Below are 72,089 nucleotides of genomic sequence, written 5' to 3'. Positions count from 1 at the left end.
ACATACAAAGATTATATCAAAGCTGAGTTGGTTGAATTGGCATATTTCCCCAAGGAATGACTAGATATATTATCATTGGTGGTCGTTCTATTGTGTTAACATTGTTATATGAATGATTGTTTGTCTTTTTGCAGCCCTGACGTAGTCTATAATTTTTGGAGTAGTCTATAATTTTACAGATATAGCATTAATTTCTCATAGCTGGGCATTGCTTGTGACTTTGAGGCATTTTTATTCTGCACACTGACACTAACTCTTCATAACTGCTTTTTAGTGAACTCTTGGTATGTTGGCTTGTCACACCTAGTTTTAGGTGTTTATATTTTACAAAGTGAGGGGATTGTTTCTTTCTTTTGTGCTAAGGCTGTCTCTCTCATCCCAAGATTTATTTGTAAGTATTCCTAGTTTCTGCTTTCAGCGAAATTTGAATTGCTTTCTTCAAAGTCAAAATTCTTCACACTGTAATAAATCTGACAAGGACTCATCAATAATTCCAATAACTATTCTTTCTCTCATGAATTCTGATTTCAAAACTTCTTGGTCCCAGTTTTGCACTAATATGTAGAGAAATCCTTACTGCAATTATGTATGGACTCCCCTGGACACCAAACTCTTACATTAAAAGTTGTTCCTCTGATGCTGCCTGGCCTGCTGTGTTCATCCAGCTCCACACCTTGTTATCTCAGACTCCAGCATCGACAGTTCCTACTATCTCTTTTAAGGATGTTGTTTCTCTGTGGCAATATTATTTCTCCTGCAATATCTTGCTTACGTGATTACTTATTCTGTTTCTTTTTAAACTGTTTTAAATTCTACAGAATCTAAATGCTGCTATATTTCTGTTTTCATGTTTTTACTTTTATAGTAATTCTATGTAGTAATAAAACTGTTTGAAATTCTTTCTTTGGAAGACTTTTGCTTCCATATGTAATAATGCTGTTTATATGTTCTCCATTTTGCAAGCCTTAAAACTGTGAAATATCACATGCTATTTTGTTTTCTTCCCGTAAAAGATTTAGATAATTTAACCGATAATGAAACACCCCCAGCTTACTTGGGGGCCTTCCCACCTTTATGCGGCCAAAATAGTTGTTTCCTATCTTCTGCAGGTAAGTGGACATTTTCCCAACTTCTGTGACAGAATGGAGATTTTCCACCCTTTTGTGGACAAAACGGGCATCCCCTGCCATTTACGGCTCAATGCACTTTAAACAATTATCATTCTTTCTTGGGATGTGTATCATTGGCTAGGCCAGCTTTTATTACAAATGCCCTTGAAAAGGTGGCAGTGAACTGCATTCTTGAAACACTGCATTCCAAGTGGTGTGTGGATAGGAAGGAAGTTTCAGCATTTTGACCTTATGATAGTAAAGTGAATAGCAATATAGTTCCAAGTCAGAATTTTGTGATTTGGTTTGATTTACTGTTGTCACATGTACCTAGGTACAGTGAAAAGTTTTGTTTTGCGTGCAGTACAGGCAGGTCATATCATACAAAGTGCATTAGTGTAACAGAACAGAGCAAAGAATATAATGTTACAGCTGCAGAGAAGATGCACTGAGAGTGAAATCACATTCATTTTAAAATTTGACAGGTCTATTCAGAAATCTAATAACAGCGGGGAAGAAGCTTTTCCTGAATCTATTCGTACGTGTATACAAACTTTTATATCTTCTGCCCAGCAGAAGAGAGTAGAAGAGAGTATAACTCGGGTGGGAGGGATCTTTGATTATGTTGGTTGGTTTCCTGAGAGACAGCACAAAGTATAGACGGAGTTAATAGATGGAAGGCTAGTTTGTGTGATGAGCTGGCTGTGTTCACAACTCTCTGTAGTTTCTTGTGGTCTTGGGAAGAGCAGTCGCCATACCAAGCTGTGATGCATCCAGATAAAATGCTTTCTACGGTGCATCTATAAAAATTGACCAGAGTCTTTGCGGACATGCCAAATTTCCTGCGCCTCCTGAGGGAATAGAGACATCGTTGTGGACATGGGTGGACCAGGACAGGTTGTTGGTGATCATCATTCCCGGGAACTTGATGCTCTCAACCATCTCCACCTCAGGAGCATTGATGCAGACAGAGCAGTGCCCTCCGCTCCGCTTCCTGAAGTCAATTTGGAGCGAAACTTTAAAGGCAGTTGCGTTTTCACACATTTGCTGCCCTTGTCCTTGTAGGTGATAAAGGTTTGGAAGGTATGTTTGAAGGAACCTTGATGAGTTGCAGCAGTGCACCTTGTAAATGGTACAAATTGCTGTCACTGTGGATCCGAGCTGGAGGGAGTGAATGTTTGAGGTGGTAGAAGTTGTGTTGATCCAGCAAGCTGCTTTAGCCTGGGTTTTGTTGCAGCTACCATCATTCAGTCAAATGAAGAGTATTCCATCACACTCTTGGGGAATGGGCTTTGGGGAGTCCTTCACCACACACATTCATCCTGCGATTCATTAATGTCCTTTCATACTGGGTTCCATCCTAGTGAATTGTTGCTAATGTACCGCCAATGTCAATATACCCTGATGAAGGTGGGTTGTGCAAAACCGAACATTCTGGACTGGAGGATGCAGATGCTGGGAGGTGACCCTCCAAGCCTGAGAGAGCTAAAGATTGCTAACACAGTTAAGAGAGGGAGTGTCTCAAGTTGGAGTTGGCATCATCATTGAGAACACAACTGCTAGACCACCAGGGGTGGGGGGCAGCACGGGACTGCATGTGGGAGTCTGTCAGTCAGCCATCGGGGAGAATGGATACTTAAACAGTGAACTGGACACTGGCATCCCTCCTCCCACACGTATAATATTTTGTTCTATTGGTATACTGCCCCTTATTTGATTGTGTTTGGCCACTGGGGACTAGAAATCTCCAGTCAGCATGGGATGGGTTCAAAAGCTGCTCGCTGCTTGTGGGTGGGTATCCGTCTCATCCTGAGCTGGCATTTGTAGAAATGGCCTGGACCATGATGGATCCATGTGTACAAATCAATTTGCTGGCTCTCCAGTGGGAAATTCTGGACATATCTGCCTCCATTCCCACCACAGGTATAGTCACAAACTTCTACTGTGTCTTTTCAAACATTCAGATTGCAGAATCCTTACTGGGCCGTGCAGACCTAAAAATACAATAGCTGCCAAAAATGGACAGGGGCACCAGGCTGCTTAATTATTCTACACTCAACAGTTCAATTGCAAATAGCCTTACAACTTCAACCTGCCTGCTTAGCACCATTGGGCAGATATAACTTCCCACTGAGGACTCTCCCCTTCCTCCTCTGTTCCTCTTCTAGCAGACCTAGCATACTCTGAATCTCCTTGGGGCTTGTACTCCCAGTCTTTGAGATTGTAAGTATTAGTCAGCTAGGATTTGTTCCAGGTATTTGTCTAACGTGATTTCTTTTCTGCTATTTGATGATGACCTGGAGAGGGTTGAGGAAAGTAGTGTATTACATAGAGAATGCTGACTTCTACACCCAAGTTTGCAAATAGCTTTTGCAGAAGCCTTGAAATCAGGACAAAATTCTTCAGGATATGCCTTCCTACCTTTTGTGGAACATCATTTGCTTATATACCCAACACTCCCAACACTGCTTCCTACTTAATCCAGAAACTATAACATCTTCTACAATTATCCCAATCATTTATTCGGTTGGACTATAGATATTAACCTAAAAATAAAATTAATCAAGTTCAGGTTTGCTGGAGGATTGCAAATGCATAGCTTTGTTCAAAAAGGGAAAATCCGGTGACACAACCATTCAATCTAATATAGGGAATGTTTAGAGACAATGATATGAGATAAAATAATTATCACTCAGAAAAATATGGGCTTGTAAATGAATGTCAGTATGGATTTGTTTAAGGCAAGTCCTGTTTGACAAACCTGATAGAATTCTGACGAAGGGTCACTGGACCCAAAACGTTAACTCTGATTTTTTCTTCACAGACGCTGCCAGACCTGCTGAGCTTTTCCAGCAACTTTGTTTTTGTTCCTGATTTACAGCATCTGGAGTTCTTTCAGTTTTTAACCTGATAGAGTTGATGAGGAAAGCAGGGTTGATGGTATGGGTTTTCAAGTACCCCATAATAGATTTGTGTTCTCTCCATAAGCATTACCTGACATATTGCGTTTTTCCCAGTGTTTTCTCTCTGCATTTTGGATTAGAACAAAGATAGAGCCACAATCTGAAGGAATAAAGTTTAGAAAATTTCTTTCTGAGGCTTTGAGTTTATCATGTTCCTATCTTATCCCTTTACTTTATGATGAGCCGCAAGTTATAGAGCTAAACTCACAGAGAACTCCCCGCCCCATTTTTCTTGGGAATCAGGTCGTGATGTTCATTAGGTATGAAATCCCCGTTTTCCCCAGAATCTGCAAATATGCTGATATCAAGCCCTTCCAGATCAGATAATATGGGTTAGATATGAAAAAAAGTTTTTTTTATCAAGCATGAATGGTGTACATTGAGTTGGGTTGAATTGAATTACTATGGCTGGGGCCCTGGCAACAGAGCTAGAAGTGGGCACGTTGTTAACTGGGAAGAAAGTGAATGGCTGGGCAATTGGTAAGATTGGGGTGTGGGATTTGTCCAAATACATGATAGAGTGGGTAGAAAGACATCAGTTACTGCATCAGCTGATGAAAAGACAAATGCTGGTACCATCTTCAACTGGCAGCTAGACCTGAATGCCCTGCATCCTCTGAGATCACCGTATCAGCGTCTGTGACGTGACAGAGCGATACCCACAGCACATCCAGCTGACCATTGTGTGGAGACGAATAGTATTTCTCCTCCTTCCTGCATGATAAACAGCTCACAACAGCAAGGAGAAGCCCAAGGCTGATGGTGCACTATCATAGATTCACTGCTGGCACTTGCAGATGAGGAGGTCCTTGAATGGACAAGGATGCAGCATGGTTTGGCGATTACAGATGGCAAGTCTGGAGTTGCAAATGGAGAGAGAGAGAGAGGAAGCTGTCAGCTCATTTGTCCACCTCCGGACAAATGGATATGGATAGCAACCTTGGATTATAGAGGGAAATGTGGGAGTCTTATCTGAACATTTTACTTTCTGTCAGATAGATTTCAGTACCAGAAAGTTGGGAAGCTGCAGCGTCTCTATCTCTCGGGGAGGTGCTCCATATCTCAGGACTATGCCTGCTTGATTTCATCCATTGAAGATTTAGCAGTTCTCATGGATAGTCAGATCCAGGAGACCTCTCACTGGGGGCTGAAGGTGTACGTGACCTGCAAAGCATTGTTTGGCCAGGAACTCAAAGCAGCAGTGACAACACAAAAAGTTGGGGGGGTGGGGGGGAGGGGTTGGGTGTGTTGGATGGTGCTTCTGCAGACCCCTGCAGATGCGCATCCAGTTTTGGTAAAATGGGATGATGCCATCGTACATTTCAAGAGAGAGGAGCTGTATTTGAGGTTTCCTCTCAGGATGTTCCATGTGGCTAGCAGCCCATCAATCCCTTTGTCAGCGTCTCGAGCACCTTCAGTGATTGGGGGGTGGGGAGGTGGGTGTTTTCCTTGTGCAGGAAGCCTTCAGCATGCTACAGTGACTTCCAAATCCTACCCATGTCAAGAAGCATTTTAATTGACTTCATGCTTCCATCTCAGTTCCAAGTGCAAACATCATATCTTGTTGAAGTATATAAGCACATTAAGATAAACAACTGAACATATATTGGCCATGGGTATTAAGACTGTGTACATGGTTACTGATTGTGTTGTTTCAAGGTCTGGGTCATTGATACAAGGAATGGTTTTCTTGTCAGTTGGACTGTATACTCTGATATCTTCATCTCCCTGTCTGTAACTGGGTGTCAGGTAGGATTTGCTCATCTCTCCAATTTGCTATTGTGTCTGGAAGAGCTGGATGCCAGATAATGGCAAGTAACATCTGTAAGAGGATATGATACTAATGTTGGATGGACTTCTTATTGTGTAGGGTTTCAAGGTCATCATGGTTGTTGAAATTGGCTGTGGCTGAGGGTGTCATGAACCTGCTTTATGCATTTTTCACTGGCTCTGGCAACCAGTGTAGGAGGCTCATCCTCCTGCCCTTTGTCTACCAATTTGTCTGCATCTCTGGACCAGAACTGGAGTGAGGCTCCATCCTCCAAATCAAGGCCCCTCCCCACAGTACAAGCTGGTACACAGCACAGAAGATGACATTGACTCACAGAAAGGTCAAGGCCAGAATATAGGATGTACATATTGCAGAAAATGCCATATGTAAGGAAGGGAAACACAGCTAGCATTGGGAAACCAGTGCTCAAAACACAAGAAGCTGAATCACTTTGCATGTGAGTATTTAACTGGAAACAAGACAAGCAATCCTATAAAGTGGCACAGTGGCTCAGTGGTTAGCTGTGCTCCCTCACAACACCAGGGACCCCGGGTTTGATTCCAGCCTTAGATGACTGTCTGTGTGGTGTTTGCACATTCTCGTTATGTCTGTGTGGGCTCAGGGGTATGCAGGTTAGGCGGATTATCCATGGTAAATGCAGGATTACAGGAATAAGGTAGGTGGCTGGGTTTGGTTAGGACGCTCTTCAGAGGGAGGAGCTGAAACCGTATGATGGAATGATGCGCATCCCAAGCGAACAAATAAAGATGAAAGCCCAAAGTAATTGAAATAACAAAGATCAGCAAGTCCCTCAGCAAGTCTAAAGTTTACCGTAAGCCTGCATATACCAAAAAGAATTTGCAGCATTTTCAGGGCAGCAGGTGATTGGCATCTTGTCCGGTCCTGACAAATTGTGAAGATATTTTTACCCATCTTGGATGTCTTCCTAGTGAATATCATCTTGAAGTTGATAAAGTGTGAAACCAACTCAACATCTGCTGAGGATTGTTCCGACTGCCCTTGAATCCAGCTTGAAAGGCATGATAGGGGAACTGGAAGAGAACGGAAAAAAAAAATCAGGAAAATAAAACTCCTGCAGCTCTGGGCAAGCTCTGGGCGTCAGGACCAACACTCTTGGAGAAGAAATATTACTCCAGGAGTGAGAAGATGCCAGGCAAACTGTCCACAAAAAACTCGCATGTGTGCCAATAAAAGACCTGAAAGATTGAAAGATCATGGATGTAATACATATGCAGAGACAGACGAAAGTGTGACAGACTGGGATGAGCAGTTTTTTTTATATCATGGAGGAATATTTTCTCTATTGATAACAGGTAACTTGTAGCTGCAAATGATATTGCATACTAATACTTTTGTTTCGCTTCTTTTACGAAATGTGAGATGCTTCGAGAAATGCATTTGTAAGGATACTGTACATTGTGACTTGCCATAATCTTGTAACCTTTGCTGTAAGTGCTTTTAGTGAGAGAAGCCATTAAAGCCTACATATGAAGTGGAGACTGAACACGTTGCTCTACAGACGGTCAGCATGAATTTGATAGGCCAAATAGCCTCCTTCTTCGTCACAATGATTCTATGAGTGTGATTTAAACAGCTCAGACCTGGTCTTGTTCTTCTTGCACATATTTATGCTTGCAGCTGTAATGGATACATCAGACAGCAGGACTCCATTGCACTGAGAGTTCACTTTGATACGTACTTTGTGAGTAATTGATTAATCCATTCATTGTAGTCAGGTATGTTACCTTGCAGCTAAGTGCTATCCAGCCTGTACTGCCAGTTTGACACAAACAAGATAAACAGCAAGAGCAAGTGCCTTAGACATTGAGGTTAATGTTTCAGGTCCACACACACCCATACTCCTATGATATAACGTGCTGTGCTTGGAATGAGGTCAGCCAGATTCACCTCATCGAATATGAGTTCCCTGATTGGGGTTGTTATCCTGGTCCAATTAGGGAGCCCTGGCTGACAGATATAAACAGGAGTGTCGGAGCTCTGTTTACTATGAGAGCTGGCTCTGAGGGAGCCGGATCAGAGTCAAGGACTCTCCATGTGTAATTAAAGAGTGACTTGATGACAGCATACTGGCTTCTGTGGAGTTATTTCATAACCTTTATTCAAACATCCACTTCAATCAGAGAGGAACTGATGATGGCTAAATCAGTCATCATTTGCTGTGTGCGGTTGTCAGTAGGAATCAGAGTGAAGCAAGGTTTCTTCACTGGCAGCTCCTGTTTGCTGTAGTGCTGCTATCAGAACACAAATACCATCCTGCAACCCTTGCTCTTCTCTGAGCTTTCTCCCAGCCCCAGCTTCAGTGAGAGATACTGCTTTAAAGGAGCCACCCTCCAGACCTCTTCCCAACAAACAGGCGGTGAACTGCCTTTTCATGTAGAAGGCATCAAATAATACTACAAAGTCATCTTTACCTAGTGTTAAACTAATTCACTCCTCTTTAACTTGTAGCATTGACGTTACGATTTAATGTCAACAGCTTCCTCAAAACTAATACAACTTGAAAATTCAGATGAGCGTGCAAGTTGCTCCCAGGTTAAAGATTCCACAGCATTCTGTTTGGCCCATGGTGTTAATCCCTGGGTGCAACTGTGGATCTCTTCAGATTACGTGATGTCCCTCAGGATGGTGTGCAATGGTTTTGTTACTAGCCCAGAGGATGGGAATTCAAATCCCACAGCATTGCAGCTCTAAAACTTGATTTCATTTTTTAAAACAATTGCAAATCAAGATAAAAACTTGTATCAGCAAAAGCGACAGTGCAGCTATTGGATGGAGAATGTATTTGTTCACTGTTACCCTTGAGTGAGGGAATTTATGTGAGATTCCAGTGTCACACTGTAGTTGAACTGCTTTCTCAATGTTATCAAACAAGATCTACCACGAATGGGAGTCCCCCTCACATTCTTAGAAGAAAGAGGGTGGTCATTGCTATTCACCATGACATCACTCGTCATTGAAGCATGTGAACAGGAATGAAGATATTCCTTCTGAAGAGGGGTCACTGGACTTGAAATGTTAATTCTGCTTTCTCTCCATTGATGCTGCCAGACCTGCTAAGTTTCTCCAGCAACTTTTTATTCTTCATCAGATCTTCAGCATCCGCAGCTCTTTATTTTAGAGATAACAATATTTCTGCTCAATCCACCATTGTCTTATTTGTAGCACAACACAGGCTGCTTATCGTTATTTATTCATTAGATGTGGACGTTGTTAGCTAGGCCAGTGATCATTACCCACTTGAAATTCCCCTGGAGTTGGTGGTGGTGAGCCGCTGTCTTGAACTGCTCCAGTCCATCTGATGTAAGTATATGGGGAGTGCAAGGGAGCGAACTCCAGGATTTTGACCCAGTGATAGTGAAGTACCGGAGAAGCATTTCTAAGGCAGGATGAGGAGTGGCTTGGCAGAGAGCTCGCAGGTGGTGGGGTGCCCCCTCCATATGCTGTCCCTGTCTTTCATGGCTATGTTATAAGGAACACAGCATTTTGAGAGATTTAAAGCATTGATAACGTGAACCAGCTAAATTCTTAGCTTTATTACACCATATCTGGATCAACACAGTGCCCCTACCCCCATGCCTTGGCTGTTGATGGGTCCCTTGAGCATGTTTCTCAGATTAATTAGAATCATAGAGTCATAGAGATGTATAGCACGGAAACAAACCCTTCTGTCCATGCCGACGAGATATCGGAAATTAGTTTAGTTGCATTTGCCACCCATTGACCCATATCCCTCTAAACCCTTCCTATTCATATACCCATCCAGATGCCTTTTAAATGTTGTAATTGTACCAATCTCCACCACAATCTGTGTGAAAACCTTTGCCCCTTAGGTCCCTTTTAAATGTTTCCCCCCTCACCTTAAATTTATGCCCTCTAGTTTTGGACTCCCCCACCCTGGGGAAAAGACCTTGTCTATTTACCCTATCCATTCCCCTCATGAGTTTACAAACCTCTTTCAGGTCACCCCTCAGCCTCCGACGCTCCAGGGAAAATAGCCTCAGCCTATTCAGCCTCTCCCTATAGCTCAAACCCTCCAACTCTGGCAACGTCCTTGTAAATCTTTTCTGAATTGTTTCTAATTTCACAACATCTTTCCTGTACTCCATAAGTGGCTGAACCAATGTCCTGTACAGCCGCAACCTGATCTCCAACTCCTATACTCAATACACTGACCAATAAAGGCAAGCATACCAAAAGCATTCTTCACTATCCTATCCACCTGCGACTCCACTTTCAAGGAACTAGGAACCTACACTCCAAGGTCTCTTTTCTCAGGACCCCAGGACCTTACCATTATATTTAATAATGCTGCCCTGATTTGCCTTTCCAAAATGCAGCACCTCACGTTTATCTAAATTAAACTCCACAGCCACTCCTTAGCCCATTGGCCCATCTGATCAAGATCCCATTGTACTCTGAGGTAAACTTCTTCGCTGTCCACTACACCTCCAATTTTAGTGTCATCTGCAAACTTACTGACCATATATCCTATGTTCACATCCAAATCATTAATATAAATGACAAAAAGCAGTGGACCCAGTATCGATCCTTGTGGCACACTGCTGGTCACAGGCCTCCAGTCTGAAAAGAAACCCTCCACCACCATCCTCTGTCTTCTACCTTTGAGCCAGTTCTGTATCCAAATAGTTAGTTTTCCCTGTATTCTGTGTGATCTAACCTTGCTAACCAGGCTACCATGAGGAACTTTGTCAAACGCCTGACTGAAGTCCATATAGATCACATCCACCACTCTGCTCTCATCAATCCTCTTCATTACTTCTTCAAAAAACTCAATCAAGTTATTGAGACATGATTTCCCATGCACAAAACCACATTGACTATCCATAATCAGTCCTTGCCTTTCCAAATACACATAAATCCAGTAATTGGCATTGGGATTCCTAACTCTTCAAAGGACAAGATTCCACTTCAACAGTTGCCAGCAAGTTGGGATGGGGAGGTAGAAAATAGCACCATGACATTTCCTCTGGTTTTCACCCAATTGAAAGGATGCACGGGAGCAGGCAACCTTATAACAAGGTAAGTGGGGGGTCTGGCTTCATTAAGACTGGTCCAACCAAGGCTGGTTCATACTTGTCTGCAACCCATTAATATTAGTCATCAAACCCTGTTCAAACCAGCCTGTTAACACCAATCACCAGTCTCTATCAATGCCAGCCACCAACCTATTAACATTAGTCATCAACTTCTGTTAACCAGTCAGTAACCACTATTAATACAAGTCACCAATCCCTGTTGGATCAGTTACCCAAGCTTGTAATACCAATTTGCCTTGTTAACGCCTGCTACTAATCTTTGTTAATACTGGTCAGCAATTGTAGTTCATGCCAGTCACTGGCCTTTATTACCAGTCACGAAATCCTATTGATATTAATGTAACCAGTCAGGGCTGGGACATGCAGTTTCTCTATCTGCTATCAGAAGGTCTGGTTGGTGAGGTGAGAAAATTAGTCAGAATTTTGGCTGCTACAAATGCCCTTATGGCCTTATCCTCTCTCTATGCCAGCAGGAAGCTGGGTTGCAGACGTGAGTTAGTTTATAGTACCGTTTGCGAAGTTATTGGCTCTCTAGGTTAAGTAAGTGGGCAAGAAGTTGGCAAATAGAGTAGTATGTGGGAAAATACAAACTTGTTTGTTTTTGAAGGGAGAGAAAAGAACAGAATAATATTTAAATAGAGTAAGTACTACAAAAAAGCTGCAACACAAAGGGACTTGGGAGAGGGTGGGATCTTGTACATGGAACACAGAAAGCTAGCACACAGGTACAGCAGGTAATCAGGAAGGACAATGGAATGTTGCCCCTTATTTTGAAGAAATTGGTTTATTAGAGTAGGGAAGTCTTGCTGCAACTGTACAAGATGCTGGTGAGGCCACATCTGGGGTACTGACCCTTATTTAAGGCCAGATATCATTTCATTGGAGGCAGTACAGAGAAGGTTCACTAGGGGTGGAGGGGTTGTCTTAAGAGCAAAGGATAAACAGGTTGGGACTCTACACTTTAGAAATTAAAGAATGAGAGATGATCTCATTGAAATAGATAGAATTCTTAAGAGGCTTGACAGGGTATATAATTTAGAGGATTCTCCCCCTCATGGGAGAGCCTAGGACTAGAGAACATAGTCTCACAATAAAGGGGTGGCACTTTAAAACTGAGATGAGGTGGAATTTCTTCTCTCAGAGGGTTGCGAATCTTTGGAACTCCTTGCCATACAGAGCTGTGGGGGTAGAGTTCTTGTGTATATTTAAGGCTGAGATAGATAGATAGATCTTGATCAGTAGGGGAATTAAGAGTTGCAGAGAAAGGGCTGGAAAGTAGATGAAAGGAATGGTGGATCAGCCATGATCCTATTGAATGACAGAGCAGGCTTGAGGGGTTGAATAGTCTATTTCTGTTCCTATTTCTTATGGCTTTTTCTTAAAGGTCAACAATAGTTCTGTGAGCAACATTCTCTTTCTTTCTCCAATTATCAAAGCCCCTCCCCAGGATTTGCAACTGCTTCCAAATCTCCCACAATCTAACTACAACTCTGTTATAATGCTGCATGAACAGAGTACAGCCAATCTGTGGAAATATCTATGGTCACTGAGATTCTGGTTAGATCAATGTCCTCATCCTCCTTTTCAGATCATAGCCCAGCCCCAGACTAACTTGGTCAGATAGCTGTATGGTCGGACTCCTGACTGATCTGTGCAGTTCCCTAACTGACTTATCATGATTCCCCAGACTGATTTCACTGACCTACAGCACTGACTGTGGCCCACTCCCCGACTGTAGTGATACACATACCCTGATTCTTACCATCCCAAACAGATGACCGCATGTGCCCAAGCCGCTGTATTGATATCAGACATTGCCCTTGACCTACTGCTCTGTACTTCCTAGCTCCCTCCTTTGATTTGACTGAGAGCTACATCAGTTAGACTTTGGGACATGGCCATTTGGCTGATGCAGTGCGTTTGTTGCATACATGGTGCAGATGGGAGATTGAAATAACACAGCACTATGCAGCAGCATGTTCATCTCCTTTGACCGATGCCTGCTGAGAACCACAACAAGCTGCCTGGCTTTGTGTTTCTGCAGTAAAACTTAAGGCACGGCAGAGATATTGTGAGCCTTTAAGCTCTGGCTGAGGGAGCAAAGTTCAAAAAAGCAAGCTAAGGTAAGGCAAGGCCTTACCAATCTGTGAGTGGAGCATCGAAGTAAGCCCAAACTAAATGTACTAAGAAAACAAGTGAGGAGCTTTGAGATGCAGCCTGATCCAGTCAATGTGCCTGTCCCTCTGCACAAAAATGTCCTACAATATAAGGTGCCAGTGAGCTCCAAAGTGCAGCATTGAAAGGCAGAAACTTCTTGCTAATGGAATGTGCCTAGAGATGTTGGTGATTTGTGTCCAGGTTGGATGCTTGGAGGAGCAAGCAGTGAGCTAGAGTCTCTAAACACCAACTCTGACTTTCATGTCGAGATTGTCTGTGCCAAATGGGAAACTGTACGTAAATGAGACTGGATTAGGTAATAATGAGGATATTAATGCATGCATTAGGTCTCTCGCTGCTCACTAACAAGATTAGTTGATATTTTGCTCTCAAAGGATCTCCTTCTTGCTCGTCTCATGTGATTTTCCTGAATTTATCATCAGTGCCCATGTCATTCAGTGGCAGAATGATGCTGCCCTCTATGTTTTGAAGCTGACCCTAGAGTTGTGAATGTACCTGACCATCCTTTTAACTCATAAATAATAGGATTTCCCTTTTGTTAATCAGGATTGCTCATCATTAACTCCAACCACTCAAAAATGACCTGCTCCCACTTTACAGCAAATGCATTCCCTATAAGAGGTTGAAGAGGTGATACGTGTCCCTATACATAGTAACTCCACTAGCTAATACCCTCTCCCAGTGATCCACTAACACCGCCCCCCTCCACATTACCATTGATCCAACCAATATAACTATCATTACTCTTGACCCTACATCCACCAACCTCCACTTACCTTCTCTCCACTCTGATCCTAAATCCGTTCCTGAGTCATACCCACACAACCCTGATCTTTCCCATTATCCATGCCACTTATTTTGTTCAGTTCAGTCTCCTTCCTCCCCTATGTAGCATTGATAGGCAACCATGACTTTGGACTTGCCACCCACTGCATCCTTCTCATGGTGACTATTGTCTGTGTTGCACGGTACCCTAAGTGCAACCCTCTGAACTGCACCACTGGCAGCCCTAACCCAGCCTGTAAAGATAATCTCTCTCCAAGCATTCACAGTCCTGAACCCACCACCCCTCTACAATGAGACCACATCCATAATGATCAACACTTTTCCCTCTTCATGTCCCAGCACTGTCACCTTGCCTTCCTACCTCTATCTCTCTCTCTCTCTCACTCTCCTTGTCTCAGAAAGTCCTGCCCAATGAGCCTTAGGCTACAGCCTCCTTCCCTCTCTTTAGCAACCCTGCTCTATGCCTTTAGACTCTCTATCTCAGTGGCCTTACATGTTGGCTATTGCCTGCAGTAACCTGATCTCCATCACGGCCTTTACACTCCTCAAAGAGGAAAAAGAAACATCTTTCACTTGCTATGCACCACATATATTTAGTTTGTGAATCTGAAAGCACATATTTCTTGTTCGCCAATAACTTAATTTGAAAGGTGCACTTAATGCTGGCAAGATTGCTTTTTTGAGGAGCATATGTGACAAGCAAAATGTGTGCAAAAGAACTTTATGAAGCTCTACCTGGCTTCACACTTTTCAGAATTTACTATTTTAGTTTCGTCTTGCATTGGAAAGCTAATTTTCAGCCTCCTGCCCAAGAAAGGTCCCCCACCAACCTTATATCCCACTCTCTGGAGATTCCACACAAACTGTTTTGACTGCTCATATCTGCTTCTTTGTGAGATTGTAGAGGTAGTCCACGAGTGCAAACATGTATGGGTAATCACTGCCACCATTCGAATTCAGAAACTTGTTAGACGATTTAGTGGATACAAGGATATCTTTTCTGAGTAAGTTACTATTTTTGATGGGTGGTCCTTTTTTGGGCTGTAGGTATATAATTAGTTCCATAGTTCCAGCATTTGTGTGTTCCTACATTTAGAATATTGGAGCTCATGCTTTCTTCTCAATGTCTGAATGTACCTTCTGGGGTTATATTTAAAGAATAGCCCTTCCCCTACCCCACCCGCATCCCAGAATCATAAGATTGTAGAACTGTTGCTGCAAAGGAGGGAAATATTACTGCAGCCCTGTGTTCCTGTGAACTCTGTGCAGATATGGGCAGGTAGATCAGAGGGTTTCTTCATAAGTTTGCTTCTGGGTCTGGTCAAGTTGCCCAGCAGCTGGTTCAGACAGCAACTGTGGAAGGGTTGATAGTTATTGGCTGTCTGCAGTTATGTCTATACTTGAGCATGCCTGGAATAGGATTTTGCCTTTAATAACCACTGGGGTTGCAATGCATCATCATCCCCAAAAATGACATTTTAATTTACATTTAATAAGTTTCTGGTCTTCTTTAATAAATTTCCATTAACTTTTTGATTTTTTTTTTGTTACAGTGCATCACTAATGTCTGTTTACATTCTTGATTGGTTTCCTTTGAAAAAAGCATACGAGGAGGCCAAACAGTTGATTCTGTGTGTCTCACTGCAAATCAGTTCATCTGATGTCACTCATTGCCCCGTAGCTCTGCAAATTTTCCCTCCTCACATAATGATCCAATTCTCTCTTGAAATTGAATCTGCCTCCAACAGACTTTCAGACCATTCTAGATAAAAGTGGAAGGGTCATGCAAGTTTACGAGGATGTGGAAAATGCTAGAATAATGCACAGAGGGAGTAAACAGAACACGCCGCCCACTACTTCATTTAGTTTCTTAACCATTACTTTTTTTTAAATCCTAACAAGATCTGTGAGACCTAATTACACACAAACTTAATAAGTTTAGGAGCGCACAGAGTGACTGACAGGAAAAGGCAGATTGATCCATCACGTTTGTCAAATAGTTGTGACATAATTAAGTGCCGTGACTTCTCCCCAAAACTTTTCCCTCTCTCATCCAGTGTTCTGTACCGCTAACAGCAGAAATGTTGAATACATGCATGATCAGGCAGATGAATAACATTTTTAGGCATCAGGAGAGATGGATGGTTTGAAGTTAGATCTCTGGGATGTTGCTTTTTCTTCAACCCAAAGTAAAGGAACTATCAACTGTAAAGGTTGTGTCGAAACATTCTCAGTCCAGTTCCTGCCGGCTGCATTTTTGTCACTAAATTCAGTGATAAATGAGGAAAACTTCCAGTGTTAAGAACTTATTCATCGGATATTTTGATGTAACAACATAAAGCTATTAATTATACAATCAATTATGCCGAATCAAAGTGAAGGGTCTGGAAACTTGTTATGTTTACCTATGGATGGTGAGTTATAGCAATATTGATATAGTGGGTTAGTTGACCAGACAGGATGTTGGAAATCTTGTGTTTGAGATGTCAATCCTCCTGGATTGTTCTTCAAAGTTTAACCCACTGAACATTGCCAAATGAAAACCTTTAAGATGTATTGCAAATGGCATATCCATTATCTATGAACATGTTGATACTTCAGTAATAAAATAGTGGAGATGAGAGGAGAGGCTATTTAATTGTGTAGATTGGTAGAATAATTTCAGACCAGAGGATGCCATTTGGTCCATCACATCTGTACCAAGTTCTTTACAAAAGCAGTTAGCCTCATGCTACTTGTCTGCCTTTTTCCTATAGCCTTGCAATTCCTTTTGTTGGGCAATCATGTGAAGCTCTTAGGAAGTCATTTCACTGCAGCTAGCAACACCATTATGTGCTGAATTATAATAAGCTGCACTGGTATAGGCTTAACACTCTTGACATGTTAAAGGTGTACAGGACTTAGTGCTAGATTTGGGGCTTAAAAAGGTGTTAAAGAAAATATCAAGGCAATTTATTGTGGCTTCAACATTCCATTGATACAGAACATAACATTTGAATGTTCTGTATTTCTTGCAAGATTTCCTCTTGTTTGTCTACTCCTTGTTTAGCTGATACAGATTTAGAGGCTTGATTTTAATTCCTAGGACAGCTTCTCCTTAAAATGTCGGCAACACTGATATTTGCTTTTTGTCCTTGATGGTTTTGTTCTGCAGTTTCAGGAACTGTCTAAAAATGTCCTTGTCCAATTCTGATATTTTATTGTAACCACATGCGAAATTTTAAAAGAAAATGCGGAATCCAGCACAGTTAGGATGAAGAGTTTTATGCATATTTATTTTGGGGGCCAGGAGTTGTGATTTGCAAGCCAATCCCATGCCTGGTCCTATTTATGCAGGCAACAGAGAATCTTTGTAATGCCCCCTCATTTGGCTGATTGCTGTGTGCAGTCAAGCACAAATCACACTGACTGCCAGCTCTACACCCAACGGGGACCCTTACAGCATGTGAGGCTAACTCATGTTCCAGCTAGCCTCCAGCTCTTAAGGGCAACCTATCCCTCTTAAAGAGAAGTAGCATTGACAGAAACGATAGGGCTCCTGAATGCAAATACTGCAACTGACTGCAATTGGAAACAAAGAAAGTGGGTCCCCATGGCAGAGTGAAAGAGCCCACGGAAAGGAAAAACCAGTAAAATTTGTAAATTACACACTGCCTAACTTCAGAATGGAGGACTATTATGATAAATACATTCACTTTCATGTGTTGCTGCTGTTTTGGCCAGCTTCAGGAATGCCACATTGGAGGTCTTAGTCTTGGAGGTATACAGAAAGAGAAAGGGCAGTCTTACTGTGGGGAGTCAAGAGGTTGTCAAGGATCTGAAGGGAATAGGAGCAGGTAGCAAAGAAATTCAATGCCATGAGTCCACCCAAAAGACCATGCAGGGAACTAAAAAGTTCGATGATCTCATGCAAGACTTGTTTGAGTTTTTTGAAGACAAAGACCAAGAAGGTAGATGAAGGCAGAGCAGTAGATATTGTCTACATGACCTTTAACAAGGCCTTCGACAATGTTCCATATGATAGACTCGTTAGTAAGGTTAAATCATACGGTATCCAGGGAGAGCTAGCCAATTGGATACAAAATAAACTTGACAATAGGAGACAGAGGGTGGTGGTAAAGAGTTGTTTTTCAGACTGGAGGCCTGTGACCAGTGGCATGCCACAAGGGTTGGTGCTGAGGGCACTGTTGTTCAAAGAGACATTGATAGGACGCAGAGCTGGTCTGAGAAGTGGCAGTTGGAGTTTAACCCTGAAGAGTGTGAGGTGATTCATTTTGGAAGGACAAATTTGAAAGCAGAATACAGGGTTAACAGAAAGATTCTTGGCAGTGTGGAGGAGCAGAGAGATCTTGGGGTTCATGTCCACAGTTCCCTGAAAGCTACCACCCAGGTGGATAGAGTTGTTAAGAAGGCATATGGTGTGTTAGCTTTCATTAATAGAGGGATTGAATTCAAGAGCCGTGAAGTTACGCTCCAGTTATACAAAACCCTGAGTGAGTGGAGGTAGATATAGGGGAGATGTCAGAGGTAGGTTCTTTACTCAGAGACTGGTGGGGGCGTGGAATGCATTGCCAGAGAGGGTAGTGGAGTCGGCCTCATTAGGGGCATTTAAGTGGCTATTAGACAGGCATATGGATGATAGTATAAGGTAGGGGTGGAGGTTAGATAGACCTTAGGCTTAGGGTAAAAGTTCGGCACAACATCGTGGGCCGAAGGGCCTGTACTGTGCTGTACTGCTCTATGTTCTATGTTAACTGGGGGAAGGAGTAGTGCTCGTTGAAATCTATGGAACACTAAGCCCAATGGATTATTTTTCTTGAAGTTAAAGGAAACAGCACAAGACACACAAGGCAAGAGGGTTAAGAGAGATGAGGAGGGTGAGAAAAACAGAGAAAGGTTGAGAGGGAAAGATGTTAGGGGATAAGAGTATGGGAGAGGGAAAGGAGACCGATGAAAAGCAGGTTCTGAGAGGATGGAACCAACTCAGAGTATGCCCTACCAGAGGTAACTTGACGTTATCATTAGTTAAATCTAACTCCTTAGCTCAGCTTTAGTTGCCACCCCCTTCCCTTCATATTTATTGCAAAGGTATAATTTGGCCTTTCACACCATGACCACTCACTTCTGTATGAACAATCAGCAACAGAATTGTCATTTGTCATAACAAGGAAGGTATTATTCTTCAAGTCAATGCTGGAGTTTCTTCAGATTATGACATTGAATTGCACGTCGATGACTTTGCTAACACTTGTGGCCCTGATTCATGCGCCTGGTGCTGGGATGTGCTTTCCATTTTATGAGAGACAGGGTGGCAACCCTAGCTCACTACAACCTGTGATTTTTCCATTATTGAGCAGCTGACACCTCTTCTGTTTCCTTTCAGGGCAGTCCTGTTCATTCCGATCAGTTTATAAGTTTCCAGGGCACTAACCGAGATGGAGCAATGCTATTTATTGTTTGAGACAGATGCTCTTGCAGTCACACAAGACTGTGATCTTCAGTGATGCCTGGAGACAGTTTTGGAACAAAGACCATGGCTGTAGGGTTCTAGGTATGCAGTCTCCAATCCACTTATGCATATTATGTATTTAGTTAATAAAGATTGCTCACCAGTAAAGGAGGCTCACCTACATCTGCGACCTCATTATAATCTCCCTGTAGTTCAAATAAGTGGAGTGCTTCCAATCTATCCAGCTAGCACAGATACCAAGCCTAACACAACACTGACACAGCACTATGGGTCAATATGAAGGTGGATGACCTTTACATTTCAGTCATTAGCCCCAGTTTGTACTGCAGACGTGCTATTTTTGATGTTTAATAACTGGAATCGGTGACCGTTTTCACAGCTCACATGAAATGTGCTAAAGGTGTGTGAAATGTTGAAGGAAACACCTGGATCTTGGCAAGTTGCAGTGATGGGTACATGACAGCTCTTTGATTTCACAGGTATGTGCAAGGTAACAGCTGAAGAAAGATCTGGGGAAAAGAAAATCAACACTGCATCCAGCAATTTTCAAACTCCAATTTCACGTATTCACAGAAGAATGCAGGAAATTCATTTCTCAAATTCATTCTTGTTGGTGTAATATTAATGTCCTTTACCAAGGATGGGCACAATGGCAATGGCTAAAGTAGACCCTAGCCCCTTTGAGACAGACATAGGAGCAATAATCAGAAGGAACGTGGAAACAGCAGAGATGTTGAACAAATATTTTATGTCTGTCTTCGCAGAGATAGACACAAATTATGTACCAGAAATCTTGGGTAACCAATGGGCTAATCAGAGTGAGGAAGATAAATTATATTAACACAGGAAGATACTAGAGAAATAGGCTTCTAAAAGAAGTAGATGCAGAGATAATGGATGCTGTGAGTTGTGAGTTTTCGCACTTCCCTAAGTTTTAGAATGCTCACAGCACATTATAAGTTAGCAAATATCACATCACTGTTCAAGAAAAGAGGGAATGGCAAAACAAGCAATTACAGATCAGCCATCAGGAAAATGCTAGCATCTACTATTAAGAGAGTTGTGGCAATGCTTTTAGACAATTATAATGTCTTCAGGCAGTGTCAACACGGTTTTATGGAAGGGAAATTATATTTGACAAATTTTTTAAGGTTTTTGAGGGATTGTAAAGGAGGAACGAATAGATGTAGCATACTTGGATTTCCAAAGGGTGCCACATAAAAAGTAAACATGCAAAATTTGGGCATAAGAAGGTGGAGGTAATATATTAGCAGGCTTGGAGGACTTGTTAACGAACAGGAAGCTGATGTTGGTGGTAAATGGGCCATTTGAGTTGGAAGATCTAGCCAGTGGTGTACCGCAAATCTCAATGCTGATTTCAATTGGTTGGTTGGAATCTAAGTTGTGAGGTGCAAAGAGACTTAAGGCCGAACTTTACCAAAGATGTAAGTGTCAATTTTGGTGGGTTATGTGGAGGGTTTCTATCCGTGGCCTCTAGCGAATTATCTTATACAGTTCTCCCCACCACCCATCTTGCTGTGTAAGCACCACACCTCCACATTGCCAAGTCCGCAACATCATGCCCTTGCCAGCGACGGAGGTACGTGTCACTGCTGGGACCAGACAGAATTTGTGCCTCCAGCACAATATTTACATCTCAGCAGTGCACCCCAGGCCAATCACTGCCAGCCAAGGATAGCCCTTCCCATTGTATGTAATGTGAAGGAAGAGAAAAGGTTCTGAGGGCACATGGGTGGCACTTTATTGCAAATAAAAACTCACATTCATAAACACCTTGCCACTTTACATCATCACCTGCCTAACTGACTGACACTTTATCTGCAGCCACACAAATCAAGCTATGTATTCTTAGCACCATGCTATGTTTGAACCTTGTCTAAGGGATTGCCACTTTTTTCTGAAATGTTCAGTGTAGCAGAATATTTCACTGTTGTTCAGGACCGACCATGGCCTATTCCACTGACCAACTTGGAAGGACAGCTCTGACTGGTCACTAGGTACCAATCATCTCATGTTTGGTTGCACTGGACATGCAGAAATGACTGTGGTCCACTCCCTGGACTGTAATCATATGGAACCCCTGACCCTGACTGCTCCAAGTGAGTAACTGACTGTTTCCAAGCTTCTGGACTGCTAACGGATGATGCCCTTGACTTATTGTTCCACTACTGACAACAGCCCCCCAACAACTTGACTGTGGACAACTGCCCTTAGATCTTTTGACATGGCTGTATAGTTGATGCACATATCAGACTGATGTAGCACAGTGCGTAAAGCATCATGCCTGCCCCTTGTCCGATCACTCCTGGCAAACATGACGAGCTGCTTGGCTTTGTGCATGCACTAAAAGACAAGGTAAAAGAGAAATATAACGAGCCCGTAAACTCTAAATGATGCAGTATTGCATAAAAAGACAAGGCAAGGTACAGATGCTGTGAACATCTTTGTTGGCATGGAGTGAGTGGGCACTAAGAGAGCAAATGATAGACACTGCCCCAATCCATGTAAAGGGTGCCTGTTCCTGCACATAGAGTGACCTAGCAGCAACAATACAATGCAAGCTATCAGTGCACTCCAATGTACCATGATGATGTGGTGAGGTGCTGCATGTCCGATGCCTATCTTTGTGGGCAAGGGCAGAACAGGCATTTGCTACCCATGGAGTAACACCCTGCAGCGTTGAGGAATGTTGGACTGAACAGAGCAAAGGAGGAGCAAGTGGTTAGCTACAGCCACCAAATACCAGCTCTGACTCTCACATCAGGAATTGTCGCTGTCTAGTTTTCCACTGCCGCATGGGAAAATAGCAAACTACACATTAAATGAGATAATAATGTGATGTAAATGGGCCTCTCACCACTGACTCACAAGATTCCTGTTATGCTGTTCAAATTCTCGGTGGAAAATCAATTTTTTTTCTCAACATCAAGAGTCTAATGTTTCCGATATTGCCACATTTTACTGACTGACTCGCCCATTGCTTGCATCATTCTGGGGGGCTGGGAAAATTAAACCCATAAACTGATTACGTAGTAGGGAACAAGGTGACACATGTGTATAAGTGGAAAAGTATCAAGTCTTTCATTCAGGTTGTAAGAGTATTAAAGCAGAAATATTTTTGAAAAAGCCCTAAAAGACATTTGAATGTACGCATACAAAGAACCACAAAGAAATCATGCAGGTATAGCAAGCAATTAGGAAGGCACGCTGGCACAGGATTTGAAGTACAGGAATAAGAAAATCTTGCTATAATTGCACAAGCCTTTGTTGATTTTGCATCTAGTGTACAGTGTGTAGTTTGGTCTTCGTATCTCAGGAAGGATGTACTTGCCTTGAAATGGGTTCAGCAAAGGTTAAGTAGATTGATGCCAGGAATGAGAGACTTGTTCTGAGATGAAAGGCTGAATAAATTGCACTTACAAGCTCCAGCGTTCAGAAAATTGAAAGGTGATCCCATTGTAACTTATGAGATACTGTAGGTGCGAGACAGAATGGATACTGAGCGGCTGTTTTGCTCGGCTCAGGAACTTAGAATATGGAAACAGAGTCTTAGGAAAAGGGGTTGATCATTTTGTATTGAGGTCAGGAGAAGCCTCTTCACTCAGATGGTTGTGATTCTCTGGAATTGACTGTAACACAGGGTTAAGCAAATAGGCAATCAATCAGCTTTTGGGATTTCTAATATCAATGGCCACTTCACACCCGACCTTCCAGCTAACTGTAGTCACAAGTGCACATTTGGTAACATTTGTATTGAAACTGAAGTGCATTTATAGGAATCAAGGGGATTGGGAAGCAAGAAGGAAAGTAGAGTTGAGTCGGAAGATCAGTTAGGATTGTATTGGATAGCAGAACAGGTTCAATGAGCCAATATGCTCCTATTTCTTAAGCTCTTAATTTGGAAATGTAATAGCTCAGAGCTTAGCAAGATAAGAAATGAAAGGTATATGCAATGTATATTGTTGTATGTCGGTGGTCTGCATAAAAACAATGTTTGTGATGATTGAAGCAAATGTAAGTTACTTGCTGTTCCTAATGCAAATGTTACCAAATGTGCACTTGTGACTACACTAAGTCAGTTGTGCAGTGGCCATTGGTAATAGAAATCCAAAGCTGAATAATTGCCTATTGAATGATGTATATTTTATTTTGTTAAAGGTGTTAAGTGCTGCAAGTTATTGAATAATATATATCGATTCTTATTGAAACCCGTGGACTAAGTAATGCTAAGAGTTTGTTTTGTCCTTTTATTTTTGTTGGGAATCTCATTCAAATCTAGCTAGAGTGATGACGTATGTGCATAAAATGGAAATAAAATGAATTGAGAAAGAAAGAAAAACTTTTAAAGCATCTTGTTTGATAACGCCCTTCTGAAACGACTTGAGAGATTTTAGTATACTAAAGGTGCCATACAAATGTAATTCATTGTTGTGGTTGGAGAAGAATCTATCCCATAAACAATAATGTGTGCTCCCTGGCCCCCCACTTTGCTATCTTCAGAACCCGTTATAGTAAGTCTTATCCAGTTCTCAAGCCAATAAGTGTTCACTGCAAGTTCTGCTACTTACGGATCTTAATGACTACCTGGGATCCATAACATTCAGTCAAAGGTGGCGATCAATATGTTGGTGAAAGAAGGACAAGTTTTAAACAACTGTGATAAAATATGATTGTAAGAAATGATTTTTTTGAAAGTCATGTTATATCTTTACATCCAAAAATAGTCACAAGTGTAGGGCTATCTTAACAGATGTAAAAGAGCCAAATTATGTCCAAATTGACACAGTGATGGATATGAAAGAACTGTTGTGGATGGCTCTGGGTCATGCTGCCTAGCTTAGAGCTGGGACAGTATTTCCTGTGGTTGTCAAGGTGACAACAGCTCTGAATGTTTACTTTATTAGCTCCTGTTGCTGGAGATATAAACAACATTTCACAGTTTGCAATGAAGTGCTGTATAAAGGAGGCCACTGAGTCTTTCTTTTATAATGAGAAACATATCCATCTCACTCCCAATTGCCAGAGACAAGCAGGTTTTGCACAGATGGTAGGTTTCCCCACGGTGCAGGATGCCATTGATGGAGTGTGCATTGCCTTCCGTGTGCCTCGTTGTCAACTCCAACTGAATTCGTCAACAGAAAGGGAATCCACTTCCCTCAGTGAGTGGCTGATCTACAACCACTGACAGCACATCAAACAGGGTGAATGCTCACTATCTCAGGAGCAATCGTGATTCTTCCATGCTGCAGAAGAAACTCTTTTTGCAAGCAGGAGCAGAGGATACAGAATCAAGAGAAAAGGGGGAAGAAACTGAGCGAGGAAATAACACCACTGCTGTGACATGGATTGCACAACCTGAACACTTGGTGGAAGAAATTTCAATAGTAACAGTAGAAGGTGATTCGATATATATTTAGAAAGGAGAAAGTTGTTGGGATGTGGGGAAAGAGTAGGGAAGTGGGATTAATTGGCTAGTACTATCAAACAGCATACGCAGGCCCAGCAGGTCAAATCTCCTCCTCCTGTGCTATCTCACTGTATATTTCTATCAATTTATTCAGCAGTCTTCAGTGTTACCAGAATTCCACCCACTATTGTAAACAATAAGCATAAACAGAAGTTGTTGGAAAAGCTGAGCAGGTTTGGCAGCAACTGTGGAGAGAAATCAGAGTTAATGTTTCAGGTCCGGTGACCCTTCCTCAGAACTGTAAATAATACGCTGGCTATTAGACTGATGGATAAAAATTGCAATGCGCTGGAGAAACTCAGCAGGTCTGACAACATCTGTGGAGAGTGAAAAACCAAGAGTTAACATTTCGAATCTGGTGACCCTACTGCGGAACTCCGCTTCAGGGTGTTCACAAAGGAGTCGTAGGATTTGAAAGGATAACTCCCTGTTTCTCTCTCCATGGAAGCTACCACAGACCCGATGAGTTTGTCCAGCGTTTTCTGGTTTCATTTCTAGCAGTTGCATTATTTTGCGTTTAGTTGGGTTGATTGATATTTGGTTACTAAGGGAATTAAAGGATGGGTGATCATTCAGAAAGTGGAGTTAAAACAGAAGTTCGGCCATCTTGTTTGACAGTGAAAGTGACTTAAAGGCCCAAATGACTGACTCCAGCACCTCTTTGTCAAGTTCTTACAAAGTAGGTTCCTCTCCTGACAAGACTTATTACTGCAATCTGGAAGGCACATACATAGCAGGCCTACAATGATATCCAAGGTGCATTAGGTATAAAGCACTCCTTTGCAATACTTTGGTACCTGGATGGCTCAGGAAAAGCCCTGTACCCCTTTTGTTTTTGGACATTGTCACTGGTGCATCATGCATTTAATTCTGTACATACTTCAGCCTCCCTGCATGGCCTTGCCACTTAAGTTATCGTCTCAATCTTTTGTAGCAAAATTAGTGTGTTACCTCACACCCTGGCAGAGTGGAATCTGCATTACTTATTCTACCTGCCTCACTTACTGTGCACTTTTGCACATGTCTCACCATGCACAGATCCACCCTTGATGTGAGCTCCTGTACATTGCCGGTGGTGCCTGGGAATACAGGGGCAAGTGATTGTGTCTCTTTAACATCTATGTGATGCTGTGCTCTTCCACTTCCTCCACTCACTGGAAAGGTTCCGGCTCCTGGGTGTCTAAATCTAAAAATAGTTGGATTGTGGTGAGGGAAGGGAACAGAGTCAGAAGTGGGTGCTTTGTAAAACAGCAAATCATGAACCAGAAAAGAGGGGAAAGAGTGAAGCAGGAAAACAACGGGACTCTTTTGGTACACAAGACACTCAGCATCGAAACCAGACTCCCATTCTATCCTTGCATTTCCCGTAGCTAACCCACCTAGCCTGCACATCCCTGGACACTATGGCCATTTTAGCATGGCCAATCCATTTAACCTGCACATGCTTGGAGTGTGGGAGGAAACTGGAGCACCTGGAGGAAACCCACACAGACACGGGGAGAATGTGCAAACTCCACACAGATAGTCATCTGAGAGTGGAATCGGACACAACTCCTGGCTCTGTGAGGCACCAGTGCTAACCACTGAACCACTGTGCCACCCATTTTGTCCTATGTTCCTCCTCATCATATGTTTGATGTGTTTCCTTTCCTTTCCTTTCCTCTGTTAGATGCAAGATATCTCTCCAACTCTTCATCATCTAGGGCTGGGACTATTTTCCCTGGAGTGTTGAAGGCTGAGGGGTGACATTATAGAAGTCTATAAAATCATGAGGAGCATGGATATGGTAAATAGAGAAGGGTGGGGGAGTCAAAAACTAGAGGACATAGGTTTAAGGTGAGAGGGGAAAGATTTAAAGGGGACCTAAGGAGGAACTTTTTCATGCAGAGGGTGATGCGTGTATGGAATGAGCTTCCAGAGGAAATGGTGGGGGCTTATCAATCGGAAGGGTTTAGACAGATATGGACCAAATGCTGGCAAACAGGATTAGATCTGTCCAGGATATCTGGTTGGCATGGATGAGCTGGACTGAAGGGTCTGTTTCTGTGTCGTACATCTCAATGACACTGTCTGCACCAAGGCCAGCAGTGCAATGTCTTTCATTTCCAATCATCACGCAAATACGAGAGCAATGATTCAATTCCCAAAGGACTCTCACTGCTTGTTCCAGGCTCTCCATTGGAGTGTTCCTTGAAGTGGCACTTGTGCTATATGACCCCTTGTCGATGTGTGCTGCGAATAAATTGTGCAGTTACTGATGGCTGCTCTAAGCACCAGCAGCAGGCAGCAAGAATGTGACATTTTATGAAGGGTGCCAATTTCTGAGCATTGATTATACAATCAAAAATGAATTCACCTTTATCGCCCTTGTGGGTCACTGGTTGGTTGTCTGGTGCATGAGCATTGGCTGATAACTCTCTGTCCGTCCCACTCACAGTTACAAAATTGTTCCAGTGCTGTTCCTGTGAAGGGAATTTCTTTCAAGTTGTTAGAAACTAGCCTTCCGTGTGACTCATTCGGTCTGTTTGCAATCCCCAACTACTTCAAGTGTAACTCGTTCACCTTTCATTTGTCACATCCATGTATTTTTCCAAACTGGTGTGATGCCCTTGAGGTGACCTATTTCCCTAATTTGTATCGTCAGTGCTAATGAGTTGCCTGGTGCAGCTCTGAATCACCTGAGGAGGCCTCTGTTAAACTTGCACTCAGTAGCAATTCGTAGGCAAGAAATGGATACTTGAGTGGCACCTCATAAGGTGGTCTGCCTGCATTAAGTATTGAATCACATACTGGGCAGCGTCCAAAGTAGAAAGCACACTGCGCTGGGTCAGAAGTGCTAATTACAAAACAAAGGCAAGAAATTTCACACAGCTGCTTCAGTCAGTTGCTACACCAGTGAAGAACACCATGTCAGTCTTAATGCTTACAGAATTTATTCATTTTTTAATACGTTAATTTCTCTCGGGCGTTTTCAGTATTGACCTCCAGTCTGTCCATCTCTTTTGATAGGTCCTGACTCCCAGTGGAGTCTGGAACTTTGTTCAAGTGCCCTCATGTATGAATGTAGATGTTAGGGGTTTCCAAATCCTTGCCCATCAACCTGTCCAGCTTTATATCTGATCTCAGAGCTTCTACCAGAGGTAGTTAAGAATGCCAGCCGCTCGCTGGCAAGTTGTACCAATCTGGGAGTGGAGTCAGGCTACAGCAAACCCTCGGAGGAAAAAGCCACATCCTAAAATCACCTGTTCAAAAACAAAATATCCTCACAAACATTCATTAATGGAAATTTTATAGTGCATTGAACAGATCCTTTTTTGATTTTTTCAGATCTTAAAGCTTGCCTGGTATCCCTAGCCAGCCTTCCAAGAGTGAAAATGGTGGGTAAAATCAGTCCTCTGGCCATAAATTGGTTGCCCTGGAGACAATCATGTTGTCTGATTTGTCCTCCCCCTACACAATGCAAACTTTAAGACTCTTCCATTTGAAACAAGGTTCTGAAGCCTACTTGGAAACTCCTGCTTTCATCTAATAATTCCATTTAAGATGTAAATTCAAATCCCACCAAGCAGCTGGAGACCTAGCATTCAGTGTTAAAACCCACACACCGAAGTCGGTGATCATGAAGATTTTGGACTGTGCAATAAACCCAACTACTTTATCTTTAGGAATGGAAACCTGTACCTTGTTTGGCCTATTGCAGAAACTTAACCATTACGTGGTGATTACAGGAAAGTAGGTTCAAATTTTTCTCATTTAATTTAGAATATAGTTGGATTCGCAGTTAGTATTGTTGATATTATTTGTAACATGTCTTAATGCACGTCATTCAATTAATTGCTTTTGCAGTGCTGTCGCTGTTGTGCCAAAAACCGTGATGACATCATGTTCCATTAATTTATTTAGTGACAATGCTGGTTGGTGTGATGATACCCGGACTTTAAGGGTTAAGTTAGGAGGAGAGATAATTCAAATTAGGTCTATTTTCTCTGGGACTTAGAAGATTAAGGGTGATCTGATCGAAGTGTTCAAGATATTGACAGGAGATGGCAATGTAGATAGAGATAAACTTTTTCCACAGCCTGGGAATTCTAGATGTAGGGGGAGTGGTCTGAGAATTAGGGCTACACCGTTCAGCGGAGATGTTAGGAACCAGTCCGACACACAAAGGGTGGCAGATGTTTGGAAATCTCTTCCATGGACAGCAGTGGATGCTGGATCAGTTGTTAATTTTAAATCTGAGATAGATAAAGCTTTGTTAAGCAAAGGTATTAAGGGATGTGGAATTAGACCACAGATCAGCCATGATCTCATTGAATGGTGGAACAGGCTCAAGGAGCAAAAAGGCCTACTCCTACTATGTGCCTATGTGTGAATGTTAGTCAGGAAATATGGAATTGTCTATACATCTCAGGATCTTCAGTTCCAACCTGAACTGACCTGATGGGGCCTCAAATTAATGCCTAGTCTGAGAGGTGACACTTCTGACAATTCAGTTCTCTCCATCAATATTACAGTGAAGCATCAACCTATAGGTTATGAACTTAAAGCTTCAGAGCAGGGCTAAAAACCACAAAGGTTGACTGGAAAACAATTGCTTTTACACATGGAGTCATTGGCTTTCATGTTGAACTCATTTAAAGAAAGACTAATAAAGAATTAGATAAAAATACACACAAAATTTGTGGTGTAAGGTTTTGAATGGGTTAATGTCTGAGAACAGTGTGAGGAATACCTCCCACTGTGCTGCTGTAACACTTCACATGAGAAAGAGACTTGTGTGGCAAATATGCCTTCCGCAGAGTTAATCATACTTCTCCATTACATGTAATAAATGGTAAAACCTACCAAAGATTCTATAATATCTCCTAAATTTATTAGCCAAATATACAACAATCCCCTGTATTGTTTACTTTAAGCATAGCAATTTTGGAATTACATATACTCCTTTGTTTACAGGTTTCTGTCAAGATCCTGGAAAAAAAAACAAAGGCCTCATTATATTGAAAGTGTAGCTGATTAAGCTGGGCTGCCTCTCACTTATCTACTGAACTGTACAAACTGGTTCCTGGTTGTTTAGACGATGTGACTATTACTGGCTCCTTCTTATTCTATTCTGCATTGAACTGAGCTCCCATCATTCCTCAACACCCCTTGCAGCTGCAGACAATGAGTTCTTGCTTGCTATTTCACGCATGAAATGCCAGCCAGTTACTGAGTCAAGGTACCTGTCTGTGCTGTGTGATAAATTGTCAGCCGAAAAATTCAGACCTGTGCCTGCCTGGGGAGTGCGACTGACTGTAATTGAACACTGCAATAGAGCCAGGTGTACATTACTGAGATGGGACTGAGGAGAATCTATAGGAGGCTCATTCATCTCAGGATCAGGAGGCTTACTCAATCAATAGTAATAATATTAATAATACTCAGTTACTGAAGCTTCTGGATCAATTTTCTTTCCATTAATCTGCTTATCAGTTTCAGGTCAGTTTCACAAGTCCAAAGGCAGTGTTGTATTCAGAAGTGGCCAATGAACACATGGATGCAACACAACGCTACCTTGTTACAAAAGAAATCTGGGTCATTTTTTAAAACTTGAGGATGTAAAGAACTTAAATATGCATCCCTTACACTGCATTAAAGGAATTTTGATCATGTTCTAGGGGTTGTTCAGTTCGTGTTTTATTCAGTTTTTGCCCATAAGCATATTCTTCACTTCTTTGGGGTATTCTGGCTTTGTAACTTCGTGTAAACTAAGTGATCATGAACCAGCAGCCCACCTTAAAACCTACCGCTGTGACAAAGCTTTTGGTCATCTGCCGTAACGTCTTCTTCTGAGACTTGCTTTCAATTGTTTAAAATTATTTGTGGGCTGTGGGTGTCGCTGGCTGGCCAGCATTTGTTGCCCTGCCCCTAGTTGTCCTTGAGAAGGTGGTAGTGAGCTGCCTTCTTGAACCTCTGCTGTTCACCTGCTATGTGTCAACCCACAATGTCATTAGGGAGGGAATTCTAGGATTTTGACCCAGCAACAGTGATGGAAGGGCGATACATTTCCAAGTCAGGATGGTGAATGGCTTGGTGGGAAATGTCAGTGGTGATGTTCCCTTATATCTGCTGCCCTTGTCCTTCTAGATGGAAGTGGACATAGGTTTGGAAGGTGCTGTTTGAAAATCTTTGGTGAATTTCTGCAGTGCATCTTGTAGATGGTACACACTGCTGCTACTGAGAGTCAGTGGTGGAGGGAATGGATGTTTGTGGATGTGACACCAGTCAAGCGGGCTGCTTTGTCCTGGATGGTGTCAAGTTACTTGAATGTTGTTGGGGCTGCACCCATCCAGATATGGGTTTGAATCTGGCCACAGCAGATGGTGGAATTTGAATTCAATAAAAATCTGCATTAAGAGACTAATGATGAACATGAAACCATTGTCGATCTTAGTAAAAACCCATGTGGTTCGCTAATGTCCTTTAGGGAAGTAAACTGCCTTCCTTACCTGGTCAGGCCTACATTTGACCCCAGACCTACAGCGATGTGGTTGACATTTGAGTTCTCTCTGGGCAATTAGGGATGAGTAATGAATGCTGGCCTAGCCAGAGATATTCATCTCCCGTGAATGAACGCATAAATAGACTATTACTGGCTCCTTCTCATTCTGTTCTGCGTTGAACTGAGCTCCCATCTTTCCTCAACACCCCTTGCAGCTGCAGACAATGAGTTTGCAAGGAATATACTGCAGATTGGCGAAACAGATTAAGAGATAAGGATGAGCATAGAGGGTGGAAATGGGAAGTAAATAGTGTGATGCCTATTAGATCCCTTCAAATAATTCAGGTTCCATAAGCTGACTGTTTGAATAGGGGAGAGATAAGGTGCGTGATATAGTAGCTCAGTCATAGCATCATCGGAATGCAAATTGCTTGGTAGCTTTTCCGTTGCAGGAAGCAGTACTGTAAATCTGAGCTGAAATGAAAGCAGCCACTTTTACAGAACACCTTGAGGGATTTATTTTGCCTCAGTGTGCAGTGTTTGGAAGGAAACGTTGCACCCATCTACAGCTGCCAGCTTGTGATAAGGAGGTTATGAACATGCAGGTGATTGCTCCAGGAACCTGCTGTCTGATGGCTGTGGCAGGAATCATTGATCAGTTAACAGGGTGAGCTGCAAAGACAGCTGAAGACTCAGGCTCAACAGTACAGCCAGACTGTCACTCACCTGGCAAGGCATGTAACAGCCTGGCAACACCAGCTTTACTTGTTTGTTATTTAAGTTGAAGGTCAGGGCAAGGGGACGGTTGAAGGAGAGAGGACTGCAGTTTGCATCCACTTCCATTAGTTACACAGTGGCATATTGGTATTTCATATTTTAATGTCTCATCAGTAAGTCTCCGCATTGATTGAAGGTATTTATTTTGAGACTGTTCTTTCTCTGTCAGATTTAAGTTCAGAAATATTTTTCCACTGTGTCTCTAGCAAAACACATTCCAGCAGCATTTCCAAGCTTATTTACATCATTGTATCATGATGTATTTTGGGCAAGTAACATCTTATTGGTGGCTAAAGGTATGAAAAGCCATTGCCTCTATCTCTCTGTCTGAAATTAATGTGTCGGAGATTTCTCCGAGCCTTCTGGGCCGTCATAGACAGTGAGCCACAGATATGTGTCAAATCTTCAGGGAAGGCTCAAAATCTTCTGGAGAGGATAGAATCTCCACGATGCACTCAGAACCTTCAGGAGAGAGACAGAACCTTCATGTAAGGATCAGATTTTCAGGGAAGGGTCAGAACCTTCAGACGGAGACAATTTCAGGAAAGGGGAAAAGCATCGAAGCCGCGACAGAATCTTCATTAGAGGGACAGGTTGTGTTGCCAAAGGCTGAGGTTATCTGCAGTTGTCACTGAGAGGAGCACAGTGGTTGGATTGAAGTCTAGGTTTGACCCACTGTAATTTCCCCAAACTGAGAGTTACTTCAGAGGGAAATGTATATAGCCCTCCCACGCCAATATTGCATGGAATTTTGAGGTCAGGGCGAAGCACATTTTAGCTCACCACACCCCACACGTTGAATAACCAGAAGGTTGGGGCCTGTGAAATGGAGCAGTTTAATCATTCCCCTTTCTCTCTTATTAAGATCTGACCTTTCTCTCCGTTTTCTACCTTATCAATGTTACTCTCTTTTTCTTATTTCCCAAACTCATTTTCTTCTTGTTTCTTTTTCCTCCTCCCCATCCACTCAATTTTCTTTACCCTTTCTCCTCCTTTTCTAGTTCCTGCTTTAAAATTCTTCCCTACGTTTTCTCTTTCCCTCCTTCTCCCCTTTGTATCCTATTTCCTGGACTTAAATATCACCTGTGTCTTTAATACTACGTAACACTCTATTCGTTGTGTGAGAATCCAGTATAGATTTTCATAGAATTGGAGCTTCCAGAAGGGGTGTGAATTTAGGGGAGGTGATGGCCTAGTGGTATGATCGCTGGATTGTTAACCCAGAGACCTCAATAATATTCTGGGGACCTAGGTTTGAATCCTGCCATGGCAGATGGTGGAATTTGAATTCAATAAATATCTGGAATTAAGAATCTAATGATAACTGTGAATCCATTGTTGATTATTGGGAAAAAACCCATCTGGTTCACTAATGTCCTTTAAGAACGGAAACTGTCATCCTTACCTGGTCTGGCTTATGTGTGACTGCACACCCACAGCAATGTGATTGACTCTTAATTGCCCTGAGGGCAGTTAAGGATGGACAACAAATGCTGTCTGGCCAGTGATGCCTGCATCCCGTGAATGAATAAGAGGAAAGTAAAATACTAAACCTGCACTCTTGGTCTAACTGGCTCTATTGCAGGCGAGGCACCTCCTATCCATACATTTTCTTTTTAATCATTGCTTGGAATCAGGCCAGCTTCTCCATAACCTGGATCTCAGACGAGTCATGAACCATAGTCTATATTAAGGAACCTTTCTAAAGGTTTGTTCAAATGGTCTTAACCTTATTCCCCATGTTCCTGTACTCCATCCATCACCCATGCCCCATGTATTTCTCTTGCCTGGCAGGAAGCCCAGACTGTAAAAGGAAAACCTTGTCTAATTGGATGGCCAGTTGGATGGATTTGCTTGATCATCTATTTGATGTGGTTATTTTTATGGGCCTGTCTTGTGGCACAGTGGTGACGTCCCTATCCTTGGACCGGGAGGCTGGGATTCAAGTCCCACCTGCTCTAAAGATGTGTAATATCAACTCTGAACAGGTTGATGAGAAAAATAAGGTAAATAATTGTTTCTTATAATAATTTTTACACGTGATCCCTTTGTCAATGTCTCAGTGTTTATTCATACAAGGTTACGAGGCACAATAAGCTTAAACCTGTTCTTGATACTTTGGTGGTCCTTTTGATTGACACTTATATTGATTGCAGGACAGCAGTAATTTTATTTTCAAAAGGTTTGCATTTTCTTTCTGAACAGTACCACACATATATAGAATTAATTGGGTGAATAGATACAGAAGCGTGATGAGTTGACATAGAGACTATGAAGTATCGTTGGAGTTGGGTGGGGACACAAACTGGCATTGAATTAGCTTGGGGGGGCTAAATGGAACCACGAGGAGTGGGTAAGGGTGTGGGGCATGAAGGTAAGCGATCCAAGCTACCTATTGTATACTGCAACAGGGAAATAGTCTCAGAGAACCAAGGTGGGCCTTTTAAACAGCCCTTTTGTGTACTGGGCAGCTCCTGGAGCTTGCTCTGAAGTGTGCCCAACTTCATGCCATACCTGCTTCCCTGGAGTGAAAACCATGTCATTCTAGACCTTTGTATCCAGGACGATATGGCAAACCAGGAAACCTCCCCACTCAAGGTATCTGTCTCCATAGCAGAAATCTAGGACTCTATGTACAATGTCACATAGAATATGCTGATATTTTGTAATGAGCTTCTTGAAACAATTGCTGAAAATTCATAGATGGTACATTGACTGCTATATAATGCTCAGAGAGAACGAGACTAGTGTTTGATGGGTAAATGAGAGTGAGTATTTGGTGGCTGCAGCTTGATAATTACCTGATGTGGCGAATCAGAGAGACATACAGCATAGAAACAGGCTCTTGGGTCCACCATGTCTATGGCGACCACCAAACACAAAACTACATTACTCTCATTTACCTACACTATGTCCTCAAATTTTAAGGACTCATCCAGATGCTTCTTCAATGTTGCGAGAGTACCTGCCTCCACCACCATCTCAGGAAGTATGCTCCATATTTCTACTTCCGCTGGGTGAAAAAAATGTTTCTTAAATCTCCTCTAAAGCTCTTACTCCTCACTTTAAATTTGTACCTTCTGGCCTTAGGCACGTCTGCCCTGGGTTTAAAGCATCCTCATGGCCTATGCTGTCTAGGCCTAATCTGAATCAGATTCCTCCCCTCAGCACCCTCTGGCTCTGTGGAAAACAAACCCAGCCTATTCAGTCTTTCCTCCATAACTGAGACTTTCTAACCCATGCCTTACCATTCTGCCATTGCTTCTTCTGGACAATATCCCTGAATGCTCCATGGTCACCATTCTGTTCGACCCTTCACTCACACCACGAGGCTCCACCTCGCCCTGCCCGATCTTGGTCCGACTGTGCTTCAGGCATTCAATGCTTTACTTTAGAGTTGACAGACACCTCCGACTTACGTGCTTCTGCCAAGATGCTTTGCAGGCAGGGACAGATACGCATCTCCTGTATCTCCACAGTCTGCTTCAGGGTTGCACACCTTCAGGCTTTTAGCTTTCTTTCTGAGCACTCACTGACTTTAGTGCGGAGTTACAGGCCGCCAGACTTTGTGTGGATCACCGCGGCTTTCCTGGCATTCCCTGCTGTCAGCCTCTGCAATCCGCTTTGCTTCTTGTCACAGAGGGAGAGGCAGGCAGCTTGCGACAGACTCAACAGTACCAATCTGTCAAACAGACAGAGAGTGGATGGCTCTGTGTATGGCACCGTGATACATCGACCTCAAAGCTGCAGTATGTGCCAGCAGCTTAGATGGCGAACCTCCTGCATAAACTTCAAGCAGATGAAGATGCCCGAAAGTCAAATGGAAACCAGCCCTTCCTGGGGCGAAGGTAGACTACAGTCAGTTAGGGGCTACTGGCACAGTCAATCAAGGGACCCATCTGACTACACCGAAGGGATTCCCAACATTCTCAACTTTCCCATAGTGAATCCTGCAGGTCTGGTATGACCCGTCTAGGGATCACAGGTTGGTCATTTAGGGTTGCTGCTGAGATATCGGTGCAGGGAGTGCACCAGTTTTTCCTGGAATGAGACAAAAGGAGGGACTGGGTACTGTGGACTTAGATGCAAGAGCAGTTTGTGGCCTTGCCTGAGCAGGAGAGGTGTTTCACCGAGTGAGGAGGAAGCACAGTTAGTTGTTTGGGAAGATGGAGGTGGGGGATACTGGACATGATGCATGTAATACTGAGGGTTGTAGCCATCAGCCTTGGCGAGAAGTGGTGGCAAAGTTAGAGTGAGGGCCAGGCCTTGAGTGTGAAGCTCTGGAGAGGAGATGGTGGTGTTTACCGAGATTATAGACTTTACGCAACATTGCTGGGTGACCCAGTCAGTCGGGACTTAATACTGATCCCCTGCTGCAATTTCTGTCTGGGCTAACTGGGTCTGTTTGGTATCCTATGGTGCTCAGCAAAATAAAGGACTGCCCTTCTCTCCGACACCCTATCCAAATCCCTGTCCTGGAAGTGGGGAACAGGCTACAATGTTGTCAGTATTGAGCACCGGCATTTTGAGGGCTCATTCCTAGATTGCAGCTTCCGTAGTGTTGCACAGCTCTGCTTTCAACATGGTTGCCAACTGTACATAAACTAGAACACTTTTATCTCACTTGCTGAATGACTTCCCAAGAAACACGGCCAATATCTGGGCTGCATGATAGATGAAGTGAAAAGCAGAAAATTCAGCCCAGGCCATGATGGCTCAGCTACTGTAAATGCCACATTTTAACTACAAAAGTGAAATTCCAGTCCTGTGGTTCTGCTTTGATGGGCAGAAACCCTCACTCAGGAGCAATAATAATGGACTGGCTTAAATAGCCTGCTTAATTCACCATCAAATATTGTGACACCAATTATCTGTCAGTTGCTATCCCATGCAGCATCCCCTTTGCACTGTGCAGTGTCAAAGAGACAGATAATGACCAATACACAGAACATCTATCTTAGTTTGGTATGACACACTCCGGATGTTAGAGTACAGCAAATGTAATTAGAAAGCAGCACGAGATCGAAAGGCCAGCGGAAGCGAAGCTAATCATCACTGGTACAGGCTCAGTTAATCTTTAGTAGTCACTCAGGAGAATTCCCTGACCACTGAACCCAGCTTAACTGCAGACATTAAAGCTCTTGGGTTCCCTTCAAAAGGGCAAGTGATAATGTGCAATCGAATAACATAATCACCGACAAAACAGATGAGTCATTGGGGTAGACTCAACAAAATTACTTCTGGAAATAATATTTTCTTGCTGGTTCACATGCAATAGTTTTAATCAAAGCTGCAGCTCAAACTTGGCTTAAACTAAGCCTGATAGTGCTGAAAATATATGAGTAATGAAACAAGCAGGGAAATAGTTTGGGTACAGATATAAAGAAAAGTTCACTCCTGATACCATAACTTGTTGAAACATTGACCTGTCTTTTCTCTTCGCAGACTTTGAAGAGACTGTCGTGCATTTTCCTTTTTGTATTTGCAGAGGTCCAGCATTTAGGGATATTCCTATTTTAGTATTCTACAAAGTCTGTTGGCAGTGGCAGAGCAGGCAGCATATGGCCTCCTGTGCCCGGGCTTGACCTCTTCGCCTGCGTTTTCTTTTCCTTTTTCTTTGTCCTTCTTCCCCTTTCCTTCTTCCTCAAACTTACCTGATAAAGAGAGCTCTTCAGCAGGAGGCAGCCTGCATGGGCTTTGGCACAACGCAGCTACAGAGTCAGTCAGTCGGCCTGTGAAGCCTGCAGAGGGACGTGGGCCCCCAGGGGCTAGGCCCGAAACGTCAGCCTTCCTGCTCCTATGATGCTGCTTGGCCTGCTGTGTTCATCCAGCTCTACACCTTGTTATCTCAGATTTTCCAGCATCTGCAGTTCCTACTATCTCTGATGGCATGGGCTGGGAAGCCCAGAGCAGAACTCCAGCAGCGGCATGCAGAAAAGGAAACGTCGGATTCTCTTTAAGTTATCTTTTTTTCTAAATTTTTTATTCCAAGTTAATGTGAATGGCGCCTATGTACACACTTTTCATTCTGTTCTATATTGAATACATGTGACAATCAAGGATATCCTAATTCTGCCTGCTTGATTTTTCTCAAAAAAGGCATTGGTATTCGCTAAGGGTGTCTGAGGAAAAATATCACTGCCATATCCGAATAGGAAAGATTATTGAAATGAGATTTTGAATGAAGGCCAGTCCACTTGCCCTGCTTGAACAGGAATTCCATATGGCATGCAGTAAATATCATGACCAATGTTTTAAATGATTTTAACGCACGTGTAGCATAATTACATTTTGACATTTCTAATCCAGTTGGTGCCCTTTGACTGATCCCTTTCAGTAGCACAGTTACTCATCTCCTTTTAATGGGTTTTACTGTGTATATGGGGGAGAGGTATTTCTATTGGAAGTGAGGAAACATTCCACTTTGTGAAACCCAATGAGCATCTGATTCCCTAAATAAATGCAACTAACTAAAGTCACCATCTGCTGTGCTGCTGAACAGTACAGCTGAGGACCATCCCAGTTTCCATTAGTGGACTGTGCTAAGTTGGCTGATTGCAGTAGGGTGGAACATAGTAACTGAACAATGAGCCTAATTGGGCTGAATTTTACTGCAAGTGTGCAGAACCCACATTGGAATGAATTCAGTATTGGAACCTGGAAGAGCAAGTGGCAGGCTGTTAAACCTTTTTGGAGATGGCTGGTTAGGAAGCCGTGACGGGGTGCCCTGTCCGATGAAGGAAGGCAGTCGGGTACCCACATCAAGGGATACAATCAGTGTCCTTGAAGTGTTGGGGAGCCTGGTCATCTGCAGGAAAGGCAGCAGAGCAATGCCAGTGCCTTCAATCCTAGGGCAGCTGTTAGGGTAGACACCCCCTTCTCCATGGAGTAGCCGCAAGGCCATGCATGCTCTCTGTGGAAGGAGCCACTTTGTGAAGTACTGCAGGCAAATATTGTACGCACTTGTGTAAAAAAAAAAAAAAGTTTCTAAGACAAAAATTTTTGGTTGTGAAGTAGGGGCTCAACTTTTGCATGAGTAATGTTTTGGAGAGGTTGACAATCCCTCTCCTATATCCTTGTTAATGTAGCTCCTTCTTTGGAGTCTATCCTTGTCAACCCCAGCCCCATAAGTTGGACAGAAGAAGCCAATAGTAATTTTATGATTTTTTAAAAAATAAATGTGTAAATAAATAATAATCTCCATGGAGGCGGTCATTAATTTCTGTGCACTGATTAAGTTTGTTTAGCAAAACCACAAGCCAGCTACAAATTTATTCAATTTCACTTGGCTTTTTGACAGAAATGAGAGGATGCTACTTAGCAGCGGAGCACAGCGTACAATGAACATGTTTAAAAATCCATAAAAATCACACTCCTCCTTGACTCCAGAACCAAATAACACATTCCAATCTGCTTCTTGAATGGCATACGTACCATTCACATCATCTTCATCAGAATTCATATTGACGTCAGCCATATCTTGCCACAAATCTTCTTGTGCCATCAAGTGCATTGGCTATCCTACATTTTTTATGATTGTACGAAATAGGAATAGAAGTAGACCATTTGGCCCCTCAAGTCTGATTTACAATTCAACAAGATCATGGCCCAACAGTTTGTTTTCAAATTGCACATTCCCATCACGATTCCTCTGCCTAATGAGAATATGTCTACCCTAGTCTTAAAAATATTGAATGACCCAGCCTCTATTGCCTTCTGTGGCAGAGAGGTCCAAAGTTGCACAACACTCTGAGAGAAAAGAATCCTCCTCATCTCTGTGTTGACAGGATGATGTCTAATTATAAAACAGTGCTGCCTCGTTCTGGGTCAATCCACAAGACGAAACATCTTTTCCATGTTCATCTTGTCAGTCTCATTCAGGATCTTACACACTTCAATCAAGTCACCATTCCTTCTCCTAAAATGCAAACCCAGTTTGTCCAACCTATCCTCATATAATAAGCCATGGATTCCTCTCAACTCATCTAGAAAACATCCCCTGAACTGCCTTCGATGCATTTACTTCCTTCCTTAAATAAGAAGACCAAAAATGCACACAGTCTTTAAAAAAAATTCACTCACAAATGTAGGTGTCACTGGCTAGGCCAGCATTCATTGCCCATCCCTAATTGCCCAGAGGGCAGTTAAGAGTCAACCACATTGCTGTGGGTCTGGAGTCACATGTAGGCAGGATGGCAGTCTCCTTCCCTAAAGGATATCAGTGAACCAGCAGGATTTCCCTGACAATCAACAATAGTTTCATGGTCATCATTAGACTTTTAATTCTAGACTTCTTTTGATTTCAAATTCCTCTAGGATTAGGCAGGAATCAGTCCCAAGTCGCCAGACCATTACCTTGGTCTCTAGTTTACCAGGCTAGTGATAATACTACAAGACCGTTTGAGATGTGATCTCAACAATGCTCTGTCTAACTGAAGCATACCATCCTTTAATGTTGAATTCCTTTCATCATGAGGGATTGTATTTCACTCGCATTTTTGATTGTGTGCTGTTCTTGCACAATAACTTTCTCTCACATGCACCAGAACACCTAAATCCGCCGTTATGAAACTTGGGATTTTGCAGTTGGTCTCCATTTAATTAATCTTGACTACCACTTCCTGCAACTTCTCCATTCCATTCTCTCAGTTTCTCCATCGCTTAGCTCCCCATACTAGTTTTACCTATGTCATTGGTACCAATGTGGACTATGACCACTGGACTTAACCCCCTCACTGCAAGTCCTTTTCAGCTCCGAACAGATGTCCCAAACACCAGAACAGGACAGGCATCACAGCTCTTCCTGAATGATTTGATGACTATCTCCACTCTGATTTTGTCTCAGGTATCGACAATTCATTCACACAGAATCATTTGGGCCTATATGCCATGTCCATCTCTCCCCCAGTCATCCAGCTAGGCCAATCATTGATGAATCTAATGGTTGAACATGGCTGGTTAAACTATTGGGAATCACTGTAATATCAGTGTTAAAAGACATAGCTTCAGCAACAACGTCATCAACAAAGTGCGATCTGAACAGGTGTCAGCTGAGAATTTTATTTTTAATGTGAACCTTCTAGTTGGAAACTCTACACTCATCAGCCAAAAATTCGAGGCACTTTATTCGATCTATCCTTTATTGTGAACTATTCTTTTTGGGAATTACAGTTTTGGAAGTGTTTTTCTCTTAACTGTCACCACTGGCTTAAGCTTTGTCCTGTTGCACACATACAACTGAACAGTGAATCTATCCTTTCCATGGCCAGTTGGCTTCACAAACAATGTTTTCTCCCCAGATTTACTCATTGTTTGATGGGCTGGCATGTCAAAATTCATAGGAGTCTCATCCGTTTTCCCAATACAGGTCAATCTATATCCATTCTTTTCAATGTTTGACTGCTGAAATGCAATAAGCCTGTCATCAGATTCTGCCAGGAGATGCGGTGAAATCTTGGACTTCTATCACAATGCAAAATTGTTTCCTTTCATATGCCATAATTGCTTTGAGATTGGCAATGCCTACTTTTCTTGCTTGTTTGAAATCAAAGAGAACCCAAACTGGAAACTTCCATTGATGCATTTTGTAATTTCATCTTCCAACTACAGAAAGTGGAGTGCACAGCACAGACCATCACAGACTCCATTTATACGCTGCTGCGGAAAGGTGGTCAACATCATCAAAGACCCATTGCACCCTGGTAATAATTTTCTACAACCTCTTCCGGCAGAAGATACAGAAGCATGAAAACTTGCACGAGCAGGTTCAGGAACAGCTTCTTCCCGGCCGTTATTAGATTGATGAATGGACTGTCTACCCTCAAATAATGTGGATCTTGCTAATGTTGGTCTTGCCTAGTGCACGCTTTGTGCAATGTAACCTCTGTGCCTCTGTCTAAAGTCTTTTTGATCTGTACATCCTTTACTTACTATGAACTACTTGTACCGCTCTTAAACAAAGTTTTTCACTGTATTTTGGTACACATGATAATAAATAAATAAATAAATCCACCAGCGTAGAGATGTTCACTTCAGTAAGTTTACTACTTAGAGGAGGGTCGGGGCACATGGGGCGTTCACAGCTAGCAGAAGAAGCAATGCCTGAGAATCCCTAATGCTTGGAGGACTGTTGGAGACCAGACACCTGTAGATGATGTGAATCAGTACTCAGCCATGAATGACATGTTGCACATGCATAGTCAGGCAGGTGAACACCAATCGGTTATACCAGAGGACCTCACTAGCCTAGAGTAGAAGGTAGAGAAGCCCATCCAAGTTCTGTCTACTTTCTCAACGGCAGGAAAGTGCTTGACTGCCTTCATGGAATGGATGACTTAGAGACCTAGACCCAACAAAAAACAAGATGGATCCTGAGCGTGTGCTCCCAGTGCACTCTGTCACTGTATCCATGGGTCAATGGCAAGGCAAGAGGGAGACAAGGAATATCGGCCTCACTCCAAGCACCTCTTAAAATAAGAATTAGAATTAGGATTAGATGTATTGTCATGTGGACTCAAGTTACAAAAGAACAGGAGTTCAGTGAAAAATGTACAATGTCGCCAACACACAGTACCATCTGAGGTACAAAGTATCTAGGTGCAAATCTTAGGTACAAAAATAGAGAAAATGAAGAAGAAAAGTTACACTACATCGCAGATGTACATAGTATTAGTATGTTAGCAAAATAAGAAATAAAGCTAAAAAGACATTACAGTCTTTCAATGGCTTTCACACGGTCTGATCAGGTTCTACCATTTCCCAACCGGGAGCCATCTTTGTTTGTGGTCCACTGGTCACTGTCCCCCCTCCGGGCCGTTGACCTCTCCTGCTCTGTTCCGGGCCCACTGGTCACTGTCCCCACTACTCTCCAGGCCCGCTGGTCACTATCCCTGCTCCAGACTGCTGGCCACCTCTGCTCTGCTCCAGGCTGCTGGCAGAAGCGGAAAAAGATGGAGATAAAACAAAACACGAGAGAGAAAAATAAAGGAATGGGCGGAGGGGGAAACCTCTGACTGGAGTGTCCTACTGTGCCATCTTGGATCTTCAGTGTGAAGAGACAGGGAGGTGTCATTATGTACCCATCGCGAGGAGGGATGCCAACTGCGAATCCCCGGGGCTACATCTCAGGACATTCCGGAGTTGCCCTGTGCTTCAATCTCCTCTCTGCCAGTGTATCTAATATCTGCAGCATGTTATGCTAAAGCTGTCTCTGTGTATGGCACTGTCAGCATGCAGGGGCCCTCTAGGTGCCAAACCCCCAGGGAACCCCCTCCAGAATCATCACAGTCATCAGGGCTCAGTGGCCTGTCTCCACCTTGGATGTTGGGACATTGGTTGGTTAAACACAGTGGTAAGGTAAAGATAAAAACAATTTGAGGGCTCATTTTTTAAGAAAAATTCACTTGTGGGACATGAGCGTTGCTGGCCTGCCAACGTTTATATTTATCCCTTGAGAAGGTGGAGGTGAACTGCCTTCTTGTACCGCTGCACTCCACATGCTGCAAGTTGACCCTCAATGCCCTTAAGGAGGGAATTCCAGGATTTTGATCCAACAATAGTAATTTTTCCAAGTTAGGATGGGGAGTGACTTGGAGTGGAATTTGCACATGAAGGTGTTGCTATTTATCTGCTGCCTATGGATGGCGCACATGTTTATTTCGTGTATCCAGTCTACACTTCTACATAAATCTATATTCACTCGCACTATTGTAACATTTGATGCAGTCTTATTTCTTTACCAGATGCTGACATTGCTGTCTAAAGTGAGAGTCATGGATCATCTTTCCTCATCAGAGGGTGATGTGGGTCATCCATTGCAAAACCTTTCATTGTCTCAGATCATCAGCTTTTTCAGTGCCAAATGATGTTCTCGTGACAAATACCTAGGATTCAGGGATTACAGTCTAGGCTCATGAAGCTGAATTCAGGGTCAGGAGTTAAGTCAGTCTGATGCATCATGTCTGGGGCCACAGTATTGTGAAAGTGTAGACATTGCAGAGCAGATCTATGTACATAGTGGAGAAATATGGCTGGTTTTTGCAACATGCAGGATGGAAAAATTTTTCCCTGCTGAGGTTTCTGAGGCCACATGGAACATTCTCAGAAAAAACGCAGATGATGCTCCAGTGAGATGTGAAGACTTCATTCTCCCAGGGATGGCAGCGAATTGTTTGGTTTCATCTCTCTGTCATAGTGGAAGCACAGTCACTAAGGATGCTCAGAAATTGTAATGATGCAGTCAAGGACCTCAGCATTCTCCAGGACATGAGGGACAGTGAGAAATCAAGGCAATTAATAACACCAACCTGGATGTAAGGGTACTGGGGAGCATCCTCCAAAGTCTGTGCGCCTTAATCTGACTGTTCGGTGCTGGAGGCAAGGCCCATACTTACACTTTGCTTTAGGAGCCTGCAGGAGTGGGAATACATACTGTTATGTAGCTACAGCTTGGATCACTGAGAACAAAACCAATGTATGCCCATACATTTTGACACTCCTAATACCAGCACATTGAAATGATAAAAAAAGTACTCTTTAATTATGTCAAAAGCACATAATAGAATGTTTCTCAATCAATGATCTATGTTGCTAAAAGGGAGCAGTATTCTACCAACCAGCAGGTTTCCAAAAATCATAGCATAGCTCAATTGTCCCGGCAACAGTTAGCAACAGGGTTGTCATTGGCATGTCTGCTACATTGAATCATTATCACGCTTATTGTTATATTTGAGCAACCCCCTGACCTCTGTAAAGATCATTGACTTCACGTTGGAAGAGAAATGTTGACCCTACATCTCTTTCTCTCCCAACGGGTCCACACTTGGTTGAGTGAGTTTGTGGAGGATGCAACATACTAAGATAATACATCACCATCTGAATGGTCCTGTGCTATCAGTTTCAGGAAATCTATCAAGAATGTAATTTGATGCATCATTCTGTTTAAGGTTTTCCCTCCAAACCTGCTCTTGGTAAGTGCTTAATCCAGCAATGGTGCCAACTTGGCTGTTTCCAGTCTGTGCATTGTGGAAAGGATCATCCTCTATGGCTTTAGCAGCTTTATGTGACCAAACATCCAGATGTACGGGCATAGTACACATTGCCTGGTGTACGTAAAGCCTGTTAGTGTACATTGCATGGCACAATACTTAAACTCTCTTTGCTGGGTTTCGCAGAGAATCTGCCTGACTCAGTGATTATGTAATGTAGGTTAAATTGAGAAATCCAGTTCTCACTTACTGTTCTTCCATATACATCCCTTTTCTTCTGTAACAGCCAGCAGGATATTCAAGAGGATAGTGTGAAAGGAGTGGAGGGAAATTCAAAATGAATCTAATAATTTCATTATCCAATATCCATAAAATTGCACTTCCTGGTAGGAATCCAGGTGATGGACATGTGGACCAGGAGCCCGAGCAAATCATAGAGCGATATTGCCATACAGCACAGAAACAGACGCTTCAGTCCAACTCGTCCATGCTGACCAGATATCCTAAATTAATCTAGTCCCATTTACCAGCATGTGGCCCAAACCCCTCTAAATCCTTCCTATTCATTTACCCATCCAGGTGCCTTTTAAATGTTGTAATTGTACCAGCCTCCACCACTTCCTCTGGCAGCTCATGCCATACATGCACCACCCTGTATGTGAAAAAGTTGCCCCTTAGGTCCCTTTTAAATTTTTTCTCTCTTACCTTAAACCTATGCCCTCTAGTTTCAGATTCCCCCTACCCTGGGAAAAGACCTTGGCTATTCACCCTACCTGTGACCCTCATGATTTTATAAACTTCTATAAGATCACCCGTCAGCCTCTAACACTCCAATAGCTTCAGCCTATTCAGCTTCTCCCGATAGCTCAAGCCCTCCAACCTCGGCTACATCCTTGTAAATCTTTTCTGAACTTTTCAAGTTTCACAACATCTTTCCTGTTGTTGCACAATTGAGATCAGTTATAGGGTTGCTCTTAGACACAGTGGCTGAGTTCAGTTCATCTACATGGAGGATGTATCTGGCACTGCTCCAGCCTTTATTGAATCCAGGTTCATGTTTGTCCCCTCAGCTGGATGTAAAAGATCACCTGGAATTCTTTGGAGGGAGAGGAGTGAAATAACTCCTGTCACCCTTTATTTACATACGCACAGTACATGGGATCTGACCAGCCAGCTCTGAGCCAGTCCCTAGACCAAAGAGACTCTCTTAATCTCTTGTTTATATTGGCCAGCCAGGGCTCCCTGATTGGCCCAGGTTAACAACCTCGATCAAGGATCTCATAGTCAATGAGATCCACCTCGCCCTCATTCTAAACACTACAAAGGCCAAAGTACTCCCTGGAATCCTGGCTAATGTCTATCCCACCATCAACATTACTAAGATATCTGAGATTATCTGGCCTTCATCACATTGCAAGAGCTTGCTGTCTGCAAACTGGTTGCCAGGGTACCACATGACAACAATGTCTACATTTCAAGAGAATTTCATTAGTTGTGAACCACTTTGGGATTGCGAAAAGCACTTTAGAAAGTAAACTCTTTCCTTCTTTTGTTTTGATACTGCTCTTGTTCAGTTTGAATCCGAGCAAATTTGTTTGCATTAGCCAGCTCCTTTACATTTCTAAATCCAGTTCCCTTAACCCAGCATTACAATCTTAGGTGCGGAGATACAGGAAACTGCTTAATGTGTGCTGATTGAAGCCAGCTACAGTCACAAAGTGACACTGAACTTTCTTGAAATAAATCAAAGACCTGCAGATGCTGGAGATTAACTCTGACAAAGGGTCACTGGACTTGAAATGTTAACTCTGTTTTTCTCTCAACAGAACCTGAAAGATCTGTTAAGTTTCTCCAGCACTTTCTTATTTTGTTACTGAACTGTCCTGTTGTGTGCAGTTCAAGTTCACATCAAAGATATGACTGTTTTAGCCCAGCCATTAAATGGGGGTATAGATCAGACTGAATTAAAATAGAGACCTGACAGTTCAGGAGAAAATAATTGACCACTGAGGACAAATGATAGTTAATTCAAGCAATTATATTTAATCTCTAACCTTTCTGCAAAATTCTCTGGCTTCCATTCAAATTAATTTCAGTTAATTACTCTCCTACTCATATAAACTATTTTGCAGAAATTAATTGAGATTGCTTTTCAAATTGTCAGCTTTTGTTCTGTAACAATGTACTTTACCACGTGAATAACCAAGTCAATGAGGTGTGACGATTTATATTCAGTGGGCGATTGGGCAGGGAGGTATGGCATCATTGGCACGTAACTTAAGGTTCCAGTTCCCTGAGATCTGTTGAGTTTTTAGTGACTTTTGTTGAGAATCTGATTATTTTTCTTTCTGAATTATTGTATGTTTGCATCCTGATTAAAAAGAAATGTTACTGTTGATTATTTCAAGATTCCTTTCAAATTGAGGTCCCACTGCTTTTTGTGTTGAGTTTGAGGTAAACTGGGAATTGGGAGCAAATGATTTACTAGTTATCTAATGCTGTAAAGAACTGCTTTAAAATTTGCAAAATTTAAAAATTATTAATAGCACATGGTGTATTGAATGTATAGTCAGTGCCTTTTTAACAAGGATAAATTCATAGTAAGTGTGTAACTTATAAAAAAGCAATGAAGGGGTGGAAACTAAAAACATATAATTAAATTAATTGTCTGGTAAAGGAAAGACCATGCACTATTCAGAGATAGTAAGAACTGCCGATGCTGGAGTCAGAGATAACGCAGTGTGGGGCTGGAGGAACACAGCAGGTACAGGCAGCATCAAAGGATCAGGAAAGCTGATGTTTCGGGTCGGGACCCTTCTTCAGAAATGGGGGAGGGGGAAGGGGGCTCTGAAATAAATAGAGAGAGGAGGGGTGGGGCTGGGGAAGGCGGGTGGAATGGTGATAGGTGAGTGCAGGTAGGTAGAGGTGGGGATTGGTCAGTGAGGTGGGAGGAGCGGATAGGTGGGAGAGAAGATGGACAGGTCAAGGAGGCGGGGATGAGAGATAGGGTTGGTCATGGGATGAGGCCGGGGGTGGAGAGATTTTGAAGCTAGTAAAGTCCACATTGAGACCATTGGGTTGTAGGCTCCCGAGGCAGAATATGAGATGCTGTTCCTCCAGTTTCTGGCTGGCGTCATTGTGACAGTAGAGGAGGCCCAGGCTGGACATGCTGTCCAGGGAGTGGGAGGGGGAGTTGAGGTGGTTCGCGACTGGAAGGTGTTTTCATTTGTTGCAAAGTGAGCGCAGGAGCTCTACAAAGCGGTCTCTGAGCCTTCGCTTGGTCTCACCAATGTAGAGGAGGCCACAGCGGGAACAGCGGATACAATAGACCACATTAGCGGGTGTGCAAGTGAACATCTGTCTGATGTGGAAGGTTTTTTTGGGCAGGTGTAGCACTCCCTGCAATTGCCTGGAAAGGTGCCGGGGGTGGTGGGGCTAGTGGGGAGTAGGAGCAGTACCATGCAACACTATTAGCTTTCCTCATGGTCTCCAAGTTAGAATGTGTGACTATTATGCTAACCTTGGCATTGATGGGTGTCAATATTTGCAAACAACCTTTTGTAGTTTCAAAACAGAAATAACAAACTTACTGCAAATATATAAAAATCAACATTTATTTTGCATAAGATGTATATTAGGGTTCTTAGGTACCTGTTCAGAGTGAATTCTGAAATTTAATTATCCATCAAAGAACTATTAGCTATTTATTCTTCTATAAACATGTGGTAATTACATGTTTTGAAATCTTCAGTAAAATACAAATCACACTGGCTAATATAAATCTACTCAGTCACTTATTATTCAAAATGGGCTACTGATGTTGAGATGGAGAAATGAATTTCTTTGGAGGAACCTTCCATTTTGGGACATCAGGAGCAGCTTTTTGAGTGGAGTAACTTAGTAAGAAACCTTTGACAAATGCTTTATTTCTCATATTTATCACATTAAATGTCCTAATTAAGTCTGATGAAGAGTCACTGCATCCAAAGTGTTAATTCTGCTTTCTCTCTGCCAGACCTGCTGTGTTTCTCCAGCAATTTCTGTTTTTGTTTCTAATTAAGTTGGTGCTGCAATGCTGGGAGATAAAGGCCTGACGAACTACAGTATGGGGGAGGTAGGCTAAATTGTTTGGCCCGATTGAGCTAGACAATAAATCAGAAAATCATTTACTTGAGCATGGTTGAGTTACAGAGTATTTCAAACAGCAGTTGACAAGAGTTCAGGAGCGGCACATTCCTGCAATAATGAAGGATAGATGTGGCAAGGTACGTGAACCTTGGATGACCAGGGATGTAATGACCTTGGTCAAAAAAAGAAGGAAGCATACGTAAGGTCTAGGAGGATGAGAAGTGACAAAGCCCTTGAAGTATATGGGGAAAGTAGGAAAGAACTTAAGTTAGGAATTAGAAGGGCTAAAAGGAATCATGGGAAGTCATTAGCAAACAGGATTAAGGAGAATCCCAAGGCTCCTTATACATATATAAAATGCAAGAGGATAGCCAGGGAAAGGGTTGCCCCACTCAAGGACAAAGGAGGGAATCTATGTGTGGAGCCAGAAAAGGTAGGTGAGGTTTTGAACAAATACTTTGTATCGGTATTCACCAAAGAGAAGGAATTGGTGGAGGATGATTTCAGGGAAAGCAGTGTCGAATTTCTAAGCCAAGTTACTAATAAAAAGGAAGAGGTGTTGTGCATCTCAAAAAGTTTTAAGATAGGTACGTCCCCGGGTCCTGACGGGATCTATCCTAGAATATTGATGGAGGCAAGAGAACAAATTGCTGGAGCATTAATAGACATCTTTGTATCCTGTTTGGCCACAGGCGAGGTCCCAAAGGACTGGAGCAAAGCTAATGCTGTGCCACCGTTCAAAAAGTGTAACAGGAATAATCCATGAAATTACAGGCCTGTGAGCCTTACGTCAGTGGTAGGGAAATTATTGGAAAAGATTCTCAGGGCTAAGATCTATATGCATTTAGAAGCAAATGGACCGATTAGTGATAAACAGCATGGTTTTATGCGGGAGAGTTTGCGCCTCAATAATTTGATCGAATTTTTTGAGAAGATAACAAAGATGATTGATGAGAGTAACGTGGTTGATGTTGTCTAATGGACTTTAGTAAAGTCTTTGACAAGGTCCCTCATGGTAGACTGGTACAAAATATTAAGTCACATTGTATTAGGGGTGAGCTGGCAAGATGGATACAGAACGGGCTTAGTCATAGGAGACAGAGGGTAGCAGTGGAAGGATGCTTTTCAGAGTGGAGATCCCTAGTAGCCACAGGGATCAGTGCTGGGACCTCTGCTCTTCATGGTCTACATAAACAATTTGGCGGAAAACATGGCTGGTCTAATTAGTAAGTTTGCGGACGATACAAAGATTGATGGAATTGTGGATAGTGAGGAGAATTGTCAGAGGATACAGCAGGATATAGATCAGTTGGAAGCATGGACAGAAAAATGGCAGATGGCGTTTAATCCAGACAAATGTGAGGTGATGCATTTTGAAAAGTCAAGTACAGGTGGAAATTATAAAGTGAATGGCAGAACCCTTAGGAGTGTTGACATGTAGAGAGATCTGGGTGTGCAGGTCCACAGTTCACTGAAGGTGATAGCACATGTAAATAAGGTAGTAAAAAAAGGCCTATGGCATACTGCCTTCATTGGAATGGGAATTGAGTATAAGGATAGACAAGTCATGCTGCAGATTTATAGAACGTAAGTTAGGTGACACTTGGAATATTGTATTTAGTTCTGTTCACCACACTACCAGAAAGATGTGGACGCTTTGGAGAGGGTACAGAAAAGATTTACCAGGATGTTGCCTGGTATGGGAGATTTTAGCTATGAAGAAAGTTGGATATACTAGATTTGTTTTCACTGGAACGCAGGAGGTTGAGGGGTGACCTGCTAGAAGTTTATAAGATTGTGAATGGCATGGATAGAGTGGAAAGTATGAAGCTTTTTCCCAGGGTGGAGGGCGGGGGTCAATGACTAAGAGACACAGGCTCAAGGTGCGATGTGGGAAGTTTAAAAGAGATGTGTGAGGCACGTTTTTCACACAAAGGGTGGTGAGTGCCTGGAACATGCTGCCAGAGGAGGTGGTGGAAGCAGACACGATAGCAGCATTCAAGAAACACCTGAACGAATACATATACATGAAAAGGAAGTAGAGGGACATGGATCCTGTATATATTTTATTAGGGAAATGTTCTTTGAACAGGGACCACAGGACCTTTAGTTCCTAATTGAAGACAGGAGATGTAAATGGCTCCTTGGTTCAGTAGCCCCTCTGCCCATGTGGTGCCATGGAAACTTCAACCTGAATTATCTCAAGTCTTGGAGGGAGGGGTTTGAAGCCAGAGACTAGACACAGATCCTCTGCCACCTTCAATGCCAGCTGGAGCTTTTGTGGGATAGAGTCTTAGAGTCATACAGCAGTCCATGCCGAACATAATCCCAAACTGAATTGCCCCAATCTGATTATTTTATAATCACTCATTTGATCAATAAAGAATAGCAGGAAAGGAAACAATACTCTAATTTAGTGGAAGGTGAGTGTTCTGGTTGATTCTTACGATTATTCGCCCCGGCATTGGTCAGGGGACATCACACCAGGGGGATGGAGGTCACTGGATTAGTAATCCAGAGACCTGGGCTACTGCTCTGACAACATGCGTTCAAATGGTCCCAAGGCAGATAGAAACTCCCTTACTTCAGCCAGGCGTCAGGGAACACATTCACATAGATCAGTAATGTTTGGGGTGGCTCCTATTACCCGGTCTGATTCCTGCTTGCTCTTCTGCCACCCCTCCTCATTGTTCTTCACCAGCTAGGGGGCTGCCTCTCCCACATCCCATCAAGCTGCAGCCCTTCCTGGGGCCTTGCCCCACTCAACATGTGACCTCTAATAACCCCAAACCACTCCTCCGCATGATTCCCTTCACCATCAATCCCTGGCCATCGTCTGAAAACACTGAATCCCGTTACCACTCCATCATTTCCCAAAATGCGTTGCCCCATCACCCACCAGGTCGTAACCACTGCCTGCCAGCTGATGAACTCTAGGACTCTCTCCTGCCAGGGTTCACATTTGTCACTTTGGCTATCTTTGGTATCCTAAGTGTGAAAATATTTGTTTGAGCCTGGGCCTTACTCAGACATGGGTCAATGTTTTGTGTCTTGTGTACCCTCCAGTCTGAGATATCAGCTCGGTTGCAATTCGACAGACCATAAGATACAGGAGCAGAATTAGGCCATTCAGCTCTGTCATTTCATCATGGCTGATATGTTTCTCAAACTCATTCTTCTGCCTTCTCCTCATAACGCTTGATCCCCTTACCAAGCAAGTGCCTATCTATCTCTCTCTTAAATACTCAATGACTTGGCTTCCACAGCCCTCTGAGCCAATGATTTCCACAGATGAACCACTCTCTGGCTGAAGAAATTCCTCCTCATCTCAGTTCTAAAGGGTGGTCCCTTCACTCTGAGGTTGTGCCCTCAGGCCTGAATATCTCCTATCAGTGGAAACATCTTCTCCACATCTACTTTATCCAGGCCTCTCAGTATTCTATAAGTTTCAATCAGATCGTCCCGTTTCCCCCACCGCCCCCGCGTCCTTCTCAACTCCACGGAGTAGAGTACGGTATCAATGCAATTCCATCATAAGTATCTTCACAAAAATCTGGTGGCTCTCTACCATCACATTTGATTTCTCCCCAACCTTTCTCCCACCAAAATAATGCAAATAAAATGAACGTGTTATACATGTTTTGTTTTCTTTTACAAAGTAACAAAACCTGGGCTTTTAAGATAATGCCATATCTCAGGGAGGACAATGACCTCCTCTCACTCACCAACACCTTGTTGACTTGTTTCCTGTTCTATGCTTTGGAGCAGCATGCTATGTTGTATTCCTTAAGTGTGTTTTTATTTGCACTTCGCACACAGAATTGCTACTTTTTATACCTGGATGCACTGGTCATCACCCAAAAGCTGTCATGTGCGAGTGACAATTTGGTGCCTGGCATGTTGAACTGTTCAGTTGTTGTTTATTATTTCTTACCATTGATGTTCACTGTGATCGATTAGTTTAAGCCTGGGTGTGGATTCATAGAAAAGTACATAAATCTGGACACTACCTGCTCAAAGTTATTGGAAGCAAAGAGTTGTAAGCGTGGATTAGGCATTTTTTAAAGAAAAATTCAAAAGTAAATTGCTATATATATGGGCTGGTGTGTCATTTCTGCATAGATTGGAGATAGAAAATCTGCAACAGTGTCAAACACACGGCAAATCACACACAATTCTCCACTTAATAATTGTGATTTAGTTTCTCTGCAAGGAAAATATTTTCTTGTATGTTAACTTTGATTTGAGAACCTTTTTTTGAAGACAGGAAGACTCTTTTTCTTTTTGGTGTGAGTTCAGTAATGTTAGTGATTAGATCTGTTTGAATATATACTCACAAATTTCCTGTCCCAGATATTTGGTGTCCCCAGATCAGGCATAATAAAGGCTCTCTGAATTCTACCCAATCTATTGTCCTCAGATAAAACAATGATCTCTCCAAGTTGCTTTATAGCCACTGTGTAGTTGCTGTGGTAGTGTAAGAAACAGCAATTTCACTAAACACAGTGAAATGTACGACCAGATCATCTGTGTTTTAGTTGTTGGTTGATGGATATGTTTTGGCCAGGTCAAACCCCACCACTGCCCCCACAATCTCACACTCTCCCTGTCTCTCTCTGTCTTCCACCTTTCTCCCCCCCTTCCTCTAACCTCATTCCTTCCCTTCCCTCCCCCTCCTCAGTTTCCCCTCTCTATCTCTGAAACCACCCCCCCTTGTTCTCTTACTCGTTCCTTCATCTCCCATCCCCTTCCTCTTTCATCCCTCCTCGTTTTCCACATTTCTCACCTTTCCCTCTCCCCCTCCTGCCATGGAGAGTTGGAATGGTGGAGCAAATGCGAGTTTGTGGTTCTGAGCAAAGCATTGGGCAGTATCATTTTTTCTTCAAAAGTGGTTGATTTAGAATGTGTTTGTACCTTGTTCGAATCTTGGCACTTTAGGGTGTTGAAATAACTGCACTGGGGTCAGTATGCTGTCACCAAGTCACCATTTATTTACTTGTACAAATTACATTGGCTGTAGCCAGCCAGGTCAGAGTCAGTCCCCTGAACTGAGGAGATTCTAAACTCCTGGTTATCTTGGTGAGCCTGGGCTTTCCTGATTGGCCAAGGTTAACAACCCCATTCAAGGACACGTAGTCAATAAGGTCCACTTGGTTCCAATCACTACATTCCCTCTCCTGCTAAGTCCGGGAACGTAGGCCTGGTCTTTGGCTTGTAGCTTTTCCTGCGATGTTTTTGCCCCAAATCTGAACCCTTTCAAGTTTCACAACATCTTATTTGACCCGGATTTGGACTCAGACACACATGTACCAGACTGCAGCCTGCCTCTTGTGCCCAGAGCATCTTGGGAGAGTTTCCTCCTTTTCTTCCGGTGGTAACGGTATTAAGACTGCATCCATCACAGACTCTGAGATTTCCTCGACACTAGACGGAGGGGGAGAACCTACAGGTTTCTGAGGGCCCAGCTATGTTTTGCTGCTTCTGCCCCGTTTGCGAGGTGACACGTTTCAGGTGATCCATGTGTTTCTTCAGGCCTGTATCACCCACACAAACTTTGTTAGTCATGGGACCCGACCTCGCGTCAGCCTTGCCCCGTACCCAAACAGGGCCATTCGCATGGTTCCAGCACCAAACTTCATCCCGGGAATTAAACTGTCTTTCTCACTTAGACGAGGCATGAGGTCGGCATTGGCATTCCTGCTGCGGTTTCACCCTCCCCCCACCAGGTCTGGGAAATATCAGCTTTAAGGCAGTGCAGGGTCTTCTCCCCATCAGCAACTCTGCTGGAGCTATTCCTGTTGTTGCGTGCGGGGTGGTCCCATAATCGAACAGGAACCAGGACAGTTTGGTATCAAGTGACGCTGTAGGCTGCTTCTTTAAGCCTGCCTTCAACGTTTGGAATGCTCTTTCCTCTAGACCATTGGACGATGGAGCTGTCCATATGTGGTGAATGCCATTTGACTTCAGGAAATATTCAAATTCCCTGCAGGTAAACGGTTTCATTTCCCCCATTATGACCAGCTGTTTTAGTTTCGCTAGGACGGGATATTTTTGTGTTCACTGTCGGATATTGCCAGCAGTGACTTGAAGGGTATCCAGGGAGTTTAAAACCGCCTCTTTCAGGGGAAGAAACACCAATGGAGTATCTGCCAGTGGGAGGTGGCTCAAGGCAACCGCATTAGCCACTTGGCTTCCTGGACGGTGTTCTAACTTGTGCTACGCGTGCGTGGGTTTGCATCCCACTCTCATCGTCACTGAAATAACTGCACAGAAACCGATACCCCGTCACCAAGTCATCCGTCATTTATTTGCGCACAGTACATTGGCCAGCGAGCTCAGAGTCAGTCCCCTGAGGGACTGGGGAGATTCTAAGGGTCCTGTTAGTATTGGTCAGCCAGGGCTTTCCTGATTGGCCCAGGTTAACAACTCAAGGGCCTTGTCAATGGGTCCACCTGGTTCCAATCACTACAGGTGTGAAATTTTCTGGGAGGTTCAGTTTGGTGGGACAGTAGCACAGTTTGCACGTTGGGTCAAATAAGATGTTGTGAAACTTGAAAAGGTTCAGAAAAGATTTATAAGGATGTCGCCGGGGTTGGAGGGTTTGAGCTATAGCGACAGGCTGAGTAGGCTGGGGCTATTTTCACTGGAGCACCAGAGGCTGAAGGGTGACCTTATACAGGTTTATAAAATCATGAGGGGAATGGATAGGTTGAACAGTCAAGGTCTTTTCCCTGGGGTGGGGGAGTCCAAAAATAGAGGGCATAGATTTAAGGTGAGAGGGGAAAGATTTAAAACGGACCTAAGGGGCAACTTTTTCACACAGAGGGTGGTGTGTGTATGGAATGAGCTGCCAGAGGAAGTGGTGGAGGCTGGTACAATTACAACATTTAAAAGGCATCTGGATAGGTATATGAATAGAAAGGGTTTAGAGGGATATTGGCCAAATGCTGGCAAATGGGAATAGATTAATTTAGGATATGTGGTTGCAATGGATGAGTTGGACCAAAGGGTCTGCTTCCATGCTGTGCAGCTCTATGACTTGGTTTATGCCTTGGTTTATGGTAACACCTGCCAGTAGCCTGTTGAACTCCCCATTGTTGTGAATGGTGAGCCACAAGTAGCAGGGGTGGCTCTGGGTTTTCTTGTCCTGGTTATGTTGCCCTCCTAGCTCCAGGATCCCAGAGATCAGGAACTTGGAAACAGTGACTCAGTAGCCATTGGCTAGTAGTGAGAGAGTTTCAGGTCTGTGGCCCACAATAGTGAAGAAAGTGTTTCTCATTTAGGATGGCTCACGGTTTATAGGGAAACTTGCAGGTGATGGGACTCCTTTGCATTTGCTGCCCTTGTCCTTCTAGAAGGTTAAAGTTATGGGTTTGAATAGTGCTGTTAAAGGAGCTTTGGCGAGTTGGTGAGTTGCTAGTTTTCACTTCTCATTATGTATTTTTAAATTTAATTCCACTGCATTCTCATTTCTGCCGGTGGTGCTACATTTACATTGCTGATTATTTATCACATCACCACCCCCACTCTGCTGGTAAAGTGTCCCATCTTTCCCTACCCAGTGTGGGTCACCCTGGTGGAGTTGGCACAGCCTCCAGAGAATCATCAGAAGGAAGCATAGCATGCCAACTGATGTGAGAGGTTTGGAAGGAAGCTTTAAAGAAAAATTTTGAAAGTACATAATAAAATGTGTTCATTTTTGTTGACATGATGACATATAAGAAGGCTCGTTTGATACCTAATGAATGCTTTCACAAATTTAACAAACTGTGATCAAATTCAAATATGCTTCCTTTGATCACTTTGGCTATGATCAAGACTCCTTCTAAATGATAGCGTTTGATTTCAAGTGATGCACAGATACATTTGGAGAGCCATTGAACACAAGATCAATGTCAAGCTTTTCCAGTAGGGAGTGTAGAACTAAACATGAGAAAATGCTTAGATTTATTTTGAAATAGAGTTCTTGGTATTTGTCATCTGCTATCATTAAACCTATTTTGCAAACTCAATTAAACATGCAATTGATATGAGAACAGCTGTCGCTGTTGCTAAGGTCAAATGATGCTGCATCTTTCATTCAGACTGCTGCAAATTTAAAAATAAAACAAGAAAATTGTTGAGACCATTTATGCCCTTATTCCAATTTGCTGATTCTCTCCACTCCTGCTGCAGCATCTCTTTAATCTATTTTTCTCTTATTAATCTATTAATAATCTATAAATCTATATGTCTATTAATCCACTTACTGTCTGTGTGGAGTTTGCACATTCTCTCTGTGTCTGCGTGGCGTTCCTCTGGATACTCAGATTTCCTCCTATAATCCAAAATTATGTGGGTTAGGTGGATTGGCCATGCTAAATTGCCCATAGTGTCCAGGGATGTGCAGGTTGGGTGGTCTAGCCATGGGGAATGCAGGGTTACAGGGCTAGGTTAGGCCGGTGAGTCTGGATGGGATGCTCTTCGGAGGGTCAATGTGGTCTCAATGGGCTGAATGGTCTGCTTCCACACTGTAGGGATTCTAAGATTCTCTGATCTTAATCCAACACAATATCTTCACCAAATTCATTCCGATCACCCTGTACAAAAGTGGGAAGTTACGACAGGATCTCTGCCCTCACTCAAGGTCAGGCAAGAAACAAGAATGAGAACCAACTTACCAAGGTGCAGTTATGATTATGTGATTAAACTTACAGTCATGAATAGTTAGTAGAACCCAGTTTGATATGCTGACCCTAATTAGATACACCATTATCAGTAACTTTACACTGCGGAGGCTAGGAAATATCCCTTCCGTAATGAGTCATCAGTCAGTATGAGCGGGTGAGATGTTTTTGAAGTTGTTATAATGACTTATTTTTGCCCGGTTCGCTCGCCTCTAATTGCAAGTCTGGTGGCGGATGAGTATCTTCACGAATACCTTCCGTACTTCCTCAGGGTGGCAATTCCATCTCTTTATATGACTGGGGAATCACTGGATATTAGTCAAGTGCAAGAAACCCAAGCAACATTATTTTCCTTAACTTCCCTGCTCAATTCTACAATGGGAATCCCAGCTGAGGTGGATCTATTGCTGGCACAGATGTGGGCAGCTAGATCAATGCAAGTCATTGGACAACTGCGCCTCAGTAATCTACACACCTGAATCTTGGAGTTAACCATTAAAGTTACTTTGATAAAACGATGCACAAGTAAAATATTGTATTTCCTTTGATCCTTTTCCAGTTATTTGCACCACACTTCCAATTGAACAATGTCCCCATTATGCACCTTACTACAAGATCCCACTTTCATGCTATGACTGAGACGGGAGAAATTCAGGAACAGCACGACAAAAGGGAACACGACGGATGTAGGGAGATCCTTGTTCCTCTCAGGTGGAACCTGCAACTCACTCTCAAGGACATAAAGCTGAATCCTTACAAACAGTCATGATCATTACATGCTTCGCATTGGTTGCCTTTCTGCTGTGTCAGATACACAGAGGCAAACCTAAGAGTCTCACCTCTTGCCATTTCTGCCTCACTTTTTATATCCGATGATGGATGACAATGTTCATTGTCACAAAAATAATGACCCTCCAATCGAATCCATTTTGATGCCAGGTGGGTGGCCAGATTGAATCTGTGGATGCAGGAGCTCACTTGAAACGAATTATTCTCCACTCCTGAAGAGAAAAATAATAACTCAGTACAGCTCCACAAGGTGGCAGCCATTTTGTCCCCTTACTGCTCAGTTGAGCTTGGATCAACGATGGCAAGGATTCAGCTTTATGTCCCTGTGGCAGAAAGGCAAACCATCACGATCATTACATACTTTGCATCGGTTGCCTTTCTGCCATGTCAGATATAGAGACAAACCTAAGAGTCTCATGTCCTGCCATTTCTGCCTCACTTTTTATATCCGATAATGGGTGGCAATGCTTTGGAGCTGCTACTTTCCTCATCTAACTGTAAGTATGCGATGATATTGTCTGTGCTAATCAAGGGTGGCTTTTGTTGGGAAGGGACGCTATCTCAGTGGATAAATGCCTGATTTCACTCTTGTGCTGTAGCGTTAGCACTTTGGATCTGCAACATACATCTGGATAAGATTCCATAACTCAGAGCTCCACGCTGAGGCATGGTATTGGCCTCCTTGCGAAGTCTCCATAGCACATTGAGCCAGGGCACAATGTATTGCTTCGTAGAGATTGACATGAGAGATCAGGAATACAGTGACTGACATGCTGTTGTGTTCTACCATACCCCACAGATTACTGGCTCATGAATCTGTGATGGAACGAATGCTTGTAGAATTCTTTGTAGCCTTCGCAGAGATCTGGTGACAGCATCAAAGAAAATCAGCAATTTCAGCATTGTGAGCAAGACAAGCAAGAACTGCAACCTCGAGTGTCTACAGTAAAACCCCGCCGTGGAGGAAGGATTAGCAGCTTGAGAGGAAGAGGTGTTGGAGAGTTGTTGAATGCACATGCAGCAACACAAGAGTGAAAGTTGCAGTCCATGAGCCCAGGGGAAATGTGTGTGCAGCGGCAAAGTTAGAGTGCATGGTGGTCTTGAGTGCGAAGGAGCAGACAGAAAATGTTGGGCACTTTCATTGCAGGGCACAGAAGATCATTGGCCTTCTTCCTGCACTACTGGGCCTTCCTTCAAACCTGGGCACATCTCTGACGCAGGCTGGCTGGGTCTGGTGATATCTTCTCCTTCACCAATTGGCAGGAAAAAGCATTGCCTTCCTCTCAACCAACCCATCCACAAGAACCTCCAAATCACAGTCAGTGAACCGAGAGCTAACCTGCCTTTTTGGGCCATTTCGTCCGGGTAACAATATAGAGAACCGTTGTTTGAAGGGCCTTCCTGCCTGCTTATAAGGGTCCCCAAGATCCCAGTCTGTCTTTGGCCACAGAATTAAACCCTACACAGGAGCTTCTCGGGTGACTACAGTGGAGCTCTCATGTTTACTATGGAGGTCAGTTGTTACATGAAGAGGTTGGTAATAACAGAACAAAATTGGAGAGTTTGACTGCGAGTGCTTTTAGAAGGGAATCAACATTGCATTTTTTGCTGCATACTGAAAGCTGCTGTTTCAGTGATTTATGAGCTGAGTGCCGCTGTGACCAATCAAGCACCATGAATTGGTGTAACATGGCCTAATGGGAGTAAATTGAATGCCCTTGTACTTTGTGATGTGATGTGCTGTGCTGATGTACTCTTATAGTGAGAGGAAGAACATAACAATCCTACTGAGACTGTGTGCTTTTCAGGCACATGCAACTTCTATTACATGAAATGATTTTTTTCTGCTTTAGATTTATCTCGGAAAATAAAGAAACCATTGACCCTTGTTTCCATATGTCCTCCAACGAAGCCATATTGAAAGCATGAAAGAAACAAAATAATGTTGTATTAGTTAAGGATGGCTGGAAATAAGTAGTACTGGATGTTGTGGTTAACTAACTTGGCTAGACGGCTAGCGTGGGGTTCAAGAATCTTCCACCTGAGGTAGACTTGGGGCCTAATTCCTTGCCCTGCCCCCGCTAACAAAATCCTGTCATAAAACGTAATTTGGCAATATTCCATAATAAATATAGGATGATTACATGGAAAACACAAAGCTATTAATAAAAGGCGTCAACAAACTGCATCAGTAAACCATGGGATCAACCCTGATAACCTTTCCCTCTTTCTGAGGAGGATAACTGGATGAATCAGTTTTAGCAAATGGACACTTCAAAATCTAAATGCAAATCAAAGTTGTTTTTTTTTTGCATGATGAAAATCTATAAATTAAACTGGTGTTTCTTTTGTCTATATTACAGTTGCTGCAGTGCAGCAAAACTTATATGTGCACAGCATTCTGTAACATGAAATCCTGGTTGTAATCCAGTAGGCACTGAACTGAAACCACTGCGGATTTTTTCCCCCAATGTTGCTCTTGTATTTAGTTATGACCCTTTCATTCTGCTGCACACAATTTTCACAAAACCTCTCAGCAATACAGAACAAGAAGTTCCAAAGATCATTGCCTGTTTTGAAATTCAGAAAACAACACCATGAGCTGATAACAGGGATTCTGCCATGGTCTCAAACATAGCAATAAATAAATGGCATTGAAAAAGTACCTTTCACATTCCCAGGGCATCTGGTGTTCCAGCCAATGAAGTTACTGCTTTTTAAGTGTAGTCATTGTTGATATGGAGGCAGATGTTGCAACACACCAGCATTCACAGCAGCAATGAGATAAATGGCCAGACAAACAGTTTATATTTGGTATTTTGAAGGTTAAATGCTTGTCTTCATTAGTAGGTGTCATGGGAATTTGTTTTTTACTTATCCCTAAACAGATTCATCAGATGTTAGTTTAGCCTTCACCCAAAAAATAGAACCTCTGTCAATGCAGTACTTGCTCAGTGCTGTATGTGTCAGACAAGATCATCTGTTTAGGATTATCAGGACTTCTTGTACTGCCACAGCCAATATGAGGATAGAACCTGCATCTTTATATTGGATACTTCCTTGTATATGCAACAGAAATCATTTCATAAAGCAATTACATCTTCAGCAAGGTTGTAATGTGAGGACAACTAATTTTCTTCACAGAATCTCCTTCCTCTGTCATCCTCTCACACTCCTTGTCAATCAGAACATGATCCTCTCAGTACAGAGAGGAGCTGAGCAGCTGAAGACAAAGTAAAATCCTTCTTGTGTAATAACAGAAGTGATTCTGCCCATTATGGTGTGATAGCAGTCTACATTTTCATGTTGATTTTGTTACTGAACTCAGTAGAAGCAGTTTCACATACTGTGCCCCACACAGTTCAAGAGAACTAGAGTTGTTAGAAACCTGTTTATAACTAGATGTTAGAAAATCTGGGAATCCATAAGTAGGAGAGATATGAGTCTGTGGATATCTCTCTTGACAGCTTGTCAGAGATTATACACCACAGTGTTTCGAAAGCATTTTCTCATGAAATTTTTAAGAATATCCATCCATTCATTCAATGGAAAATCTCTAAGGGCGTTCAGCTAAACATTTCGAGGCAAGTTTAATTTTGCAATCAAACTTATCAGTCTTGTTGAGATAACTAACAAAACCTCTAATATATAGTTTCAAGGGTGTAAAATGCCTTTTATAAAGAACTAGTAAGTAAATTGGAGATAAATATTAATTCCATCCTGAATCTTGTCTTTGAATTTATAAGTGTTGACTCTTTGGCTTTTAAAGCACCTTTCTCTAAATTTTTATTATTCTTTAACCTTACCACATGCAAATATGTTGGATCAAACTTGCATTAACTTTTTTGGGCTTACACTATAATCCTAGCTTTCCAGTTAACATCAATATAACATTACAATATTATAAGATATTATGTTGACATGTGTAATTGGAGTGTTGATTCATCTCAAGGTGATGTGGGTCACTGTTTTATCTGTGATTAGGTCTGGCATATCAACTGCTTGGAGACAACTAATGGCTGAGTTACTTGACGAAATGTTCAGGTGAACCACATAGTTTGGCTGCTGCTTGCTCTGTCTGTGGTGAGTTTTCCGATGTCAGATAGGATGTTAATAGAGTTGCTACAAGTGCAAAATAAAACCTGAAAGAACTGCGGATGCTGCAAACCAGAAACACAAACAGAAGTTGCTGGAAAGGCTCAGCAGGTCTGGCAGCATCTGTGGAGAGAAAATCAGAGTTAACGTTTCGGGTCGAGTGACCCTTCCTCAGAACTTCCATCATCCAGAGCCCCTGATTATGTTTTTTGATAATCTAGCCTCTGCTAAAAAGTGTACTGGTGGCTATGGGTCAGGACTGGACCTGGTCTTGATGCCTTCCTCAGTCAAGATACCTTCCAACATTTACTAAACTTGTGCATGAAACATGACCTTTTAATGGTATATCCATGTTGATGCCATTGCATTGAGAAGGTCACAAATCAGTCAGCTTTTTTCTGCACTTACATGTTCTCATACCTCCCTATGTTTGTAACCTCTACAATTCCACAACCTTTTGAAATGTCTGCAATCTGCAAAAATCTGGCTTCCTCAGCAACAGCAACATTATTTGTTCCACCATTGTTTAGTATGCTTCAGCTGCCAAGGTCCCAAGCTCGGGAATTTGATCCCTAAACCCCTCTTCCTTTCTACCTCTTTTTACTTCTCTAGAAATGCATTCAATTCCTTGGGCACCTGCCCTAATATCAGTTTATAAGGCTTGATGTCAAGTTTGCTTTATAATCTTTCTGTGAAGTACCCTGAATTGTTTTCTTACATTAACAATGCTACATAAATGTAAGTTGTTGTTGCTCTGTGTATGGTTATTTTCACACAGGATGGGTCACTTATTCACCAAAGTAATGGCAGTTGCTTTCGCCTTGCTAGCTATTCCTCACCTTCAGCAAACCTTTCACTTAAGATTCAGGTTGTGTTCTTTCATCTCCAGCTTAAAGCTTTAACTGGAGGGTACAGGCAAATGAACACAGATCAAATCATTTTATCAACTGTGCACAAACCCACGATATTAATAATAAATATACAATGCCAAAGACTTATTCTTTTTCAAAACAGAAATAAAACTACCTCAGCAATTAGTTTTCATTATCCATTTAGCCTTGTTGTATGTGTCTGGATTTCATCCAACAGAACTGAACCACCATGAGTTATCAATTTTGTTTTATTTGTTTATGAGATGTAGGCATCTCTGGCTAGGCCAATGTTTAGTGCCCATCCCTAACGGGACTGGAGAAGGTGGTGGTGAGCTGCCTTCTTGAACTCCTGTGGTGTAGGGACCCACATGGCACTGATGCAAAAGGAGTTCCAGGTTTTTGTTCCAGTGGCAGCAAAGGATGGATGATATGCTTCCAAGTTGGGACGGTGTGTGGCTCGGAGTGGAAATTTTAGATGGTAACGTTCCCATGTGTCTGGTGCCTTTATCCTTCTAGAAGGTTTGAAGTTTGAAAGATCCTGTTAGAGGAGCATTGGCAGGTCATGACAACACATCTTGTCAATAGTACACACTGCTGCTGATGTGCATTGGTGGTGAAGGTATTTCTCATAGCTGATGTTATTACTGGACAAATCAGATCTCACTCAAACCTCATGAATGTTGTTGGAGCAACAACATCCGGGCAAATGGAGAGTATTACATCATATTCCTAATGTGCCTTGTGGGACAGGTTTTGGGGAGTCAGGACGTGAGTTACTCACTGAAGGATTCCTAGCCTCTGATCTGCTCCTGCAGCCATTTTATTTATACAGTGGGTGCAGTTCAGCATCTGATCCGTGGTAACTCCCAGGATATTGATAGTGGAGAATTCAGCACTGGTAAAGCTATTGAAGGTTGATGAGCGATGGTGAGGTTCTCTCTTGTTGGAGGTGGTCAGTACCAGGCACTTGTGTGGCATGAATGTTACTTGCTACCTATTAGCCCAAATCTAGAGATTGCCCAGGTCTTGGTGTATATGGGCATAGACTGCTTCAGTGTCTGTGTTGTCATGAATGATACCAAACATCCTCACTTATTACTTTCTGGATGGAAGTTTGTTGATTGCATTGAAGGTGGTTGAGCCTATGGCATTACCCTGATAAACTCCTAAAGTGATGTTCTGGGACTGATATGATAGACTCTCAATGACCGTAACCATCTTCCTTTGTCCCAGGTATGACCCCAACCATTGAAGAGTTTTCCTCCTCATTCCCACTGACTCCAGTTTTGCTCGACCTCTTCACTGCCAAAATCAGTCAAGTATCTTACCACGGATTGTGACTATGTTTCCATCCATTCATGCTGTGTTGTGCCCGATTTGAATAGAAGACAATGGATAACAATGAGCCACGCATCTCTTTTACTCTTCAAAAGAACCGCAGGGCTCAGTAATACCACTGACGTACTGGATTTTTTATGTGCTTACTCATTGAATATTTTAGCTATCTCTTTCTGGTAGTTTGTGGTCTGAAGAATAACTGTTCTGCTGTGTTCAGAGTGGAGCTCAATGGTGTTTAGCTGTGCCTGCTAAGACCATTGTTCTGGTACTTAGCTCTGGCTGTTCTTTCATCTCTGCTCTCTTAAGTTAAAGGAGTGCTAATTTAAATAGACATGGCCAGGTTTAGCTTGACCACATACCGGTTCTGCTTTTATATTTAGAATAGTAACATGCATTGATCCACCCATTTATTAACATACTAGCATCTCTACAGTACGGAAAGAGGCCATTCAAGTCTGCACCGACTCTGCAAAAAGCATCCCACCCAGGCCCAATCCCCACTCTATTCCTGTAACCCTGTATTTACGATGGCTGACCCACTTAGCCTAGGCATTCCTGGACAGTTTGGAGCAATTTAACGTGGCCAGTCCATCTGATCTGCACATCTTTGGACTGTGGGAGGAAACGGGAGCACCCTGAGGAAACCCATGCAGGCACAGTGAGAACATGCAAACTCCACATAAACAGTCACCTGAGGCTGGAATCGAACCTAGGTCACTGTGAAGGGAGCCGTGCTAACTGCTGAGCCACTGTGCCCATCCATTAAAACTGCGCACTATTTCAGAATCAACTTAGAATGCAAAGATAACCCTTGAAAACCACATTAGATATTTCTTGCTATATTTTCCACTGTCACCTACCATGCCTTGAACTTGTCGATTTCTTTGAAATTGGACTGAAGATGATCAGATGATCTTTATTCTTTTCTAGGATGAGTAGGCAAAACTTCCAGTGAGAAATAGTAGGAACTGCCGATGCTGGAGTCAGAGATAACACAGTGTGGAGCTGGAGGAGCACAGCAGGCCAGGCAGCATCAGAGGAGCAGGAAAGTTGACGTTTCAGGTCAGGACACTTCTTCAGAAACTTTCAGTGAGCACTCCCCATGCTCTGTAGCTCTGAACTCACATCTTGCTCTAGTTTCTCGTAAATCCTTAATATCCCAACTTGCTCTCAGTTTGCTATAAGATTGACTTCTTGTTTCCCCGACTCTATTCCTAACAGTCATTCATCCAGCATCTACTCCTGGTCTCCATATTAACTGAAGCTACTAATGATTCTTTGTCCTCATATACTGTCCCCCTCTTATTTGACTTTATCATTCCTCTCCGCAACAAAACTCCATGACCTTCTGTCCTTGCAAAAAAAAAAATGCCCTTTTAATCTGCCTCCAATCCTCTGCAAAATACTTGAATTTGTCGTTGCATCCCACATTTCTGCCTGTCTGTACTGGAGTCCTATGTTCGATACCCCATAATCAGATTTCAGCCCTATTACAACATCAAAATGGCTCATATTAAAGTCACAAAATAAGTCCTAGGCAAGTGTGACAAATAAAGATTGTTGCTCCTTATTCTTCTCAGACTGCAGCATTTGAAATGGTTGACCCGACCAGACCATGATCCTCTCACTGTCATCTAACTGGTTGGCATTACACTGGCCTGCTTCCATTCTCATCAATCCAATCGTAGCCAGTGATGGCTGTCTTCACACTCATGTATTTTTTACCTCTAGTATCTGCCATTCTAACCACTCTAAACCTGAGCTTATCTAGAGCTGCTGTTCATACCCTGACTTACACCAAGCCCTGTTCACCCATCACCTCCTCGCCTTCTGTTCTATATTGGCTCCCGGGTGAGCAGTTCCTCAATTTTAAAATTCTCATCCATGTTTCAAATCCCTCTAGGACCTCACTCCTCTCTAACTCTGTAATATCCTGCCAACAGACAGCACTCCAAGATATCTTCACTCCTCCAGTTCTGACTCTTCAAATCCCTGGTTTTAATTGTTTCACCATTGGCGGCCATGTCTTTAGGTGCCAAGGTTCTATATCCTGGAATTCCCTCCCCTTTTATTTTCCTCTATTTCTCTTTCCTTCTTTTTATGATGTTCCTTGGGATTTACTTCTTCAACTGAGCTCGTAGTCATCTGCCCTAATATCAAGCGTGCCGCGTTATCAAACATTGCTCAATAAGGCTCCCATGATGTATCGTGGGACATTCTATGGTAGTAAAGGTGCCATTTAAATGGAAGTTCTTGTTTTTGTTAAGTGCTGTAAATGTAGCTTGACACCAATGGTTAAACAAAGTTCTCTTTTGTTTGGGAGATAGTAAGAACTGCAGATGCTGGTGTCAGAGTCAATGCAGTGTGGAGCTGGAGGAACCAAGCACATCAGGCAGCATCAGAGGAGCAGGAAAGAGGACGTTTCGGATTTACACCTTTCATCAGCGTAAACCCGAAATGTTGACTTCCCTGCTTCTCTTTTCTTTATATGTCTGTGCAGATTTATGTGTAAGTGTATTTCCGTGTCACTGTACATATATTTTGGGAAGAAATAGTAAGCAACACAACAGCAACAATCTGTTACATAAATATATATTTATAAATGGGATTTCTGAGTTTTTGTAGGGAATTATTTTTTATAATTCAATACTTGGTAATCCAACTAATCTTCATAGAGAATACAGTTACTGTGCAGGAGGTAGAAACCAAAGAAAATTTAATTGATGGTTACTATAGAAATGGAATGATTACAATAATTTAAGTTGTTTAATTATAAGAAGTTCAATTAAATCAAATCAAATTTGGCTATATTTCAATCTCTTTTTATGTGTATCATTCTATGCTTTTGCTCATTAACATGAAAAAGACAGATTCAATATTCTTATATAACACGGTGTAGAGCTGGATGAACACAGCAGGCCAGGGAGCATCAGGGGAGCAGGAAAGCTGACGTTTCGGGTCGGAACCCTTCTTCAGAAATGGGGGAGGGGTAAGGGAGCTCTGAAATAAATAGAGAGAGGAGGGGTAGGGCTGGGGAAGGTAGGTAGTGGCGGGGATTGGTCAGTGAGGTGGGAGGAGCAGATAGGTGGGACAGAAGATGCACAGGTTGTGTCAGGTCAAGGAGGCTGGGATGATAGGGAGGGTTGGTCACGGATGAGGCCGTGGGTGGGGAGATTTTGAAGCTAGTAAAGTCCACATTGAGACCATTGGGTTGTAGGCTCCCAAGGTGGATTATGAGGTGCTACTCCTCCAGTTTCCAGGTGGCGTTGTTGTGACACTGGACGAGGCCCAGGATAGACATGTTGTCCAGGGAATGCAAAGGGGAGTTGAAGAGGTTCGTGACTGGAAGGTGTTGTCGTTTGTTGTGAACAGTGTGCAGGTGCTCTACAAAGCCATCTCCGAGCCTCCGCTTGGTCTCACCGATGTAGAGGAGGCCACATCGGGAACAGCGGATGCAGTAGACCATATTAGCAGATGTGCAGGTGAACATCTGTCTGATGTGGAAGATTTTTTTGGGTCCTTGGAATGGAGGTGAGAGGGGAGGTGTAGGGGCAGGTGTAGCACTTCCTGCGGTTGCAGGGAAAAGTGCCGGGGATGGTGGGGCTAGTGGGGATTGTGCAGCGGACAAGGGAGTCACGGAGAGAGCAGTCCCTCTGGAAGGCAGATAGGGGTGGGCAGGGAAATATATCCTTCGTAGTGGGGTCAGATTGCAGGTGGTGGAAGTGGTGAAGAATGAGACGATGAAATCGGAGGTTAGCGGGGTGATAGGTGAGGACAAGGGGGATTCTGTCTTTGTTCTTGTTGCGGGGAGAGGTTGTGAGGGCAGAGGTGTGGGAATCGCAAGAGATGTGGTTGAGAGCATTTTCGACCACTGAAGGCGGGATTTTGCGGTCCTTGAAATAAGAGGACATCTGGAATGTGCAGGAGTGGAAAGCCCCATCTTGGGACCAGACGCGGTGGAGGTGGAGGAATTGGGAATAGGGGATGGCCTTTTTGCAGGAAGGTGGGTGAGAGGAGGTGTACTCTAGGTAGCTGTGGGAGTCGGTGGGCTTGAAATAGATATCAGTTTCCAGGTGGTTACCAGAGATGGAGACAGAGACGTCCAGGAAGGAGAGAGAGGTATCAGAGATGGTCCAGGTGAACTTGAGGTTGGGGTGGAAGGTGTCAGTAAAGTTGATGAACTGTTCAAGCTCCTTGTGGAAGCACAAGGCGGTGCCAATACATTGATGTAGTGGAGGAAGACATGGGGGATAGTGCCAGTGTAGCTGCAGAAGAGGGACTGTTCCACGTATCCTACGAAGAGGCAGGCATAGCTTGGGCTCATGCGGGTACCCATGGCCACCCCCTTAGTCTGTAGGAAGTCGGATGTTCTTATGGTTCTTCGTGGGATGTTCTTATATTCAATATTCTTATGCTTTAAAAGAGGCCATTTAACATCTACAGATTTATAAGGAACAAAAACAGAAGTTGCTGGAAAAGCTCAGCATCTCTGGCAGCATCTGTGACGAAAAAATCAGAGTTAATGTTTCGGGTCCGATGACCCTTCCTCAGAACTGATGGTGGCTGGGAAAATGTCAGTTTAGATGCAGAAAATAAGGAGGGTGATGGGGTAGGGAGTAAATGATAGGATAGAGCCTAAAGAGAGAGAAGAATAGTTGGACAGGTAAAGGAGTTGATAATGATCAGGCTGGGAGGATGAATAGTTGTTAATGGGGACTGTTAGTGACTAACAACAGCGGGTGTGTAGTGGCAGGCTATGTGGTAACAAGGCCTGATGTGTGGGTTTGGGGGCTGGGACATGGGAGAGTTTAGGCCCTAAAATTATTGAACTCAATACTGAGTCCGGAGGGCTGCAGGGTCCCCAAGTGGAAAATGAGGTGTTGTTCCTCCAGCTTGTGTTGAGCTTCACTGGAACATTGCAGCAAGCCAGAGGCAGAGATGTTGGGCAGGGAACAGGGTGGTGTTGAAGTGGCAGGCAACAGGTAACTCGGGGTCTTTTTTGCGAGCACCATATAGATGTTTCCCCAATGCAGAGGAGACCACATTGTGGGCAGCGAATGTAGTAGACTAGATTCCGTGAAGTGCTGCTTCACCTGGAAGGTATGTTTGGGCCCTTGGATACTAGGGAGGGAGGAGGTAAATGCGCAGGTGTTGCACCTTCGCCGGTTACAGGGGAAGGTGCCGTAGGGCTGTGGGGAGGTGTTGGGAGTGATGGAAGTGTGGACTAGGGTGTCCCAGAAGGAACAATCCCTGCGGAAGGCACTCAAGGGAGTGGAGGGGAATATGTGTCTGGTGGTGGCATCTTGCTGGAGGTGGTGGAAATGGCATCTGATAATTTTCTGGATGTGGTTGCTGGTGGGATGGTCGATAAAGTTAAGGGGAATCCTACCGTTGTTGCGGGATGGAAGAGAAGGGATAAGGGTGGAAGTGTGAGAGATGGGTTGGACCCGGTTGAGGGCCCTGTCGACAACAGTGCTGGAGAATCCTTGGTTGAGGAAGAAGGTGGGCATTTTGGAGGCTGCCTTGTCGAAGTTGCTCTCACTTGAACATATATGATGGAGACGGAGGAACTGAGAGAATAGGGCAGAGTCTTTACAGGAAGTGGGGTGTGAGGATGTGTAGTCCAGGTAGCTGTGGGAGTCAGTGGGTTTGTGGTGGATATTAGTGGGCATTCTATCTCCAGAAATGGAAACCGAGATGTTGAGAATGAGAAAGGAGGTGTCCGAGATAGACCAGGTGAAAATGAGAGCAGGGTAGAAATTGGAAGCAAAATCGATTAACTTTTCCAATTCCGGCTGAGAGAGGGAAGCAGCACTGATGATATCATTGACATATTGGAGAAAGAGTTGTGGGTGGGGGCCGGAATATGTCTGGAACAAGGAATGTTCTACATACCCCATGAAGAGGCAGGCATAACTGGGGACCATGTGGGTACCCATGGCAACCCCTCTTACCTGAAGAAAATGAGAGGAGTTAAAAGAGATGTTGTTCAGGGTGAGGATGAGCTCAGCCAACTGGAGGAGGGTAGTTGTGGGTGGGGATGGTTCAGTTCTTTGCTCCAGGAAGAAGCTGCAAGCCCTAAGACCCTCCTGGTGGGGAATGGACGTGTAAAGGGATTGCATGTCCATGGTAAAAAGAAGGCGGCTGGAACCTGCAAACTGGAAGTTTTGAAAGTAAGACATAAGAGGAATCATGGATGTACATGGGCAGGGATTGGACCAGTGGACAGAAGACTGAGTCAAGGTAGGAAGAGATGAGTTTTGTGGGGCACGAGCAGGCTGAAACAATGGGTCTGCCAGGACAGTCCTGTTTGTGGATTTTTGAAAGGAGGTAGAAGCGAGCGGTGCAGGGCTGGGGTACTATCAGCTTGGAGATAGTTGCGGGGAGATCACCGGATAAAATGAGATCAGTTACAATGGCCTGATGCGTCATAGTGGGGTCATGGTCCGGGGAAGATAGGAGGAGGTATCAGAGAGCTGGCGCTCAGCCAGGTCGAGGTCACTACACGAGACTACAACAGCACCATCCTTATTGGCAGGCTTAATAACAAAGTCAGGGTTAGATCTAAGTGCATGGAGTGCAGTCAGTTTGGAGTTCTTCTCTCTCTTCGGGCTCTATCCTATCATTTACTCCCTACCCCACCCCCCTCCCTATTTTCTGCATATAAACTGATGTTTTCCCAGCCACCATCAGTTCTGAGGAAGGGTCACCAGACCCTAAACATTAACTCTGATTTTTCCTTCACAGATGCTGCCAGACCTGCTGAGCTTTTCCAGCAACTTCTGTTTTTGCTCCTGATTTACAGCATCTGCAGTTCTTTTGGTTTTTATACTGATTTATAATGATGAAGGCATTGTTTCTAGACCAGGTAATTGCATAAATCAAATTTACCTTTAATTCAATTTACCTTTAATTGCATAAATCAAATTTATTGTAGGCGATTCATAGAAACATAGAATCTATGAACAGGATTTGGCCATTCAGCCTTTCAAGCCTGCTCCGTCATTAAAAATTATCATGGCTGATTCCATCTCAATATTCTCACGATCTCCCCATATCCATTGATGCCTTTAAAATCTAAAAGATTATC

This window comes from Rhincodon typus, chromosome 8, assembly GCF_021869965.1.
Source record: "Rhincodon typus isolate 14 chromosome 8, sRhiTyp1.1, whole genome shotgun sequence".
NCBI lineage: Eukaryota > Metazoa > Chordata > Chondrichthyes > Orectolobiformes > Rhincodontidae > Rhincodon > Rhincodon typus.
Note: the sequence above shows the minus strand (reverse complement) of the source record.